Below are 68,896 nucleotides of genomic sequence, written 5' to 3' on the forward strand. Positions count from 1 at the left end.
AAGTGGCTCCTCTCTGAGCAGTGTCCAAGAAAAATTTCCTCTTGCAGGGAGCCCTAAGGTGTGTCGTGCTTAAGGCAGTTCTCCTTGAGTCCCAGCTGATGATACTGTTTGTATCAGGGTCAGTCAGGCAGGGACAGGGGCAGCCCCAGCAGCTCTTACTTTCTCCTTTTCCCCCTACAGAGGGGTTCTGGGTTACTGAGCACCCTTCTGCCACCCTGGGGTGACACCGGTACGAGAGAGCGCTGTGCTTGAGGTGTGAGGTTGCAGGTTGGCTGGGTGTGCTTCACCGTGGCCCTTGCACTTTACTTTTTTTAAGCACCCAAGGGAACAAGGCTGAACATTCCTTATGTGAATGTACTGCTAAACAGTCGCTGCTCCCCTTTCTCAAATGATTTTGACAAATTTTAACCGTCTTCTACAGAGGGGAAGAAATTTCTGAGTTCATTATTCCTATTGACTTTATGAAAGCTCTTACCTGGTTGGAAGAGAAATCCGGATCAGTGCTCCCCTTGAGGAGCAGGGCGAACTTGGCCGTACCCCTTTTGGCCGGCCAGTTGCCGTAAGTCAGCACGTGTAGCTTCAGGTTGGCTGTAATGCTTTGTGCGTGGAGCGCCAGCGCGGTGGGCGCCGTACGACGGAGCAGGGAAGCTGGGCCTGAATCCCGCGGGACGCGACCAGCAAAGGTTCGAGCGGGCGTGCGCGGTTTAGCAGTGCAGGAGGAGCAAGCGGCGAGCGCGTTCGGGCTCGAGTGGCCGTCGAGGAGGTGACTCTCTTTATGTGTAAACGCGTGCGGGAGGGAAGAGGCCTGCGGTGGTCGGAGAACTTGACCCTTTTTGGTTAGCGCTTGCAGGAGCTCGGCCGTGCAGGTGGAAGAGCACGCATTACACTTGAGCTGCTTTGCGTCGCACTCTTCCTTTCGTTCTGTCCTCAGCCCTGACTTGACAGCATAAACTTTTGGCTAAGTCGTCAGTAAACTGGCCTGAAACTGGACTGGGGAAGCAACCTAGGCTAAAACTGTTTTTGTTTTGTTTTTTCACCCACATTATTTGCACAAATTTGTTCCCTGGTTTCATTCATGATGTGACCAGACGCGTGTGCTGACAGAAGGGTTGAGGTTGTGCGGAACAGGAATGATGCCCTAATAGCGAGGGGAGGGCTGGGCTGCTCCTTCTAATGATAGCGCTCATTATCATTAAAGCACTCACTGAACCGTAACACTAGTAAACAGATGATGCCTTGTTTCCTAGAATATACGAGCCCTTGAATGCCCTCACATAGCTGCATCACTGTCACAGATACCATCCCTGTGTTCAGTTTGGGCTGGGAAAGAGGAAGGACCCCCCCACGTGAGCCTGGCAGAGCCCCTATCCCCCCCTTTTTTTTCCTGCTCCAGATGCCGCTTATCATGGATGCTCTTACTGCACTTTTTTTCTATTAGGCTTGAGGCTACTTGCAAAAACAATGCTCCAGTGACCTAGAAATGCAGGTTAGTGTAAGTGAAGCTACAGCTTTTTTTTATTATTTTTTTAGGGATGCTTGTAGTAATTAGTTCTTGTTCTAACCTGTATATTCCTGTGCATTTTGGTCTTTGCTGAAAAAGTTCTGTAGTGGCAGTGAAACCAGGGGATGCCTGTTTGAAGCTTTGATAGGAGCACTTGAACAGCAGCAAACCATTTTCAGAAGACAGGCCTCCTTCCTTGAATACAGGGTTTTGGAATTTTTTTCTAAGCTTCTTCCTTTCAGTGCATGGTAGAAGGTACACTTGCCAGTTAATGTTAGCTTGCTGGATGCTAAGCTATTTTAAGTATCCAGTATGAAGTATAACATGATATTCAAGCTACTTGGAAAATGCGTTCTTGCTGTCCACAGTATCTTCTCTGCAACAAATAGCCTGTTCAAAAGATTCTTTGCTTTTCCTCTGAAAGAGCTGATCTGGACATTGAATTGTATCACTAACTTACCTCAAGCAGCTTAAAGCTTTCTTTTAATCAGTCTGTATGGAATGGGAAGCTGCCTGCTTTTCAATTTGCTATGTTGATTACTGCTTGCATTTTCAGATACTGTGGTGCTTTCCACTTGAGAAGCAAAAGCAGGCTGCAGTCACTGCTCGGGATCACTTAGGTTGATGGGAGAAGACAGTGACTTGATGGGAAGATGCCTTGGCTTCTTTCCTGCTCGACTCAGCCAGCAGAATCAGTGGTGGAAGAGGGGGTAACTGCAGCCTGGCAAAAGTCGGCAGTGGAAGAGGCCGCAGCGGCAGCTTGTGTGTGCAGTGGTTGGGGAGGGAGGCAGGGAGCGCTCGCTTTAGCACAGTGTGAGCTGTATCTTTGGCCTGATCTCACTGGATGAGGCACTGCTGGCGGTTGTAGGGTTTTAAGGACCTTTCGTAACTGGAGCTTTCGTTGTTGGAGCCTCACGACAGCAGCAGAGATTTCGCTGGTAGGGCTCTGCTCCTCAGGGTGAGGAATGGTGGAAGAGCAGTTTAGGAGTGTATCTATAATGTAGAAGGAAGATATGTGAGAGGACATTGGTTATTTATCTCTGCTGTTGCTTCTTTGAACTTGAGCCTGTTCTCATCTCACTTGAAAACATCACAGCTGCTGTCAAGCATGAGGAGGATAAAAAAAACAGATTTGTTTCCTCTAAAAATCTTTAGTACAATTGCATACCTTGGTCCTGTTTTTTTTAAGTATTACTGGTAAGGTGGTAGATTTTAGTGGCATTCAGTAAAACATGGGCTTTTTCTTTTTTTTTTTTTTTGTGCAGGGAGAGGTCAGGGGAGTAGCATTTCAATTCTAGATCTTCATCTTATCTCAGTGAAAAGAAGAGAAGACTGGCTTAATGTTTGTCATGGAAGGAGATAAGGAATCATGAATGTGACTCTTGGGCTGTAGTTTCTCACTTGTGTGTAGTGGGATTGGTGGCTGTATTGTATGTGCGTCTCGGATACTCGTGCTGTTGCACACTGCACCTCGTTGACCGTAGTTTTACGGTGTACAGGCTTCATCGCCAGGTTCCACGTAGCCAGCTGTGCTCTTGAGCATGGCCTTTAGGCCACGTTTGTAGACTTGTCTGACCACAGCTTTTCTTCTCGTTTGAGTTTAAGAAGAGCTGGAGAAATGGTTCAGATCATACTCTTGGGAACTTCCCAGATAACTAAATGAGGGGGGAAATGACTTAAGCGGTGTTTTGATATTGTGCATTTCAATTCCTCTGAGTTACCTCAGCAGTTGCCCATTCAGATTGATGTAATGCTGTGAGTTGAGATGGAATAAGAGCTTTCTGAGTAACCTTAGGCCTGCTTTCTTTTCTTTCTGTATTCCAGTAGGACTTTTCTCGGATTATTCACACTGGCTTCTGCACTCAAGGGATTATCATAAGGAACCAGAAGGCTGAGGAGTCTCTTGGGATTGTTGCACTGCCGTGGGCGACAGACTGAATTTCACTGATGGGACTCAAATCAGAGATACCCTTGAGGTACTTAGGAGTCCTGCTAGAGTTAATTCTCTCTTCCATCTTTAGGGCAAAAAGTATCATGTAATTTTCTGAATATGCTTACGATGTCTCTAATGCATCAGCAGTCAGTTTTTCATATTTTAATTTCATTGTCTGTGTTGAAAGTGTCTTCTAGTGCTCAGCTCTTTTGAATGATTTTTTGCTTCATCTAATATTGGAATGTGTGAGTTGATTTTTTTTTTCTTTCTTGATTTTTTTTCCCCTTCCCTCTCCATTCTGATGCACTGTCTGTTTCCAGTCTGCTGCCCCCATGAAAGCATCACAGAAAGCTGCTGTCTAGCTCTTAGGAAGTGAGAAATTCACTCTGTGTGTGTTTCCAGTGACACCTAATTTATTCTCTCAAATTAACTTGGGGAAAACTTTCTCAAATTACTTTACAGAGCCTTAAAGAGGTTGGACTTAGTTTCTGACCCAACCAAATACACCTTTTGGGCATCAAGAGATTTTATTCAAGACCTGGTCTGTCATGCCATGTCCTGTCTTGGTCTCAGCATGGTTTGGAAGAAAGCACATGGATATTGCTATGTCTCAAACAGTTGTGATTAAACCGATGTTTCCTGTAGCCACCAAGGAACCTTTGGCAGATTCCAGCTTCTTTTCTTCTGCTGTCCCTATCTTGTTTTTGACAGTATCTCTGAGCACTAGTGCTCTTAATTTGAGGTACACTTGAAGTAGTAGTAATGCTTGAGAAGGGTCCCTGGGGTTGTCTTTCAAGACTATTCACAGCTAAAAATAGAAGTGCTAACTGCTTGTACCTGTGAAGAGAGGGAGAAGGGTTGGGCAGGACTACTTTTGGCTATCGAATAGGTGCTAGTTGTCAGTCTTCAGGTGGTGTATTTCCTTTTGGAGGACAATGTGGTGACAAACCTTCTGAGCAAAGGGGCTTGATCTAGCCAGCCTTTCCTCAGCAAAAAAAATGATTTTGTTGATGGGACTTATGAATGATTAGCAATAAAAATGGTCTCTGAAGAATTTTAATAGCTTTTTAGAGAAGTATAAAAAAATGTAAAACTGTAGCAGCTCCTAGAGCTTTAATAACTAACAGCAGATGCTATTGTAAACTCAAGCAAATGTTATTTCAATGTGCAGAAAAATCTATGTGGTTCAAGGGAGGCTGATGATAAATAGAATGACCAAAAGATTCATAATAAGCTTGTAATAAACTCTTAAGGCTTTTTTGTCTTAGTTTCATCAATATGTGTAAAGATGAGTATACATGTAAAATCTTTAACCAGGAAAGTGATCAACTACATAATGTGCTTTCACAACCTTAATTTGAATTAGTATAGAGACCTTAGTTTAGGAGTATGTCACACGTATCTTAGGTCATGAACTTCTAGCAGGTTTCTTCCTGCATTTATACGTACCCCTACTATTTCGTTTTAGAGATTTCAGAGGGTTTTTCCTTTTTGGGAAGCAAACTATAGGAATTACAAGGCTTGCGACAAAGACAGTAGTAAGAGGTGGCTGGCTTGAAGTGTGTGTAGACAAAACTTAGCTAAAATATTCATCTTCCTGTTTTTGATATCAAAGATTGAAATAACATCTAAAGCTTGAAACTAACCTGAAAGGTATTTTCAATATATTCCTGATGACAATATCAAATGCTTGCTGATGTTGTTCAGGCAACTACTGACTATTTTGACAGCTTCTGTTGTAGATTGCTAGGCATAAGTGAGCATTAAAAAACGTGAGAAATGCCTACTGTAATGTTGTTTCATGTTCTCAGAATTTTGGGATACTCTCTCAAAATCAAGGTAAAATCCTTTACTTTTTACGTTGATAGTTTTTCATATGCAACATATATATAAAATATACCCATATCTGTATATAGAAACATGTTATTTCATTTTAATTCATGAAATAATGCTTTGAGGACTGTAAAACCTAGAAACTGCTGTGCTGGAGTGCTAAGTTTTCAGATGTGGTCCCAAAGTTTCTTGTCTTTAGGAGTGACAGGTAGGAAAGTCATGAAGATCTTTGTCCCTTTAAAGACAAAGGTACAGAAAATCTGATCTTGAAAATGCTGTTGAACATACGGATTTCAGATTTTGAGGTTAGAACAGCATGATTCCTGTAGTCCCATGCTTTATTGGCAAATGCTGAACTACACTGTCAAAATTACTCTGTTTTTAAACTTGTTTTGAGCATGCCAGAGTGCTATACAAAACAGTTCCAGCTTATTGTGGTTGCAAAGTGAAATGCCAGAGTTAAGTTTGCTTGTGCAACTTGAATATACACGGGTGTTGAATTAGTAACCGTTAAAGTGTAGTCATGTGCCGAATCTGTTCCCCATGTGATCGCTTTGTGTTTCGTTCGCAGCAAAGATCCAGAACATGTGTTCTCAGCCTAAGCAAATGAGGGCAATTCACTACCTTTTCACTACTTTTATTTAAGTAGCAATAGGTTGAGGGAGGCCGGTGGCGTTTGCTGAGGGACTTTGGTGGAAGGAGGGAGCCTGGGGCGCTTGCGGAGAGGGTGGACTGCAGGGAAGCTTGAAGCTCGCTGTGCTTCTTGAAGGCAAGGCCTAATGCCTTGAGGGAACGAGCTAGCACGATCACTGGAACCGGCTGCTTTGGGGTGGTGAGGTCTCTGCCTCTGGAGAACTTCAAAAATAAGTTAGACAAATGTTTGTCAGGAATAGCGTCAGGGCAAGGGCACGGACTACGTAACCTTTCCAGGCCCTTTCCAGGCATAACATTTGTTTGTACTTCAGGCTGGATGTGATAATCCAATGCTGTAGAGCCTTTTCCTCAGCTAGTGCAGAGTATAAAAGCAATATAATGAACAGGACTGGTCGAACTATTGAAAGGGAGACTCCAGTCCTGGGAGTACTAAGAACTGGATTCGATTTTTTTTTTTTCCCCTACGGGACTTGGTGAACATAACCTGAAACCAAAAAATTTCCTGTACTTTATTCCGAAAGCAAACGCTGATAGCCGTTGACTGAACGCAGTGCTAATTTCTTCGAGTCCTTGCTAGCTTTAGATATAAAATATTGAGTTTAAATTTGAACTGAAATGATCTTCTTGAAAAATGCTTAATCCCCCAAAGCGTGGTTAAGCTTGCAAGTTATAAATTTGCTCAGAAGCATTCCTAACCCATTCATTAATTTTTGAAATGGGGAAGGTTAAGTTATCGGTTAACCGGCGAATAGCTGAGAGAGCTCTGCTGGGGAACGGCTGCAGAGGCAGCAGCTCGGTTCAGGGCCAGCCCGAGCCGTTTTTCCTAGAACCCGTTTGTGTTTTAAAGGGCTTGAAAGCTTTAAACTGCCCTCTTCGCAGTGGCGTGGTTGTGCCTCTGCGCTGCGTCTGAGCTAGTAACACCTGCTAGATCTGAGCTGAGTACGGGTGAGAGAACAACGTTCACGTTCTAGGAACGTGTGTTTTGCTGGTGGACTTCCAGGTTTTTTAGGGGACAGCCCGTCTGGATGGAGAGAGTAGTCTTGACTGTGAAAATACAGTATGGAGACAGCTTAGCATCGAAGACGTGCACCTGTGAATATTACGAGATGACAGGTTTCTCTGGAAAAGTTATTCTATATCATTTGGAAAAACGTCAGGTGTTGTGCTCTCCGTTAGTGGTGCACGCCGTGTCCTTAGCGAGCAAAATGATGTCCCGCCCCTCTCTTGGACTTAGGAAAAACAACAGCAGAGGAGTACAAATGTTAATAGCTTTTGTGAACTATGCAGGGTCCTTTCACATTGAAAAATCTCTTAATTCTTACAAAAAGCTATTTTAAAACTTCTGGTTGTGTTACGTTTGTTGAATTCTGGATGTATGTTCTATTTGATACGATATTTACGTAATTGTGAATTAAAATGAGCGTGGTTGGGCAAAAACCTGCTCTGTACTGTTGCTGAATCACTGCAATGGGTAATCTAAACATCAATAATTTTGGTTTGGGCTTTGAGTTCTTTTGAAGGTCTCAACTATTTGTCTGGGCATACATCTCAGTATCGGTGCATAGAAAGCTCATTCAAAACGCTGAAGATTTTCCAAGCCCCAGCTAAACCTCAGTGTTTCTACTTGTTCTTTTATCCTTCTCACCCAAATGAGTGGTGTTGATTTATTGAATGGTTATTTTACTTTATTCCAGGATTTTTATACTTCTAAAATGACATATTTGAGAACAATATCCACATACAGAGCACCTCCGGGATTGCTTTCTCTACCGTACCTATTCCAGTCAATCTACTGCAAGCATGGGACTAGGGATTATGGGATTACTCACTTCCCCCCCCCCCCTCCTCCCCTCCAACTCTGGCAGTGATACCTAGGTATGTGATATTTGCTCTTCCTCCACCTGCTGCTTAGCAAGGAAGTTATTCTTAGCATCTCAGTTGCCCCTAGTTTTGAGTCCCTTTAGCAGTTCCTCCCTGCATCTGTGCAAATTGGTCTCGGCTTTACTGAGCTGCAGCAGAATCAACTTTGGCTGCTGGGCAAGGGGGAGATTGAGGGTGGATTAAGAGCAAGGAGAATAACAACTGACCCTGACAATAGGCGAGATTTCTCGGTTTTGTCTCTGGAGCTATTAGTGGGGGCTGCAGGCAGCAGCAGAACTGCCATAGCTGGAAGTTAGGACTTAGAGAAAATTGTATCTGTTGCCCTCCTCGTGCAAAGTGAGGTAGACTTTCCAGGGGAAAATCTATTTCATTCGTGTAATTAGTTGCTCGTAGCAGGCTCTCTGCTCTCTAGCTCCACAGACTGATGAGACGGCATATTTTATCTGGGTAGCCAGAAAATAGCGTTAATTTGACTATGTAATTACGAGCTATTGAATCGAATATGCTATAATGCTTGCCTGTGAGATTTCTTAAGACGTTCAAGGAGGATGGAGATCTGTTCTCTAATTGCATCTAATCTAGCCCTCTGCAAGGCTGACAGAAATAGCATATTTTTTTGAAACTGATTTGATCATATCAGTCTGTTTTCTTGTTCTTTCTGGATTAATTCTGGACATGATTTTCATAATGCAGAAGTAATGAAAAAATTAAAGCTAATGTTCAATTATTAGACTTTTTTAACCTTTGTCAGCATCTTCCAGCCCTTAAAGCAGATGTGAAGATATTGCCAAGTCAGTAATTGTAATGTAATGGATGAATATTGGCCTTGTAAAATTTCTTATTATCTAACTATGTATTTATCACAAGCAAAACCTGAAGTCATACGCACTCTGATCAGGATGGACGTAATTTGCTTTTTGGTTCAGAAAGTGATTCTGTTGCTCTTCCTTGTGCAGCTTCAAACCTTGCAGAATTATCGTGGAGAAGTGACGTGACTAGCTCAAGTGACTGCTACTAGTGACTACTACTCGCATCTCTCTCACTACTGTGGTAGTAGGAACTACTGGTACTTCTGTGAGCAGAGTGAAGTTCCTTAAAGCGGGTGTGTGAGCAAGCAGAGCTTTTTGATTTTCTTTCTGAAATCTGTACGTTTTCTGGGAAGCAAGCTGTAGCTAGTGGAGTGGATTGAAAGGCACTCTTGAAGATTTCTCTTTTTTTAATTGCCATCACACTTATTTTTAAAATTGCTTTTGTTTTGAAGAGCTAGCTTTGTTAAAAGCTCTGTTCTTTCATTAGTTATGAACATACCTTTTCTTATAGTTGTTAAACTGTTTTTGTTCCTTCAGTTATTTGCTCTTAATTTTTCTATACCTAAAACATTTTCAGGGTTACATAAGGAACTACACTGTCAGCCCCTATAGAGGGGAAGAAAAATGTGAATAGAGTTTTTGTGACTGACTTTCTTTACCTTAACCCTGGGCAGCATCTTTCAAGAGATTAGATTTCTCCCTGATGGCTCCGGTAAAATAGTGTTCCAGAGAAATAACAGGTCAAGATGGAATGTTACAGAGCAGAATGTTCAATATTTTAAGAATGGTTTTACAGACCAATGGCTAGAATTTATGGAAGACTCAGCTGAGCTTTTATCAAGCCAGTCTTAATACTGGCCGTTTATTCCTAGCTGGTTTTGTTTGAATTCAGAAGCCCACGTGGTTGTGTAGCTAGTTTGCAGATTACTCTCCTGATTTAAGTTTTAAAAGCTCTGCAGATTAGACCCAGACATACTGCTGGTGCTGAACAATAGTCTGTAGCCCCGATACCATTTCTAAGGCCTTTAGCTCACGTTTGCAGCCGAGGATCGGGCTGGCTCTCTGGTCGACGTGGTCTCTTGGCTGGAACGAGAGAGAGCGGAGACCTCGGTGTTTGGTGGAGGCTGTCGAGTGCTGGAAACTTGAGCAGGGCAGGAGGCTCCTTTCCTTCCCCGTAGACTAAATAGGAGAGTAAGCATGTATAAACTTTCTTTGGGGTAGGTTTACCTATTGGGAACACGTCTAGTTCCCATCTTTGAACAACTGGAGGGGAAAAACCGCGTAGGAAGAAGGCTGGCAGTGAGGGGCTTAGACCCTTAGCCTAGAACTCCTTCAACTCTGCCTTAGCTGCTTGTAAGAGTGAAAAGTGTTAAATTTACCACACGTAATAATAATAAGCTGGCTACAGTTGAAGATGTTTTTCCAAGGAAGATCGCTGCCAAATGTGTGAAGACTGTCCTTGGAGTGTAAAAGGTTAGACATGCAGAGCATTTAGCTTGATGACTCACAGCCTGAGGATCTCTTGCTATGTCAGCTGTAGCTGGCATCAGTAAAACCTCCCTGTGTGTGAAGCAAGTGATTTAAGTACTTCAGGAAAACTATGGCCATTTAAATTAAATGGCACCACTTGCCACTTAGTAATGTTAAGAGCTTGTGCAATTAATGCAGCCTAAAAAAAGCTATTGAGCAGTGCCATCTGATGCACACGTAAATAAGTGGAGTCTATACATACATCAGGCTCCTGGGACCGCGGTGAAATCCTGACTCCCCCACGAGAGGCCTTGGTGAGCACTCTGAAGGCCTGTATCTGTGTAGGTGAAGTACGAATTCAGCTGTACGAATCCTGGATTTGCACCCAAAGTGAAAATTGATTGTATTTATTTATTTATTTTTTAAAGTACTTGTCTTTGACAGATTGAGGTCGACGCACACTGTCTACAAAACAGTTCAGGGAAGTCCGAGTTCTTTCTATATCATCTTTCAGAATCCACCCTTGAGCAAAGCTTACCAGCTGCTATGGATTAGTGCCCAGGCAGTTTCTAAAAATTGCTAATAAGGCTTTGTGTTTTGTCAATATTAGTGCTTACTCTCAGGAGTTGAAACGAGAGCGCTTGTTTCACATGGAACCGTCAGCCAGTTGTGCTGGGCGGTAGTTCTTGCTCAGTGCTGAGCTCCAGGCGTGAGTGCTGTCTTGGGCAAAATGTTTAGGCGTTCATGAACAACCCCATTCTCTCCCAATTCTGCTTTGTAATTTTGTTCACTGCCTGTGCTGTTAATGTTTCCTACTGCTTTCCCTTGCTCTGAATCAGCACGAATAAAACTTGAAAAAAAAAAAAGGTCAAGAATTAAGCTATACACATTTTTTTTTTTACTGAAGTGATCTAAAATAGTAGTTGCTGGGCATTACTTTGGAGTTCCACTTGGGTGTCTGTTTTATCACCTATTGGAATGATTTAAGGAGTAGTATGTTATCATGGAAAAATTACCTTTTCTCCACCCAAGAAAGGATTCTCTACTTTTATTTTCTTCTTTCCTTTTGGAAGAAGGAGCTAGTTCTGGCAATACCCAAATTTGGCCTGTAGTTCTGTGGTCCTCTCCTTCAGCAGGACTTCAGATTGGCCCCCTATCTCCTGTTAAGAATTGGTAGCCTAGAGTCACTTTGCCCTACAGTACAATTTCTGCAGGTACCTCTAGGGAAGAGAAGTGCAAAAATACAAATTCATGCTTGGAGTGAAACTACCCTGACCATTTAAAAGAGGTTAGTTTGTACAGGATTCACCAAACAAGCAATTGCAGTGTGAGTGCTTTTGTACGGCTAGCTGCCTGGACTAATTTCTCGTTTTAGTACTGAAAAAACTGAAATGCTTATCAGGGCATGTGTGGGACAAGTGAACTGCTAAAGCTGCTGCAGGAGCAAGCTGAAGGGAGCCCCGCTTTAGCACTGTCCGAAAGCAGAGCTTTGTTTTCCGTGTCTGCGAGTTGGGTGGATTTTTTTTTTTCAGTGCCCTTCGTAGGCCTTGCCGTGCCGTAGCCGATCTTGCACCACGGCTCGTGCTCTTTGGCTGACCGAGAGGAACGTGGAGTGAAGGAGCTTGACTTTGTCCAGTCCGGACTTTCGGAAGTACTGCGTTGGTTAGCTGGGTAACACAGGCACGGCTGCTTTGAAAATTTGGGCTTTTTTCTTAATTTTTTGCTTTCCTGCACTTATTAACAGAAGTATACTTCTGTAAAACTGATACAGCCCTCTTAGAGATGTAACATTTTTTTTACCTGTATCTATGTACGTGTGTGTGTGTATATGTATACACACACACATCACTGATTCTTTATTTTGCATGCTTTGAATGAGTCCTTTTTGTGGCAACAGTAGAACAGATTCCTTCATTCTGCAGTACTTGAAGTCCAAATGTACTGAAGTCCGCGGTAGCGTGGCAATAAAAGGGTTAGAAAACTCCATTTGTGCAGATTGAGTACGAGTTTAAGGTTTTGGGCGTTCAAGCGGCTGTTCTGCGAAGGTGGCAGGCGGATGTGCTGCAAGGGCGGCTCAGATTGTAGCGGGGGTGCCTTAGGCTGGTGCTTCAGGAAAAGCTTCTCAACCATCGTTAGGCAATAAAATAATTGCGTGGGGAGGTTGCACGGTCGCCTTTTTTGGGGGGATTTTAAAAGCAAACGAAGCAGACTTTGTTCCTCGTGTAAAAGTACAAGTAGGACGAGGTGATCTTTTAATGTAGCCTTCAGCCTGGCATGTGCAAGGGAAAGACATCCCTCCCTTTGGGGCGCTGGGCTGCTGGGGTGGCAGTCAAGCTAAGGGCGACGACTTGTTTTCCCTTTCTGCTTAAAGAAAACTTGATTGATCAGGAACAGTAAACCTTGAAAATGGAAAAGTAGAATGGAGCTGTGCTCTTGCTGGTTGTTAATTCGGGCGGCGTGTTCCCGACTAAACTTAGTGTCTGCGTTGCCCCGAGGTGCAGTAAATCAGGGCTGCATATCCTGCCGGCTTCCTAGGGGCAGGAAAGCTGCTTTTGCCACGTGTGGGAACTTAATACGTGTTAAACCTTTAGAACTTCTGTTTCAGTCCTGAGTGTTCAGTTTGAAAGTTTTGAAGCTTTTCAAGTATTTGAATAAAATGAGAATTCCTTTAGCTGTCGGACTGTTTTAATGAACTGAATTGAAGCCTTTTATAATTGCACTTCAAGCTAAGCTAAAGTGCTAGGCTGAATGTGTTAAAAAGTAACTGTGATATACCAAACTGTACATTTTAATGAAGATGCTGGGAATACTGATTTTTGATAAACTCTGCTTTGTGCGCTTTGGCTTTGGACCAACAAACAAGTCTTTAGGAAACTTGACCTCAAGACCCTGAAGTGCTGAGGCAGACTGGCCAGTGAGTTAGTTATTTGAGAAATTTGAGAAAAACATCTTGAAATGATAAAATGTGCAAACAAGTTGCACTAAGTTTGCTGGCAGCCAAAACACTGGAGTGAGTCAGCCTAGCGGTCAGTTTGGTAGGACACTTTAAGAAAATATAGAGGCAGAAGATTTACTGCTGGTTGCCTGACAAAATTTGTTAGAAATGAAGGAGGATGCTGGCACGGTAGAAACGCCTGCCCTTGTCAGTGAACTCCAATTTCTGTCCACTAGGAGTCTCTGAACGTCAGCAAAGACTCTTCACTGAAGTGTCTTGAAGCAATAAGCAATGCATCTTTTCTGCCAAGATGCAGTATAGCAACTAGATGCTAACTGGCAGTTCTGAGACTGAGAGGTTCAGTGGTAGTGCAGAAATACTGAAGAAAACACAGTTTCAGCTGTGTTTATCCACATCCACGGTTTGTCCAGGACCCCCTCGAGCCATACCGTTAGCTCGGGGCACTTACAGCACGTCTGTCCACAATAGCGCCAGTTTAAGGCCTGAGAGTATTTTTTTTTTTATGTAAATTCTCTAGGTAGCAGCTGATCAAAACTTTACAAAAAGAAGGCCTTCATAACACTTACTTGTAGTTCCCTTTCAAAAATCTGGGACTTAAATCAGTAGAGGGTACTTCTGGATACGTAATTTTCAGAGGAGCAGTTCTTGGCTTGTAAAGGGCAAAGCCCTTTTGCCCGGAGGAGAGGGATGTCTGACTCGCGTTTCCTGTAGTGGTACTCGGTATCCTGCCTGAGCTAAGCACCTCTGTGGGAATCATGGCTTTGGCAACATAGGTTGTGTTCTCAGCTTAAAGAAAAGATGGCAAAACTGGCAGGTGCTTGAAGTACCCAACAGAGTAAACTTCCTTCTGAGCAGGCTCATTCAGGCTTTGAAATCTTAGTATCACAAAATTCATTCATCCTTGTTGTGCTTCATTAGACTTGCAGTGCAAAGTGGTATATCAGTTGCCTGCTCCATCTGATTCCTAAATATTTATTTAATTAGGCGCGTCTTGCAGTGTTCCGCTGCTTGAGAAGCTATCTGCCAGCCTGTGCCCCCCGTGGGGGCTTGCAGAGGCTGGTCAGCGAGGGAATGGCAATTGCTTTCTGTATGCTCCTTGCTCCCTTCTCCCTCCCCCCCCTTTTTTTTTTTCCTGAAAACTTGATTAAGTTGTGACTTTAGGGAAGCAGTGCAAGGAAGAGAGGCAAGCGAGGAAGCCGTGGGCTTTTCATTGGCCCTCCTTAAGGAAAGCGAGGGCAGCGCAGAGGGGGACAGGACTGTAGGACTGTGCTGGCAGGCACTGTTGAGCATTTGCTCCCCTCTGGGCTAGGACATCTCACAATTCAAACAGGGGAGCTATTAACTTTTATCATGATATGAAGGCAGAGGAAGTCGTACTGTCAAGCAACAGTAGCTCAAATTTGCACTCCGTGGGGGGAAAATGTAGTAGGTTAGGCTGTAGGCAGCCTCTAAGGTGCTCGCCCCGCTTTCTGTACTCACTGTTGCATGAATTTGCTGTAGTGTAATTGGATTATTTTGATCAGTTTCTAATTTCCTGTTTTATTGCTTTCTTACAGGCAGGCAGAAGTCCTGAAGGCTGACATGACAGGTAATTGCCTTTATTATATAACCGATATAACTAATAATACTTGATTCCTGTTTTTTCTTCTGTGTGTTTCTTATGCTTACTATTGCTAAGAACTCTGTAAAAAGCGTGTGCCTTATGTTAAAGGTTTGACCTCCGTAGGGAAATGCATAGAATTCTGACAACTGCGGCCCTCTTTTCTGGATCAAAATTACATGTTTTGAAGTTGAGTTGGGTGTATTAAAGCATGTGGAGATAGAGGTTATGCCCTTACTCCTCTCCCATTGTGTTCTTCCTCTTGGGATGAAAGACCCATATCCAGAATGTCACAGGGACTAGTTAGATGTCTGAGATGAGCAATGGGAAAAGGCTTTTCTTGTTTTTAAGAAACCTGGGTGATGGAAATGTTGATCTGAACACTGCCATTTGTGTTATGAAAATGCACCCTGCAGGTGCTACAAAATGCTATAGACTGTTTTAAACTGCATGTATTTCTGTAAATTGAAAATAGTCTATATAGATGCATCGCCCATGCAATAGGCGGCTTGCGTAAGGAAGCTATGCTCACCCATCTCCCTTGCAGCAGCTTGGTATAGGACGTGGAGCAGCTCAGCTAGTACATGTGGGAGCTTTAACTGGCTAGACCCACGTTGCCCAGCAGGAGTGGCTATACCATTAGCAGAAGGGTTTCCCTGGGATGAGTTTCATCCCTTGTACTCCAGTAGCGCCTACTTAAGTGATTTTACAAGGCGCAAGAAACTTGGCTATAGAAGTTGTGGTAGCAGGGAAACAGTGTTTGCACTTACCCTCAGTGAAGAAAAGCAGACGGCTAGCAAAGAGTTAGAAAATGGCAAGTGTGCAGCAGAAGTGCCCTGGGATGTTCTCAATGCCAGCAGCTTTGCCTCAGGGTCTGGCCTATTTAGTCATGGTAGCAGAAATGCTTGATGGATTTCTTTTCCACTGAGTTTTTTTTAGTTTCATCTGGAATCTTTCTAAAATTCTTCCAGTAGCGGAAGTTCTGCAGCTTAATGACGTGTGGGCAGTGATCCCTCTTGTCTGTTTTGAACCTTCCAGCTGCTGACTTTGCCAACCTCTACTTCTGTATTGTAGGAGACAGTGATCTGCTAATCCCTGCTCTTTCCCTGCTGTTTCCAGTCTTACAGACCTCAGATAGCCTCAACAAGGTGTCTGCAGTTCTCAAAAGCAGAAGTCAGAAAATCCCCGTGTACTAGAGCTATAAACTCGGGATTCAAAACCTGGCACCTTGCCCCTGAGCTGTCTGGGCTGGCCTAATTCTGTTCCAAGGTGGTGTGCAGGCTCTGTAGTTCTTCTAGTTTTTGCCACATCTAATTAAAGTGGGGTTTTGGCATTGGGTACCTTGTGCTGTGCTATATTCTTTCACTTGGTAGGTGAGTGAAAAGTTTGTTGGAATAACTATAAATTTGTACACTACAAAAAACAGTTGTATTCTTTTTTTGCTTTTTTTTTTTCTTTTGCCCAGATTCGAAGCTGGGTCCAGCAGAGGTCTGGACGTCCAGACAAGCTCTGCAGGACTTATATCAGAAAATGCTAGTGACTGATTTGGAATATGCTTTAGATAAAAAGGTGGAGCAGGACCTGTAAGTACTTCAGTAAATGTATGTATGTTTAATATGTGCTGGTTAGCTAGAAACCCTCAACGTTTCTAGAAGAGTGATTGTATTCTACGAATTGGTGGTCTTACGTCCTTGAAAATGAAAGCTGTGTTGTGGGTGAAACACGAGACTGTTACTAGAGAACAGATTAAAAGAATTCGGTAGATTATTATTTTACCTCTGGCAATTAGCAGCCTTTTCACGCAGGAATGGTTTTTGGTGAGCAAGATAAAGGGGAGAGAGGAAAGAAAGATTTGTCCTCTTTGCCCTCAAAGAAGGGTGGGAAGAAGAAAAGAGGAAGTCTGCCTGGTGCGCTAAGGTGGCGCTTTGAGCAAGGCGTAGTGGTGGAGAAGAGCAGCTGTCCAGACCCTCACAGTCAGCCCTCTGGGCTAGGGTTGGGCGGAGGGACGAAGAACGAGAGAGGACTTGTCCAGGGCACTCACGACAGGCGCAGAACCCGGGGAAGCTCATACCGAGTTTCTCCATGTGGTGAGTCCAGCCCTTCTTATTTAAGATGCAGGTGTGTTGTAACAGGTTTAGTTAAGAGGAGCACGTGAGTCTTTCAGCACTGTGAGGGAAGCAGGATCAGCCAGCTGTCAGAGTAGCCCCGTCTCTGTCTCCAGAAGTTGAATGACTTAACTCCAATTTCCATACCCCACATCCCATTTTAAGAGGAGGGAGCTGTGATGCCTAGATCTATGATCTAAGAGCAAATATTTATGCAGTTAACAAAGCAAATATTTTTGTTATAGTATTAGCAGTCCAGTATCGGAATCAATTTGTCTAGCTCTGAGAGATGGGGAAAGGTGGTTCTTCCTTATTTAACATTATATTTTAAATCTGAATGTTGTCTGAAGTTGAATACATTTCTTCTTAGTGTCTAATACTATGTAATTAAACAGTTCTTTCCTGCTGCTGGGGCAGGGATTGCTATCTGCATGATGAGACGTTTCCAAAGTAAAAAGGAAAAACTTTTTTTGTTTTCAGTTGGAATCATGCCTTTAAAAATCAGATTACTACGCTACAAAGTCAAGCGAAAAATAGAGCAAATCCAAATCGGAGCGAAGTTCAGGCGAACCTTTCTCTGTTCTTAGAGGCAGCTAGTGGCTTCTACACACAGGTGAGTCAAAAATGTGTGTTGCTTGTGTATATCTGCATAGTATGAAAGTGGCCTTCAGCCTTGCAGGAGTGCAGGTCCTTTATAAGCTTCTGCTGTCCCTTGTCAGATCTTCTGTGTTGCTCAAGCAACTGGTATGTTTGATGCTTCATGAGAGATGGGCTTCTATGCCATATGGATGTGACGAATTGTAGTACTAATCTGAGGAAGGACAGGAGAATCAATTTCCTAGGCAGATAAAATCTGATCTTTTCTCTTAGTGTGTGAAGCTGTTACTGCTGTGAATCAGCCAAAGTATCTTGATAACAGAGGCACTCTCAGCAGAATGCATCTAAGAAGTTGGTGATGTGCTTTTGATCAGCTGAAGCCTCTACTTGATCTTAAACTTCTCTGAATCTGATAGTTGTCTTGGTACTCTGCAGAAACATGGAAACCATTTAAGCTCCCTTCTGTAGCATCTGCTTCAAAACCTAAAAAACCACCTCTTCGGGTCCATGTAGCCTCTCATTCTGTCTCTTGACAGTAGTCTGCTGTGATAGCTCAGGGAGAGAGCAAAAGAAACAGAAAAATGTAGAATGATACTTTCCTGCTGTGGTCTCTTGCATTCTTGCTTCAAATTTTCTTGGGAACTTTTTGAGCCGCTTTGTATGTGGATCATCATGCTTTCTAGCTACTAGTCCATTTGACTTGAATCTATTTGCCCTGGTCTCTACCACAATGTGTGAATAATTGTTTCATTTACATCATCTTTAAAAAAAAAAAAAAAGTTAACTAATGATTTCTCTGTATTCTTCTTGATTCTTCTGTTTGCTGTTTCTCTACAAATTACCATTCACCTTCTCATTACTATTCATGATTTTCTGGGCCGTTGCCGTAATTTCTTTTCATTCTGGAAAATGCGAGACTTTTCCTATATGAAGCTACTTCTCCTGTTAGCCAAAGATAAACAAAGAAATTCCATATTGTTCTTAATTCTACTCTGGAACAGCTGGAGCTATGTGCACAATTCCCACTGTGGGTGTACGGTGGCATAATGTTTTGTGCTTTGCTCTGTTTCTTCCTCATAATTTCTAATGCTGGTGCTGAGTGTTGAGCTAGTATTTTCCAAGCACTGTCTACATAAGTACAGCTTTTTTTCCTAAATGGTAATATCTTGCTGCCTACCACAGTTACTTATAAGAAAAGTGGGGGATTGTCTCCAAGAGTATCGTTTTGCATTTGATAACCTAACTCATTGGCTGTTTTGTGATCAAGTCTCCCAGTCTTACAACTGTTTCTTTAATCTTATTTGTCAAAAATTTTTTAGAATTGCAAACTTCAGTTACGTGAACTTTTCTTCTACTTGAACAAAGCTGTACTGATGAATGCTTTTGAGCTAAGTATATTGTGAGTTTTTGGTAATTGCAAAAAGCCTGTGCAGGAAAAAGTGATTTTAAATTCCAACTTGGCTATAGCATCTGATTTGCATTTAAGAGGTTTTTACTGTGGGACTTTTTGCTGGTTTGGTTTTTTTTTTTGTTTTTAGTAGGTAATGTGGAACTGTGAATGCATGATACTATAGGGCTACTTACGGGAGTGTATGTGTTTGTATTCATACTGCCAGATCCTTGCCCATACTGTCATTCATGTTAGATTTCAGCTGGTAGATTGTAGAGAGTAAGAGCCTCTGTATGCCAATGACTTTAATAAAGCTAACTTCCTTTTTATTTTTAACTTTTACTTAATTTCCTTCCTATTGGATTTGTCCTTCTGTAGCCATTGCCACTGCTGAAACGTACATCCTAAGCAGTTATATGACTGAGCTTTCGGTCTTGGCTGGCTTGCAGTTGCGTCAGACTACAACACACACAACAGCTCATGCTCCTTGCATCAGTTCTGCGTTTGACTCTGAACACATGCGAGGCAACTTCATTTTTTTTTTCCCAAAGTCATTGTGAATCATTTTTCTGAATCATTTTTCTTCTCTACAGTGTATCCAGGAGCTTTGCTGTTCCTCTGTACAACACCGGGCTCTGGTGTTTCTTTGCTTGCAGTGATGCTAACCATTGAATTTTTAGCTCAGTGATTTTGCTCTGGCTGGATGCCTGCCGTCCAGCGGCTAGGCCTCTGTACATGACATTTTTGAAGGAGAGCATGAATTCTTATAATTCAGCATGTTGGAAGATGTCAAGTTTCTCTCTTTTATGCAGCTTTCATCTGTGAGATATCTTCTATTTTGGGGTTTTTATCTTCCCTCCCCTATATAAAAGACAGAACAAGAGAAGGAGCAAGCCCTTTTCTGCAGTGAGCAAGAATGTCACATTGTGCTTGCCACACAAGCAGTTGGCAGAAAGCTCTTGTAGTGCTGAGGCACCTCCAGCTCAGCAGAGTTTAAGAACTTTTACATTTTGTCTGCTAGACCTTTCTACAATCTTCAAGTTCTTCCAGCTGAGTGCATGAGTGCAGTCTCTTCATCAGCCTGGGGCTTTCCGTATGCCTTATCTGGAATGGGAACTCTACCCTGGGTCTGTTTTATTTGGAGGCTGAGTGTGTTCACAGCTAGAGGAAGTCTGTCGATTTTGTCTTAACTATGTTACAAGGTTAGAAACTTGAGTTACGTGTTTTTTTTAATTGGCATGTAGTGGCAGTTACTTTTGTTAACTGGTCATACAGAGTAATTCTGTTTCCCTGCTATTAGCTGGAGTCCACAGGGAAAAACTTCAAAAACACTGATTAGGATGGTAAAGTCCAGACTTTCCTTGGATCAGCTTTGGAAACATTTGATTAAGTAGCTGCTGTCTTGTTCCTTGAATGAACCTGCCTGAGCTTAACACAAATATTTGCTGGCTGGGCAATCCATGCAGTGGGGGATAGCTCAGCTGCGGAACTGCTAGCTGGTTTTGCTCTGCGTTGCCTGCAGACTTGGTTTTGTTCAAGCTCCTCTCTGAACCATAAGTCAGAGTAATGCTTTTTCTCATGATGGAGCAAAGTTCTTTGGGGGATGAATGGCATTCCTTTCTCTTCCCCCCCTTCCTGAGGAAGGTGTCACTTCATCTAGGTATGAAAAGCACTGCTTTTCCTTTTTAAAAATTATGTATTTAATTTTTTGTCCCCCAGAACTTTTAGATCTCTAATTATCTGTCTCCACTGTTGCACGCTTGGTAACCTGAATACTGGGGGAATCAAAATGCTTACTGAATTGGGATGCACAGCTCCAGTAAAATTGTTCTTTATGGTTCTGGGAAGAATAATGAATGTGAAGCTACATGACTTCTATATGAAGAATATAATTCAAATTTCCACTTCTGGTAACCTACATTTGTTAACTTAAAATGTTTAGCTAATCAGTGTCAATCCATGCCTCTGAGTGATGATGGGTGTTACTTTTGTACATTGTTTCATTTTTTTTCTGATTATTGTTTCTAACTGCTATTAAACTAGACCTATTTTTCTAGTTATTACAGGAATTGTGCACAGTTTTTAATGTAGACTTACCATGTCGTGTGAAGTCTTCCCAGCTGGGAATCATTAGCAATAAACAGACGCACACCAGCGCTATTGTGAAGCCACAATCTAGCTCCTGCTCTTACATCTGCCAGCACTGCCTTGTCCACCTTGGAGATATCGGTGAGTTTTTGAAGCAAAAAGAGGTGAGACATTGAGTTCTACCTCTGTGTGCTGCCTTCACTAATAGGAATTTGTGTATGGACAACTACTAGAGATTTTTCTTTGCACGTGGATTAGATTAGAGGTATGGCTCGTCAAAAGTTCTATTTGTTACAGGAATCTGCAACTGCTGTTGTAATAACTTAAAAGTAGATCCAGTTGCTGATTGTTCAAAGAGGTCTGAAAAGAATTTGTAGCTCTTAGGATGCAGTGCGATTGGCAGAGTGTCTAAGTCAGAAGTGGTAAGCTGTGACAGTAGCACCTGAACAGAAAACAGCCACCTTAAAACTCAGGATGTTGAATCTTCATACTGCTTGATAAAATTATATGTTCTTCTAATGCTTATTTCTAAAATAATAGTAAAAATGCTCTTCAGGTAAGCTGGGTTGTATTAAAATGGATTCATGAGATTTTTTTTTTCCTCCCCCACCCCAAACTTGTTTTTGTTCTCTTAGCTCGCTACAGGAATCAGACCAGCCAGGCAGAGTCTTACTACAGACATGCAGCTCAGCTTGTCCCTTCCAATGGTGAGTCTGGGATATCTTTTCACTTCATAATTCCAAAGGAAGATTAGAGGTATTTTCTTTCCTTGTGTGACAGTTGGAGACTTAATTTTCTTTAGGCCTCCCGCCGCCCTCAAACCAAACCAACCAACCAAAAACCTCTAAAAGCAATCCTGCAACAATGCCTGATTCATTAGTCAATCATTTGGATAATAGCTGCTTGCCTCATCTATATCAGTTGTTAATTTTTTTTAAACCTTCACAAAAATAAAAAGTGCAGCTTTAATCTAAGGCTTTATTAGTGCTACAATATACTATGTTACATCTATATGTTTTTAGGTGTAGTTAATGGAAAGTTGCTCACCAGCTACATTTTTTTTTTCTTTTGTTGTTTCTTCATACACCAATTCCTAAAGTCTGGTAGCTAGTACTGGGCTTTTCAAGCTGCTCATGCAGTTCTAGAGCTTGTTTTGTTAAGTATTTAGCTTTTAGCTATTGGGCTGTGATGGTCAAAATAGTAGGGGTGGTGATGAGGATAAATCAGTTACGAGCCAGGCTAGTGAAATCAGTAATTCAACTTTAGTTAGCTAAATTTTAGTTAAGAATTTCTCCATATTCTAGCTAGCAAAATTGATTTTCTGTAGGCAAAAAAGGATAAATAGGTGCTGTTTAGTCTTTTCTCTGTTATGACAGATCGTGAGGCAGAACTGGGTTAGATTTTGTCCAGATAGATACTGATAAATGTGTTGGTGGCAAAGGCTTGATTGTGACTGTCTCATTTAGAGAAAATTTTATGCCATATTTGTTGTCTCATTTTAAGGGATTTGTGTACTGCAGGGGGGAATGGTAGCTTCTGAACTGAAATGGGTTTGAGTAAAAAAGTCAGCAAATGAATTGGAATCTTGTCTGTTAAAGATGTTAGGGGTTTTTGCTTCCTTTTCAAAGTGACCAGACTTAGGCAGAAATTAACATGCTTCGCTCCTTAACAAGTTGTCTTTTTTTCTCCCCTAGGTCAGCCTTATAATCAGTTGGCTATTCTAGCTTCTTCCAAAGGAGACCACTTGACCACAATTTTCTACTACTGCAGAAGCATTGCTGTGAAGTTTCCTTTCCCAGCTGCCTCCACTAACCTACAAAAAGCACTTTCTAAAGCACTGGAGAGGTAAGGCTAAGTGTGATTTATTTTGTGTTCAGATAAGATGGAACAGACTTCCTCCCTTGCCAGAAGTATTCATATTTGGCATTGAGAACTAAGTAAAGTTCCTTGACCTCCTTCCAGTCACAATGTCTTTATGCATATATGGAACAAAGAATGGTTTGTATCTGTGACACTCCTGAGTGTGAATAGTGTATACAAGCAATAAGCATACCCTGCCAACATGAAAAGCAGCCTGCAGTGAACATTCCTTCCTTCCTGAACTTCTTAAAGAGAGAGAGAGAGAGATTGTAATGTTATGTGCAGCTGTGTCTAGTTCCAAAGACTGAAGTTAAATATTTCTGTTCTGAATGTAGTCGTGATGAGGTGAAGACTCGATGGAGTGTGTCTGACTTCATCAAGGCATTTATTAAATTCCATGGTCATGTGTACCTGAGTAAGAGCTTGGAGAAGCTGAGCCCTCTTCGAGAAAAGCTGGAAGAACAATTCAAGGTTAGTTCTAACAATGTGTTAATTAGTATACTCCAGAGACTCTTTTTTAGCAACAGAGTTCTGAAATTATAAACCAATAACAACTTTTTCACATTCTAAAATGTAGTGAGCTAGCTGAAGTAGCCAGCTATGGAAGGTTTGCATGGCAACTAATAATGGGTTTCTATTGACTTGTGCAGATAGGATTTTTTCCATTTGACATGTGACTTGCTGCTGGGGGAGATGGAGCTCAGTAATCACACTTGGTTGTCTGTTCTTTAACGTGGATGATTCCTGGATGCTTGTGGAAAAATGCTTGCTTTATCTGGGGAAAAAGTCTTGGCTAAGTTGCCTGAAGAATTTTGAGCACTTCTTTTGGAAAGCTTTCATTCACTCCTGCTGGTTATTAAGTCTGCTTTTGATTTTCCTCAGATAGTTTGCCTCTCCTGTGTGTGGTTTGCTTAAAAGTAGTGTTCCAGTATAGCTTAGTTTGTGTGTAGACTGGAACCATTCAGAACAATGTTTCTTCTGGAAAATACAGGAGTACCTATTAATTATGTAGCCAGCTCATTAAGTTAGACAAGGTAGCAAGGATTTAAATAGAAGAGTTTTTAAAGATGTTTATACAAGGTGGTATGGTTTTCGAAGTTAGTATATTAACTGTTACATGCTTTTTGAACTGCTCTGCTTCAGCAAGCTTGCTTGTGGAAGATGAGCAGGGACAGTGGGTGGGTTCAACAGAGCAAATTCAGCTTTTAGATGCTTTTCCAAGTTGAGAAAGAGAAGTGGATCTTAGCAATATAAAGAATTAGAAGTGTTCTTTACAGAGTTTGTTTACATTTTTTGCATTGAACTGGTTGCTAAAAGCAGGTCCGAACAGTCCTTGAAATACAAAAGCAGAACTACTTGTGAAGTGTAAGAGCTTTGATTGCGAGCTGCTTGAACACTGGGAGTTAAAGTAAATTTTTCAAAATTAAGTGATTGTGTCACTGATGGGTTGTTGGTTTTTTTTTCCCTGATATTGACTGTTGAGCAAGTGCTGCTTTTTTCCAAAACACTTATAATCAGTAATTATGTGCTTGTTCAGGCATGTGGGAAATAGTCTAATCTTTGGAGTGATACCGTGTGTTAAAATTGAGCTAACTAAACCCTGCTTTATGGCTTAGATTACTTTTTTGTATATATTATGCAACAAGAGGCTTGATTTATTAGATAGCAGTTTTTCTGACTTAGATGGGTCGAGTGTTAATGTGAAGTTGAGTGTATGGTGGATAATAACTTTAACAGTGTTGTGGCTGATTTTAACTTTGAATAAGGAGAATAGTCATAGGGTTAGGAGTGTCCAGCCAGGTCCACAATTCTGCTGTTTAAATCCAACAGCTTATTGCCAGTGCTGTCGAGTGCTCTATGCCTTTAACTAAAATCAAAGTTTAACATAAATCTCAATCCTTTTTCTGATACTTAAACTGGTTAATCCACTCACCTGCCTGCCTGTTGTGTCCAAATAATAAGTTGATCGTGATTTAAGTTCTCTTTTTTCATGGAGCTCCAAAATAAGTGTTAGTTTCTTTCTCTGTTGTAAAAGATCAGTTGTCTTTTACAGCACTGTTAGTGAAATGCATTTGTAAACAGCTTGTGCTATTTTTGTCAACTGCGGCATTCCATGACCCATGAAATTGGATGTGGAATTTGTCTTTAATGCATAACCATACGGTAGCTAAATTTTCTTGGAATCTTTTTTTGTAAAACCTGTCACCCTATATCTGCCATTTTTTGGAAAGACTGGAAACTGCGTACACGTGTCTCTGCAGTTCTCGTAGTTGCTTTGGAATGCTGTAGTTAGATGTCCAAGTTGTGCTTTGCCTGAAAAAGCACTATTCCAAAGGGTATTGTTTCATGGCGTGCACAAGTTGGTATGCAAACAAAATCCTTGGGCTTAACGGTGGGTAACCTTGCATGTCCTCCCGGGAAGCCTGGCGCTGTGCTAGTAGGGAGGCTCTGAAACAAACCTCGCATGAGTGCTGCCTTAAGGACTGGAACAAGCAGTGCAGTGATAACTACTAATCTTTTCAAGTACGTACTTTGCCATATACAAGTACCTACTTTGTACTCTTGTCTTTGTTACAGAGGTTGTTATTCCAAAAGGCCTTCAATTCTCAGCAGTTAGTACATATTACAGTGATCAATCTGTTCCAACTGCATCACCTGCGAGACTTCAGCAACGAAACGGAGCAGCACAGTTACAGCCAGGATGAGCAGCTCTGCTGGACACAGTTACTGGCTCTCTTCAGTAAGTGTAAAATCTAATTGTTTTTTGTATTTCTCTCTCTTTCTTTTTAATATGCAGTCCATTAAATCCATTAGTAATGCGCTGTCAATATGTAGCGTGCGGACATGTGAGAGCTGATGAGAGTGGGCGTTATGGGGGGAAGTGAGGAAACGCGGCTGTGCAGCATCGGTGTAGGTCTAGCAGTGCTGCGTAATGCTGGGTTATCCCATTTGCCTATCCTGGTGCCCAGTCCAGTGCCCTGGACTATCCCATTTGAAGCCTCATGGAACTTGACATCTTTCTCCTGATTCTGAAGAAACTTTTTAACTTGGGTGCCAAGTTGGATCTGACTTGGCTCTGGATAAGACCACGCTCAGAGTTACTGCTCTACATTTAGATGTAATGAGGCCTGAGTTGCTCCGGAGAGAGCTGCTTCTGATTTAACAGGGGCTGAAGCTGAGCTAGTGCTGATAGACTCTGGACCTCAGCTGCCTCTGCAGCCTTGCTGATCTCAACTAGGAGATAAGTAGGGGTGCAGAGCATTTTAATTTCTAGCAGCCTAATGCTGAGTTGCTTAACCTAATCCTGCCCATAAGCAGCTTGGCCATATTCACAAATATCTAAATTTCTGAATAACTGAGTTTCTCCAGATTCCAGCCTGGAGTTTGTTCTGAAAGCACCAAAATCTCAGTTGTACTTGATCCTGTTGTTCAGCTTGTGTGCCGTAGGAGATCCAAGCTGGGTGCCTGCCTGCAGAGTCTGCCTGATGACCTGGGAAAATGGATAAAATGTAGATAGTTGAGCTGCCCATTTCTAAGAAATGGATAAATAAATATCTTTTTGGTCTGGTTTTGTTGCCTTAACTTTTCCAAATGATTTGCTAAGTTTTTTTTTTTTTAAAAAAAAAAAAACCTCACCAATTGCTTTGTATTGGGGGGGGGAGGGGAGGAGACGTTCTGATCTTCCAGTGGAGTCTCTGAGATAAAGTTATTGTGCTGCTTTGTGCTAAACAACTAGCTCTTAAAAATAATGTTTTATGGGTGTAATGTATTCTATTATTCGGTCATTTTTAACATGCCATTCCCCCATTTATATTTATATATATATATTCACCCTCCCCTGTTTCTAGTGTCCTTTCTTGGGGTTCTGTGCAAGTGTCCTTTACAAAATGACTACCAGGAGGACTCTGGGGCTGCATATCCTCTTCCAGCTGTGAAGGTTTCAATGGACTGGCTGAAACTTAGACCCAGTGTTTTCCAGGAGGCGGTAGTTGATGAAAGACGGTAGTGAGTGTTTTTCTTTTTGATACACTTAATTGCATAAGGTAAAAAATGACTGCTGATAATACAAATAGTAAGGGGAAAACTTGTCCTTTAAATCTTCAGTACAGATATCAAAATAGTAGGGAACATAATGTGCTAAAAAGTTTATGAAACAAAATATGAGCCTTTTGGGTGCTGTGTGATCCAGTTCACTGTCTTAATTGGCTCTAGGTTCACTTGTAATTTTTATTTATTTTTAAGATCAGAGGGATCCATTTTCAGGGGGTTTGACTCCAGCATTACTATTGAAGGTTGGAGAAGTGATTCTTACTCTTTTTTAAATTTTTAGCTGTCTGAATTCTGAAGCTGTCTAGGTTTAGCCTTTTCTTATGGAGAATGAATCGTAACCCAATCTGAGCAAGTTTCTGAAGCAGGAAACAAGCTTGTTTCCTCAGAAAAGTAAATGGACCCTGAAGGCAAGAACTGAGGGTAGAAATGAATTAAACTGTATCAGTATTAGTGTATTCTCTTTGGAAAATACACTTTTTCCAAAACTACCCTGTGGAAGCTGCATTAAGTCTAGATTTTTACATATGTACTGCGTCATGCTATTTTATAAATCTCTTATTTTGGATTCTTACTATTTCAGATGTTAGATGCGGAGATGGGAAGTTGTAGATTGCAACAATACGTTCATATTTTTTTGCACTTTTTTGTTACTTGCCAGTCATAGGAAAGAGTGAATTACCACTTTAGCTTACAGAATCAACATATAAACAGTGTTTCCAGTCCCTGCAGCCTTGTAGGCAGGCGGCTGCCCTCGGACCTTTGGATGCGTGATGCATTCTTCAGTCCACGTGCTAGCTGATGGCTGACAGACTTGCCGAGGAAGGACAAAGATTCATTTCACTAGTACTGTGAACAGCAGGCACCTTCTTAAAATAGTTTCTGTTGCTTTCATGGACTTTTTGCCCATCACTAAAGCTGCAGCAAAATGCTTAGGATTTTTGTTCGAAGCTGCTTTTTGAAGTGAGTGTGAAGCCTGTTAGTGGTGGTTAAATGTTAACCAACACCACAGCAATCTTTTTTTTATTATTATTAATTGCTTCAGGGCCTTTGGAAAGAATTTCCAGTCATTACTTGCACTGGTATTGCCAGCGCAAGATAGTGTGACTGCTAGTTAATCTCTACCTTAATCATCTTACTGACTGCAACCATTACTTAGACCTTCTTACCTCTCTGGGAGCAGTGTTTGTATTACAATACTCTGTTAACATTAGCAGAACAAAAGTATTTTAGCACAGCTGTATCTTGATTAAATTGTTTTACTTCTGAACAGATTCATTTGTTCTGTCTTTGAGAGAAGTCAAATTTACATTAGAAAACAGGAATTGCAACAGGTGCTCTGAACTTCTCATGTAGTATTTTTGTCTAGTTAAATTTGTAGCATGCTTTCTGACTTGCTGGATACTGGACACTGAGGCAAAACATTATTGTTCAAAAAAAGTGATCCTTTCTCTAAAACTTGAGGGAAGCATTACCTTTATTGGGAATCAGAGGATTAATGGAAGCTGTGACTGTGTAATAGGAGTTCAGTGTTTCCTTGGTAAGGTGAGTAGGTCTCATGTTTCATAGCCTTCACTTACAGTACTTCTGTCTTCTGATTTGTAGCATATGGCCCTGGCTGATTTCTCTTCTAAACAGCTTCCAGCCCCATGAAGAAGATCTTTCCAATAGTAATGGTAAGGACTTTTAGTCTGTGCTGCAAAGAAGTAGGAAGAGGTGGGAACTGTAGCTGATGTGGGGAATTGCAGTTGAAGAGCAAAAATGAAAGAAATCATCTAGAAATCATCTAATATCGATGTGTATGAACACTTTGCAAATGATACTTTCTAGTGCTGAGCAGAATTTTGCTCTATTTTATCATTCTTGAGCTCCTCGGATTTCAGTGTGGGCCAGTACAGTACAGACCATATGTTAATAGAAGGCTTTACTATGTTTGGTGACCTTCCTGAGGTATCTACTTAAAAATGCTGGTTTTGATTTGTTTGTGCTTTCCTTATGCTGTTTACTGTCTGTTCACCAGCAACCCCCCTTCCAGAAGAATTCGAGTTGCAAGGATTCTTGGCTCTAAGACCCTCATTCAGGTGAGTGAAGGAAGCTGTACTCTTGCTGCTGTGACTACTTTGATAGACCTAGAGCTTCCCTACAGTATCTTATTTATGAATACTTGCTGCTGTTTGGATTCACGTAGGTATCTCTATAAAAAAGCTGTAATAAATGGTGTAGGGCTTCAATACCTATTTTCCTCTTCAAAATGGAGACTATGCCGGTCCAATAAAATTGTGATGAAAAGAGGACTAAACTAAAGCTTATAACATTGCTTATGACTCTTTTTACTTCTGTTGTCTTCAGACTAGTAAACTGAAAGGGAAAGATTTAAAAAGCACTTTTAGACAAAAACTATTTGTGAGCATATTTGGTTTGAAACCAAAACTTTGGTTTCTACTCTGTTTTTAACTGTCTCTCTTGTACCTGACATCAGTTAGTAAGTTCCATTGTTTCCATGTTAGAGTACCAGTGTTGTTGCCTCTTAACCGTAGAAGTAAATAGAAGATGAGTATGCACAGATGTTGACTAAATACTAGATATGTTGACTTTTTTTTTTGGCTTTTGGTCAGTGTGAAGTGTATATAAAAGTTTTTTTTAAGGTCGGAGGAGAAAGGAAAAGAGCCTCTCTAGTAAAGTAAATTTGTATTTTAGACATCCATAACTGTCATGTTTTGAATAGAATCTGCTGAAATTATACAACTTAAAATGGAGTAATGGTGACCAATTGTTTCTTTACCTGATTTTGCAGATGGTAACTGTGTAATTAATATTATTCTCTCTCATATGTCAATACTAGGAACTTGGATTTTTCGAAAGGCCACCAAGCAATTACAGGGGATAAGGAAGGGCAACAGTGTAGGATACGGCAACAGCGTCTGATCTTCACAGGCAAATGGATTGCTGATAACCAGCCAAGGTAATTGCACATCTGTAGTACTAGATTTTGTGGTTTTAGTTGCAACTGTAAAGTTTAGGTATTGCTGGTGCCAGAGACAAACCCTTTTTCTCATTATTTTACAAAACATTTAGATATGATGTGAATGAAAGATGCTGACTGTACTAATACAGCATATTCTGTGAGTCTGCCTGCAGTTGTTCTGCAATCTAATTACAATAGAGACTATATTTGGAGTAAAGCATTGTATTTAATAAGGCCCTTTTAGTGATACTGCAGCACAAATGAGAAGTGGAAACAGAAGTTGAAGGAGTAGCAGGGATGCTATCGTGGGTGTTTATGCCATACTGGAGAATGCCCTCAGCTCAGAGATGTAACATCTTGTTGTGGCCAGGGTTGAGATGCACGTTGGATATGTTGACTTTCTGCTTCTGTAGCTTGGACGGATGGGTCACTCTGAAAAACTGTTCCTATTCAGTTCAGTTCCTTCTTGTCTTTCTCAGGTTGATTCAGTGTGAAAATGAGGTAGGAAAGCTGTTGTTTTTGACGGAAATCCCGGAATTATTACTGGAGGACCCTAGTGAAGCCAAAGAGAGTCTCGCCTTGCAGGAAACATCAGTTGCAGAGCCACTATCCACAGATGGGAGCCCTGGACTCAAATCGGTTCTGTCCACTGGCAGAAGTCTAAACAACAACTGTGATGCAGGAGAAAAACCAATGGTCACATTCAAAGAGAACATCAAGCCACGGGAAGTAAACAGAGAGCAAGGACGAATCTATCCACCTAAAGATGTGGGTAGGGAAAGAAGGGACTATAGCAAAGGAATTGTAGCCAGTAAGAATGATGGAAAGAAGGATAACAATAAAAGAAAGAATGAAACCAAGAAATGCAGCTTGGATAAGATGCAGGAAGCAGGAAAACAGAACGTGGCAGTTCAGGTAAGCAATTAGATCAAAGGGATACTGCATCTTGGGCGGTATGTTGTCTATGTTAGGGCCAGCTGAGTTCTCCCTGTGGGCCCTTGGGATTCCTGCAGTATGTGTGACATGCGTAAGAAATAGAAGCACATCTATCTCAAAGACCAAGCTTTAGTGATCTTGTCATCTCTGCCCTTTTCCTTGTTGCTGTCTCAGGTTATTTGGGAGAAAAAAGGTAGGGAGCTGTGAAGGTGACTGTTCCTATTTTAACATTTTAAAGCAAAGACTTCCAGCATTTTTTCCAGAGATAATCCAGGCTATTAACGCAGCTCACATGGTAAGTTCTTAGTCATGTTCTTACCTGTGCTAGGATCTGTTTTGGAGGAACTGGATACTTTGCATTCTTGGTTCAGCAGACTTGTGCTTATTGAATAAATTGAATGTATCTTAAAAGCATCAATTGTATGTACAGAGTGAGATCCTCTGTATTGTGCATGCAGTCAGGTGGCTGTCTGAGGAAGTAAGGAAAGCGGGCTGCTGTTCTCAAACCATAATCCTGTGTTGAGGACATTTGTTCAAAATTATGTTTCAGATCAGCTATTCTTAGTCATCTCTTTAGAGACATGATTTTTTTCCCCACTGCTTCTGTAAGCATTACATAGAAAGTGTGAATTTACTGTTTTCACTTCCGTAGAGTCACAGTAAATAAGAGTAGAGAACTTCAGAGTTCCTCTGATTGGTACCTGGGTATTTTGGCTATTCTCAGTCATTCCCAGGTGACATCTGGAGACTTCTAGTGATAGTCATGGAGACTCTATTATTTCCCTAGAGAAACTCAACTCTTTGCCATTCTTGCAAGCAGAAATTGCTTCCTAATGCTCTTCATCTCCCTTCCCACCATGTAAGCCTACTGCTACTTCCCACAGCAGGTCGACAGAATGACTTAACTCTTCTTCTTCGCCACTGCTCTGAAGACCTGTGGTGTTGTGATCTTGTTTACACTAGGCTAGACAAACCAGCTCTGTCGGTCTTTCTGGCTTCTGTTGTTTAGACCCTTGGATCTCTCCTGTTGTTCTGCTCCTGGTTGTTTCCTGTTATGAAATGGAAGGTCAGAATTGACTGTGTGATCTGACTGATACAGTAGTGGGTTTGCATGGGTGCTGCCGGGGCCGGGGGAGGGAAGTAGCCTCCAGAAGCTGTGTGGTGATTATTCATGAGTCTCAGAATAAGCTGGTTTTCAGATACCAGTCTCTTAGGTAGATGAGTTAAGGTAGTAGATTCTTCGCTTACACCTGGTGTGTGGTTGCAGGCCTGAGCATCAGCATTCCTGATTTGGGGTTGGAAAAACCCACTGAATCTTCTGAGAAGTGTATGGGGTTTTTTTGATAAGGAAAATATTTTACTTTAACACAATTTTTTTTCAGAAGTTTGCTTATTTTAGTCTGAAGTTTTTGCTGAATTTGTAGGGCTTATTTCAAACCTGACTGCCACGTATTCTGTTGTAAATTGGTCTGACTTCTCTTGTTGAATAGAAGTTACTGACTTTTTAGTTCCATCAGCTGTTTTTGTCACGGTAACCAGCATAAAGAAATTCCTTTTGTTTTACATAGTTCAGTGGCTGTATTTTGCCCAGACCTGCTCCAGCTCATGCTTCCCACCCTGTTAGGGTGTGTGTTTTGCACAAGTAGTGGTCTGCTAGTGCTCTGCTTTGGCCTTCCTTGACAATTTAAACTTTATCTACTCCATAGCTCATCACTTTGAAGGTTCTAAATGCTGCAAATGTTGCAGGTTTTTTTTAAGTTAATGTTAGAGAAGTGATTAGTGCTGTTCCACAAATAAAGTGTAATACGTGCCTGCTCAGGCAGGATCACAAAAGTTTGGCATAAATTGATTCTCTGCTCTCTAGGGAAGAGATCTTAGGTGTGATGAAAGGTAAAATGCAAAATTGCTTAAGATAAAGTACCCTTAAGTGGCCACTGTGGTGAAATGCTGTTTTTCCCAGGTGCCAGATGAGAACCCTCAAGATCACAATCAATCCTTTCAGGCAACTGATTCCTCTACCCAGTGGGTGTAGGTTAAAGGGTTTGTGCCACTGTAACATTTAAAGTTTTCTCCAGACTTTATTGTTCAGATGTTCCGACTGTGCTTCACAGAATATTTATGCAGTGCAGAGGTAATGATTAAATGGCAACATTTTGATTGGTAACTTCAAGCCCTGGTAGCACATTTATGTTATAGTAAAGGCCAGTAGTATTCTAAAACTTAGTCTCAGACTATTTCTTTCTTTTTAGCTTATGCCACACTATGATGGATAGAGGAAAGCTAGTAGTTCCAGTTAACTTATTCTCCAAGCTCTCTAGCAAAAGCTAGAGAAGTAAGGCTTTGGTAGTGTTGATATTTTTGAAGTGATGTCAAGCAGAGAGAGGGCAAGCAATTTAAATTGGGTGGTTAATTGGGTTAATCAACTTTAATTATTTAGCTTTTAAAAATTATCTCTGAATCATGTAGAAGGTCTTTTAGAAGCTGCCTTTGGAAATGTTTTATTGCAATGTTGTTTATAATGGACTAGACTCTCCATGTCTCAAAGTCCCCTTGTGAGAAGAGTGTCTTTGAATTCTATGATGCTTCTGTAAAATGATGCATAACTCTGTGTGCATTAAAAAATGGACGGTGAATGGAAGTATAGTGAAGAATAGTGAATAGAAGAGAACTGGAATGAGAAGGGAAGCAGGGGCTGCTGCATCATTCATGGTACCTGGCATCAGCCATAGCCTGTGGATGGAATTTCCTCTCGCCTTTTCCTAGTGGCAGATCAAAAATACACCCCAAACTCCCTGACAACCTACCTTTTTAATTAAACAAAAAATAAACTACACTTCCATAATTTTTAAATGGGGAATTCAGAATTATTCAAGAAAGAAAAAAGTTTGAATGCATCTACTCCTTTACCACTGTATTTTACAAAAAAGGACCTGCCCTCTAAGTCCTTTCAATCTAATGGCTTTAAATGTTGAAATAAACCCTGCACGGTCGTCTTCTATTATTTATTAGTATTATTTTTTTGAACCCTGATAAAACCCCTTTCTTTCAATCACCTTTGAGGCTTGGCTTCAGGTCTGCTCCCTGGGTCCTTTCTGTATTGCCCAGGTTCCTTGCTTGCTGTCTTTTTCCTGCCTGCTTCATCTTGCGTTCCAGGCAGTTCTGCTGAGCTGAACAGAAAGGGAAAGTAGTCTTCCCCTCTGTCTTCCTCTCCAGGAAGACCCAGACTGCAGCAGAATCAGGTAAACATTACATTACGTTCTTCTTTCTGCCTTTAACTGGTGCAGCTCCTTTAACAGAACATACAGGAGTTACATGGTAAACTGCAACACTTCTGCTGTTTGTCATATGTGCTCTTGGTTGAAAGAATTTCATAATATGCAGGGGGCTGTGCATATATTACAGCACTAAGATTAGGTTGGAGTTCCCTAGGAAGAACTTGGTGGGTTTTGTTTGTTTTTTAAGGTGCTGCAGGTAAGTAAGAAAAAGAAACCAATCTCTCAAACACTTGGAGAGTTCATTTTTGGCTTGAGAAGTGATGTGGATAATTGCAGAAAAAATTATCTGAGTTCGTGCTGCTTTCTTTTGGATTAGGTGAAATCCCAGACCGAGATGAGGAAGACTCCAGTGTCTGAAGCCAGGAAAACGCCTGTAACTCAGACTCCGAGTCAGGCCAGCAGTTCCCAGTTCATCCCCATCCATCACCCAGGAGCCTTCCCTCCCCTGCCGAGCCGGCCAGGTATTTTGTTTTGTGTTCTTCTAAAGTGTGATTTCCTGCTGACTGTGAAGAAAACTCTACAGTGGAAGTTATTGCAGTCTCAGGGCAGTAGCTGTTTCAGTGAACACAATTCTCATGTTAAGTATCTTACTGAGTAGTAAAGAAGGGGCATAGCAGAATTTAAACAAGACAGGTAAGATTCCTAGTATTTTGGAATCAAGGGTTGTCGTGAAGTCTGCCACCTTGCTTCTCAAATGATGGGTACAAGATCAAGGAGCTTCACAGCAGGCGGTTTTGTAGCTATTTGAACCATGACAAACTCTTCTGCTAGCTCAGAGTAAGCATTCTCTGTGTGTGGTACTCTGTAATAAAAGATCAGGCATACCGCTTTCCTCTTTAAAGCTCAGTTTCTTTTGTAGTGGTGCTCATGTTTTAAGCTGTAATTTGTGGTGGTGGTGGTTGTTCCACTGCGTGTTCCACTTTGTTACGAAGTGCCCCTGTCATACCTTGCTCTCTGTCTTTGTGCGCTGCATAGCTGGAAGCTGTATTTTCCCTAAGAGTCACTGCAGCTGCTATGTATGATTGCTCAGTATGAGACAGAGGGACCTCTTCCCTGTCCCAAAGTCAAAATAAGATCCAGCCTGCAGAAAAAAGTATTAGAGCTTGCCTTCCAAACCTGGCTTCACAATGTGAACTGCAGGAAGGGAATTGAGCTTGCAGATACGAGGATTGTTTGCTTACCATTATTCTGCCTAAATTAATCCTAAGACTAGTGATCCATTGGGAAGAGGCAGTAGACTTATTGATTGCTTCTCTCTCTGGTGCTACAGAAGTATAGTGTCTGAAAATGTGATTGAGGGGGTGGGAACTTTGGGAGTACTGCATCAAAAATCCCAGAATTCTGAAGGGAAAAGGTGGTGATAAAGTGGGGAGGATCTCCTGACTCTGAGATACTGATCTGCTGACTGTTACCAGTGACTGGATTATTGCAAGAAAACTCAGGACTGAACTCTGAATTCCCCTGTGATTGTAGCTATGTACTTGCAAAGGTGAAAGACAACGTCTTGCGTGTATGCACACTGTGCTTAGTGTTTTCTATCCTCGTGTTTTTAAAGGTGAAAAGTGGGAGGGAGAAAAAACAGAACACTGCTTTGTCTGTGGAGCCATTTGAGGCAGGAATTGTGGTTAAAGGCTTGTTTTCATCTTTTCAAGGATTCCCACCGCCGACGTACGTTGTCCCCCCACCTGTGGCTTTCTCCATGAGCACGGGATACACTTTCCCAGGTGGCGTTTCTGTCCCAGGAACCTTCCTCCAGCCCACAGCTCACTCACCTGCAGGAAACCAGGTGCAAGCTGGGAAGCAGTCCCACATTCCTTATAGCCAGCAGCGGCCCTCTGGACCAGGGCCCATGACCCAGGGACCTCAGCAAACACCACCTCCTTCCCAGCAACCCCTCCCATCGTTACCAGCTCAGGCAACAGCACAGTCTGCGAGCCAGTTGCAGGTGCAAGCGCTGGCCCAGCAGCAGCAGCAGCAACAGTCCCCTACAAAAGCTGTGCAGGGCCTAGGGAAGAGCCCGCCGCACCACTCTGGATTCCAGCAGGTAAGCTTGAATGACATGATGTGCTAAATTTTACTGAAAATTCATCGCAATATTCAAGACTTATGTTCTTGAATAACCTTTTAAAAACCCTCCCATTATGTACCTTACTATGGAATTTTAATCTGGGAGCTCTGGGGCAGATTTGAAAAAGAGTAGGAGTTTAGTGGGTATGAGCTTATGATCCTGTAGCTAGGAGGAAGGTGCCTACTGGAAAGGGAGGTGGGTTTCCACTTTCTGCATATTTGTTTGTAGGCAAAGTGTGTAGATGATGTTTCTCATCAGTTATTTCTGTTACAGGCCTTTCTAGGTGTGATTTCTTGTTTGAGTAATGAGAATTGAATTCAAATTTTCGTTCACACTTTGCCTTTCTTTTTGGCTATGTGGGTTTCTCTGTTGGTTCCCTTTACCCTCACACTTACTAGTTTCATGCTTGCATCGTGCTTGAGAAAATCTTCCTCTGCGAATGATCAGAAGGGAGGTGGTGAGACCCATCTGTTTGGGGTAGCGAAATACTGGTTCAGTACCTTAGTCAAGGTGTGGAAATCCTTAGTAAAGGTGGATTAGAGTGAAGATAGTGCTCAAGCACTGGCATAGAGCTTGAGTAGGGAGTAGTATTACGTGCCCATCAAGACTGTGAATTTTAGTGAGTAACAGAGCAAATCAGAGCACCTATACCTAATCAGCCAGAATATCAATTTGAATGAAGTTGGGCATTCAGTTAACATTAATTGTTCCTACCTGCTGACATCTCTGCTTCAGTACCCCCAGACAGACTCATCGAAGCAGCTCTGGAACCCTCCTCAAGTCCAAGGCTCGCTGGGGAAGATCATGCCTGTAAAGCAGTCCTATTACCTTCAGGCCCAGGACCCTCTAAAATTATTTGAACAGTCATTACAGCCTCCTGTGATGCAACAGCAGCCTCTGGAGAAAAAAATGAAGCCTTTTCCAATGGAGCCATATAACCAGAACCCCTCAGAAGTCAAGGTGCCAGAGTATTACTGGGACTCTTCCTACAGCATGGCTGATAACAGAGTGATGGCACAGCAGTCTAGCATGGACCGCAGGGGAAAACGGCAAGGAGTCTTCCGCCCAGAACAGGATGCTGTCTCCAGGATGGCCTTTGAGGTAAGGATCTGTGTTAGAAATGGTGAAAATCAGCAAGGCTGCAATATTCCTGGCAGCTTAGTGGTTTCCTCAGTTTAGGCATACCCTGTAGCTTGAAGTGGATCAATGCGAGCCACCCTTTGGCAGTTTATTTACTAGGGAATTGGGTATTGGACTGCTCTCTGGAAACCATTAAATGATATTCCAGCAACTCCAGTACTCGATTTGCCACTTCAGTTGATTTGTTTGTGATCTGGCTCCAGAAAACTTAGTTTCAAGTAGATGCAAGGCATATGCAGCATAGATGTGACAGTGGTCTACGGTGAAGAACCTTGGGGAAGGCCAAAAATCCGTATCCGTCTGTAGTGAGTCTCTCTCCTCTTGTGGAAGACCCCTGGCAGGTGGGGCAGCATGGCAGTTGACAGTGTTAGTGAAAATTCTTATCTAGTAACTAAATTGCAGGTTTTGGGTTTTATCAGTTGTTACCCTTTAACCTTTACCCTTTTGAACTTGTAGTGCCCATATAATATTTTGTGTGTTGAATGGCTGAGGCTGCAATAGTTGGACTGAAGCTAGAAATCAAGGGTAGTAGGAAGAGTCTTGTCCTCTCCTCCTTTTTTTCCTCCTTCCCTTGCAGATCCCCCCCAGGCAGCCGCAGAACTTGCCTACCTGCTTCCTTAGGTCTCGGCTGCACTAGTGGTGTTCTTTGCTTCTATTCGTGCAGTTGTGCTTTACGCTGCTGTTTACAAAACCTGCAGTCTGCTGTTTGTTAACAGTCCCGGAGCTGTCTGGGAGTGCTTTTGGTGATATTTATAAGAAAAGTTAAACAGAGGCCTTTTAAAATCTGTGCTCAGCTATGCCTCTGTATATGCACTCAGGATTTTTAAAAGGTCAGCTGAGCTCCCTTAGCTTATCCTGCAGGGAGAAAAGCCAGTCAGTGTGCAGGAGACTGCCTCTACCCTGCTGTCAGGCTGTGGTTTTTAGATGGAGTCGGGGTCACAATCCCGTTCTTGTGCCTCAAAGGGAAGTTTTACCCTGCGGCAAGCACGGTGCAGCGCGCACGGAGGCTGTGCCCGTGATACTTCTGGTCTAGGCATTTCCCGCAGCACACAGATGGACAGGTTTGACCAGCCCATGCCAAGGTACAGCAGGGGTTTTTACGCCCAGTGATCTGGGTCAGTTGGACCTTAGACTAAGGGCCCCTAGCAGTGGGAGTGAGTCTTACAGGTTTTAAACTGCACAAAAGAGGAGGGAAAATGCAAACATGATTTCAGTTGTAAGGTAAATCACTCACAGTTCTGCTATGGGAGAATAATTTGGTTGTTTTTTTCCCTCCAGATAAATTCACATTTGTCCTTGCCTTTAATGGGAAAACAGATCCAGTGTTTGGCATTGGTGCAGAGGGAAACATTTAATTAACTAATTTCCAATGGTTTTGACAGTATCATTGCCTTGACAGAAGGATGCAGTGATCCTCCCAGTATGTGTTAAGCCGTGTGGCTACATCGCTGTTCTGCTCAGCGTTTTCTCTCTGTGTGCCTCTTCTCATTTCAGTTGCTCTGCTTTCTCACCTTGCATGCTGCCTTCTTGCTTTGTTGCAATCGCCTGCCTTTCTCTTGCTGCCTTCTCCTGTCCCGCTTGGGCTTAGTCTCGCTCCACGCCTGTTCTTGCTCTTCGCCTTTCTGCTTTCTGTTGTCTCACAGTGCTCATTTCTGTCACTAGGACCCCAAGAGCTCCCCTCTGCTTCCTCCGGACCTGTTAAAGAGTCTGGCTGCCTTGGAGGAGGAGGAAGAGCTGATTTTCTCTAATCCTCCTGATCTTTACCCAGCTCTGCTGGGGCCTCTCGCCTCTCTTCCTGGACGAAGCCTCTTTGTATGTATTTGACTTAATACTGCTGCTTCTCACTCTAACTGGCATCTTTCTCCTGTGAAATTTGTGAGAAATGTGACATTCCTTTCTCCTCCCCATCCCTCCTCTCCGCTTCTCGCCCGCCACCGTTGAGTATTCTCCATGGGAGAGGTCAGACAAGCCGAAGGCTCTGGGTTACTGGGGAGATGACTTTGCCTATGGCATGCAAAAATGTATGGCTTTTGGGCCAAATCCAGGCCTTTTCCCTTCCTCAGAAGTCAGAACAACTGCTTTGCAAATGCAGTCCCCAGGGAAGCCAGGGATGCTTCGTTCACCAGACTTGGTCTTCTGCAGCTGTAGGGCTTGGGAATAAGGCTGAGGGTGTGCATGATGGAAGGTTCAGGTGTGGCAGCTGTCAGACTGGAACTGTGCGCTTTTTTTAATCTGCCCAGAAGAATTATATAAAGGTGGCAGGAAACTACCCTTTTAAATGCAGAAGAGTTTGCAAAAAAGCAGAGTGATTTTTAAAAAGAAATTGTAAGTGATGGGCCAAATAATTGGAAGCTTTTTTAGAAATACAGTGAATTTTGACAGGCTGAGAAATATTTTTTTACTTTTATGGGTTAAAACCTTCCAAGCTCACTAACCAGAGGGCCTTTGAGCTGCTGAATTTATTAATTACTTCTAAAAATACAGTGTACCTTTCTAGTATGGCTACAAGCATGTTCGTTACATGTTAGTATTTCAGATCTGTAGTAGTAAAAAGGCAGTTACTTGTGACTGTGCTTGATCTCTGGTTAATAAGTCTCCTTTTCAGTTATTTTACATGTATTTCCAAGTAGCCTGTAGCATTTCTGACACCCAGTCCTGTCTCATTAGATTCCTGCACTAAGAAACTAATACGTGCTTCCCCAGCATCTTCCTTTGAAGCTCTCGCAGTCGCTGTCTGCGGACAAATGGAAGGAAATACTTCTCTGTGCCAGCGGTGCAGCTATGCAGAGCGTGAACGTGGCATGTCCTTTAAAGTGTGCTTTCAAAGTACAGAGTTGTCACTTTGCAGTTCTAACCGGCTAGGAGCTACTTACCAGGCAAACAAGGCTATTTGTCCTGGGCTCGCAGGATCAAAGCAAAGATGTGCTCGATATTAAGATAATGCTGAAAGGACTCTAGGTCAGGCTTTTGTTACTTGGATGAATAAATTTAGAAATATCTGACATGCTGAGCTGGTGTGAATGTAAGAAGGACTCTTTTTGGGACTGATCAGATGTGAGGTTGTCCTCTGAGCACAGGAAAGGATCCTGCCTTGTTTGTACCAGGTTTTGCACAGCCATAGCATTGGGTGGGTTTTTATTTTATTTTGTTTTTTGTTGGTAAGCATGTCCCCTCTAAGCATATCAGTCTGTCGCAGCAGTCAAAGGCCGAGTATCACACTTGAGATCTGAAGTGCTGTTCTGTCAATACAGTTGTCAGCTGTATTTTTTAAAGATAATGATTACAGTTAGTAGGGAAATTAATGATTTTCTTCATTTATTAGCTTGTTTTTGAATTCTCCAAGATACTGAAGCTAAAATATGGGAAAGATTTTTGTTTTGTTTTTATTTTGTTTTTTTCCCCTATCTTCCCCATCTTACTTTCAATGTTACAAAGAACAGCTAGAGAGTTTTTCGTAGCACACTTTATTCCTGTTCACTACACTGGATACTGACTGCTCTTTTTACCTTTTTTGTTTTTGAAGAAGTCCTTGCTGGAAAAACCATCAGAATTGATGTCTCAGTCATCATCTTTCCTGTCCCTCAGTGGCTTTTCCCTTAATCAGGTATGTAAGGATCAAAATCTGCAGCCTTTTGCCATTAAACTAGGTTGCGTGTTAGAAGTCTGGGCATATCCTTTAGCTCAAATTAATGGCAAACTTAAAAGAAATCCATGCTCCTAATTTTAGTTCTTACCAGCAAGATGCATCTTACCTTTTTTGAAAATTAGTGTTTTTTTTCCCCAATTTCATCCCATATTATAATTCTCCAGAAATACTGTTGAATCTTGCTGAGTTCATGTGCAGCTTTCTCTTAGGTATTTCTCAAAGTTATGGGTAGTGTAGGTCTCTTATTTTAATTGTTTTGTTCCTAAGCAATGAAATACTCATTCCCTTCCAAGGAGTTGAGCACAGCCGTGACCCAGTTTTGTGGGCATTGTGAATTTAAAGGTCTTGTGAAGGCTTTGCTGTCCAGCTAGGAGAAACTTGTCCTGATGCATAATGTGATGGACTTTATATGAAATAAAAACTTCAAAGGAGGAGGAGGAACTGGGGAGTAAAAAGGGAGTCAGTAAAGCATTTTGATTCATAATTCTTTTTCCTCTGTACAGTATTAGTGTTGCAAATAAATCTGATACTGAAATTCTCTTGAATTTATTTTTGGCAGGAAAGATACCCAAATAACAGCATGTTCAATGAGGTCTATGGGAAAAACATGAATACCAGCACAAAAACAGAAGTCACCCCTTCGGTCGCCCATCAGGAGACTTCGCTCTATTCTCTCTTTGAAGGGACTCCGTGGTCTCCATCGCTTCCAGCCAGCTCAGGTAATCTTGGTATGATTTCTGTTGTGTGCAGTGACTTAAGAGGATTTGAGCTAATTCTGAACCTGCTGCAAGTTAAATGTAATTGGAAATTAAAAAATATCTGCTTAACAAAGTACAAGGGACTCTGGGTTTTTAATCTATCCTCAGAAATATGAGGGGATTCTGTAATTATTATAGCGTAAGAATCTAAATTGTAATTTAAGTAGCTGAGCAGGATAAAAGTTTTAGGAGGTGTTAAATCCTGAAATCTCTTTAGCTTGGATTCCCAACAAGCATTTGGGAGTAGAGCTTTAATAACTCAAAAATCTCTATGCTTTCAATCTTGTTCAGTCAAAGCAGGAAAGACTGGATTTCATGATGTGGATTTTTCAAAGAGGAGAAAAAATGGATGACTAGAGTGTGCTGAGGAAAATCTGAAAGCTTTTGTTACTTTAATGCAGGTCACAAAGCAAACCAGCTTTTCCTTTACTAATTTTCTTTAAAGATATAAAGCATATTGTAGTTACGTCATGCTTTTATGCTAACTATAAATACAGAAGAGAGTGAGGGGAGGGAAAGAATCAACTGCAGCTAAGAAATGAGTATATTTAAAATAGCATCTGCTACAGTGAGTTTCTTGGTCATAGTGAGATTTGTGCCACCAGCTAGAGGTAATCATTGTGGGTGAAATGGAAGGAGCTGCAAGGTACTTCTGCTATGATTTGTGGCACTAGATGCTTCCAGCTTTCTCTCACTTCTCCTCATTTAAGACCACAGTGTCCTGCCACGCTGTATTTTCTTTAGACATTGATCTGTCCTGCCTGTGGGTAAGCTTTTCCATGCTTGCTCCTCTCCTTTGCTCAATATTTGGTGCTGGTCTGAACTGCTTTCAGACTTTGAGTATAAAACGTGTGTTCACAGGCTTAACAGTTTGAATTGTCAGCTTGCAAACTCCTTGAGGTTGGAAGTTGTTTTTATAGATTTGTCAAGCTGGGAGACGGAATGTGTGTGATGGTGGGTTGGTTTTTCTTTTTCTTTTTTCTCTTTTCTTTCTTTTTTTTTTTTTTTTTTTTTTTTTTTTAAGTTTGAGAAAAGTCATTCAGGACTGAAATGTGGAGAAAGCTCACTTTGTTGGCTAGCCAACCTTCTTGGGGTTTCCTGAAAGAATTTGGTTCTGGTAAACACATGTATGCATTACACACAGCCATTCCGTTCTTCTATGATGTGAAAAACTTTTCACTCAGAATTTAGGCATTTTACGTTACACTCGTGTAATGGAGAGCGTATAAAAACTGACCTTGAGTATTGAGAAAACTGAGTGATGGCAGGATTGGCAGGAGCACTACAAAGTGCAGAATGAGGAGGGTTCTACCATTTCTTTTGACCTTTTTGCTCTTACCTTGTAACCACTAGATCATTCGACACCAGCCAGCCAGTCTCCTCACTCCTCCAACCCCAGCAGCTTGCCAAGCTCCCCTCCGACCCATAACCACAATTCTGTTCCCTTCTCCAACTTTGGACCTATTGGGACTCCAGATAACAGAGACAGGAGAATTGCAGACCGCTGGAAAACTGATAAGCCAGGCAAGTGCTGGATTCCAGGCTTGCATGAAGCCAGCTGTTGGCATTTATTTTGCTAAGTTCATTTCAGCTTATCTCTTTTTCCTGTTTTAGCAATGGGAGGATTCGGTCTGGACTATCTCCCAGCAACATCGTCTTCAGAGAACAGCTGGCACCAGTCCAGCACTCCCAGTGGCACCTGGGCAGCCCAGGGTCCCCCTATGGAGGACTCCTCAGCCATGCTCATGGAGAGCCTGAAGGTATATTTAACTGGAAGCTGTGCTTGGAAATGGGTGCTGATCTATGGGGCTGGAAGGTGGAGTGATGGGCTTTAGGCAGAGTACATCACTGTGTTCTGCACATCAGAGTTCAGTGGCAGAAATCAAAGATTTTTCTTGCAGATTCACTTACACAGGCAGTGTGGGAGGTGTGACCAGTGCTAGAAGATGTCACAGTTTTTCAGTTCTTGCTGCTCTGGAATGTTTTGTGGAACGGGATTAGGTTGGCAGAACTGGAAGAAATAAAAATTTTGCTTTGACTGATCTAAAATTAGTAATTGCTAACGTAGGATCCATCTTTATGGTAATGAGGATTTTGAAGGATCTTAAAGGAGAACCTTTCTTTAGAAGGCATTGATGTCTGGATAGCTTTTATGATAAGCAAAGTGTGAGTATTGAAGGGAAGCAGGGGGGAAATGGTCTCTATTGTCTCATCTGTAAGAAGGTAGCTGTCTTGAGCAAGAAGGTGCTAGTGTGACTGTTTGTTTTTAGTCCATCTGGTCCAGTTCCATGATGCATCCTGGCCCTTCAGCCCTGGAGCAGCTGTTAATGCAGCAGAAGCAGAAGCAGCAACGTGGACAAGGCACCATGAACCCGCCGCATTGAAAATGAGGTGGCAACCCTTGCAAACGAAGGCTCCATAAACCATGGCATGTTGGGTTTGCAGGACTGGCCCACACAGTCCTGTGCAGGTGGCAGCCCTCTCTTCTGTTCCTTGCTGTCAGGAGGGCGTAAGTGCTCCACCAACCCACTGAGTGTGCACAAAATGTCTGCAGCGCGAGAAAGCAACATCAGGAACTCTCCCACCCCTGGGCCCTCTGGAGGGAGAGAGGAACTGCTGTTTGTCTCACTCAGTAACCCGATATCACCGCCTCTCACCTTCTCCATCGTGCATGTCCCCAGCCACATGGGAAGTAAAAGCTGAGAATGAAGGGCAGATGGGAGAAGCCAATGAGAACTTCTCAATCCTTTTCCTCTCTTTGGGGAGATAAAATAGGAATCCATTAATGATTGCTTTGCTGACTGAGAATGTAGTTGAAATTACTCCTAAACATCTTTATTATTACTATCTCAGTAGTAAGATCACACTGAATTCTTCCGTACACAGATGTGCTTTGTAGTCAGTGTGTAGCAATGAAAGCCCCAGTTGCTGCTCTGGTCAGAGGTAGGTGGTGGCAAAGTGAGGCTCTATCTCCTGGGCTAGCGAAGGAGCTTCATGAAGGAGAATCTGGCACTTGACACCACTTCACCTTTCACTCAAAGGCTTTGGCCAGCCCCTGCGTGGGTTAGAGACTCTAGTGTGAAATGCCCTCCTCTCAGTAGGTGTTTGAGCTATAAATTGGTGACATGGGGCATTGAAGCACTCTGCTGGACAAGCAAGTTAACTGCTATGGGGTTTTAAATTAATGTTTGATTCCTGTACATTTTACTGTAGCATAGTGGCTAGCCCCACAAAGGGGAGGCTACTCTGTGCATTCACAGCCTGACTCATTTTAATAGGTAGGTAGAAAGCTTTCAGTGTTTTTTTTTCTTTCTTTCTCTCCCCATCATCCCATCTTTGCTGGGCGCTAGTAGTTTTATTACCAACGTGCAACACCTTGCAGAAAGTAATCAGGGGTCCAGCAAGACTGAGTAAGGAAGACAGTCAGCCTGGACAGTGTGGAGGGTACAACCCCCCCCAAAGGCACACACCAGCTCTGCAGACAACCCCCCCTCCCCCAGACACACACACAGCTGCAGCCCCCAACTTTCAGTTCCAGAATGAAATTCAGAGCACCGTGGACACACGTGTGTAACCTACACACGGAAGAGAGCATAGTGCTGTTCGTACATGAAAAGGTGCAGAAGGGAAAATGAAATCTTTGCTATTTATTAGGGGGAAGGAAGACTGGAAGCTTCATTAAAAGGACAGCATTTCTGTTGGGTTTCCCAGGAAAGTTACGGAAACAATCTCAATGTCCGTTTGCTGTGTTTAGCAGTAGGGGTTTGTGTGATGATTCAGGAGCTCTGAGCTGGAAAAGAGCTGCAGAGCAAAGCACATGCAGGAGCCTAAGTGACGCTGGAGTCGGGCACCCCCAAAGAATATAAAAAGGGAAGACTGAGACTTAATACCCTTTCTAGGGTATGAGCAGCTCCCCCACATTCTCCAAGCAACATCACTGTTCTTTGTTGCATTTCTGAGATGTATTTCCTTTTAAAAAGTCCAAACAGTGAAGTTCCCACCCAGTAGTAATACGAACCAAACCCCTCTGTACTTCTCTCCAGCCCTCCCAGTTTGTGTATTTGAGCTGTGCACCCAGGCAGCTGCGACATTCCAGTGTTTGAACTGTCACTGATTCTTGCACCCTAGACGAGCTAACCAGGTTCAGCCATCTCACTCCCGGCAGTGCCAGGGTCCCAGCCGCGCCGTTCCACTTGTGCATGAGCGTCCGGTGTTAGGAATGCGTCTGACTCTCGGCTGGGACTCCGCTCCCGCCCTCCGATGCCTGGGGTAGCGAGGCAAGGGGACCCCAACAGAAACTGGTTTGTGTCGTAAGCTTTTTTTTGTGTTTTTTGTCTGTCTGTGCAAGAACTGCAGCTGCTGAAATCAGCTTTGCCTTTAATTAAACCATGTTCTCTCCATCCAGGTCTGTGTGTAGCCTTTATTTCCTGTGTAACTCAACTTCACGTTTTAAAAAAACATTATTTTTCTGGAGAAGTCAGAACAAGGTTTGAAACTGATTTTTGTTTGAAATAGAGCTAAATAAATTGCAGAGATTCAGTGCAGTTAATTGAAATGTGGTTTTCTGCTGCCTGTGTATGTGGTTTATATACTGAGCTAAAAATACGGAATAGGAGTTGCTTGCAAAGCTGTTTTTTGGTTGCGGAGTGGATTACTTGAAAGTAGTAGGGCATAGTCTTTGGGGGTTGGAGGCTGCAGATCCTTCTGCTGTTGACCTGCGTGTTTGTCAGGATGGCACTTCCATCCTGGTTCTTCGCAGCCGTTTCCCAAACGACACGCTCCAAAATTTGTCAAAGGCACGTTAAGGAAGCTATAGACATGTCCTGCTTTTGAAATGTTGGTTTACTTTATCCAGGCAACTCTTCAAAGGAAGCACCTTTTAAAATATGTGTTAGTATTTAGGCTACTGGGGAAGGTGAGGTTCTCCAGAACTTGCATGCTATCACCAGAAGTGGGGAAAACGCTGCACTTAGCCTCTTCAAAGCGAGGAGCTCCCGATGGCATGGATATCTAGCGCGGGCATAGTGACTGTTTACAGCACTCATGCTGAGGAAGGGACAGTGTAGGTGGACCTAAAAGGCCAGAAGGAGCAGCTGTCAGCAGTCAGTGAAGGTGAAGCACCATGGAAAAAGTGCCACTTCAGTCACTGGCAAGGGGGGAGGGGAAAACTGTTGGATATGGAAGAGAACAAGGAAATTAAGGTTGTGTAGGCTCTTGCACGGGAGCAACTTCCCTTGTATTTGGTGCTCTCCTTGGGCTCAGCTGCTGTACCTATGTCTGGCTGCGATTTGAGGCAGTGTCTTTAACTTATTGCCTCTTGTGACTGCTGGGAAAATGTTTTCGGGTATGGTCTTGGGAGGTGAAAAAAATATATAATTTTTTTTAATGCTCGTGAGGGTTTTAAAGTTGTGGCTTTGAAATGACTCGTCAATTGGAGCAGAGGGAGGCTGCTCAAAGCCTTCTTGTTTAAACTCTTGGGGTTAGAAGTAAAATTTTGGGGAAGTGAATTCTGCTGGGAGTTCAGCCTTTCCTGGTCTTGAGCTTCCAGAATGCCTGTTCCTCTTCTGTATCTGTTGGCAGCACCATAAATGCAAGTTGTTACCTTTTCTGTGAGTTTTCCCAGTGACTGACTTGTCTGTGTAAAAGTTTTGTTAAGGATGAGGTAGGTGGGACAGAGCTCTTGCTAGGAAGTCTGTTAAGTATGGCTTTTAGGACCGAATGTCTTCCTGGTAGGAAGATACTTAGCAACTTTTATGAACGAATTACCTGTCTTAAAGAACGATGCAAAAGGTAAAACAAAAAAATAAAGCTTTTAATAAATGTAGCGATAATATTTTGGTCCCTTTTCAGATGCGATGATTAATATAGGAACATCTTAATTGTGGCAGTTGAAATCCTTAATTTCTTTCCATGTCCAAAACTTCTTAAGCTCTTCTAAAATTAGATTTCTGGGTCTTTAGTGTTACACTTCTGAACGAAAGCAGAGGGGAAGATGCCTATCTTCCCATTGCACTGGCCTTCTAACCAGTCTTCGTTCACTGAAAGATAAAATTTACACCATTTTTGTTACCCTAGGGACATACAGGAGTATGCTTCAGATGTGCCTTCAGACCTTCACCTGCTACAGATGGGCCTGAGATTACCTTTTTAAGATATTCTAGTACCTAAATAGCTATGCTAAAGCCTGGTAGAGAGGTGACTGAGGAGACGGGAATCAGAAAGACTAAGGAAGAATGAGGTAGACAGCGAAGTTCTTAAGGTAAGAAAGACTACACCGAGGGAAGGGAGGATCAAAGCGGACACCAGGGTTGTCTTCCCCATCCCTCCCACCCCCAGATATATCAGGCAAGTTTGTTAAAAGAACAAACTGTGCATGAGAACTTAACCTAATTTTTCTTGTTTTACAGAAAACACAAAAAGGAAGGGAGAGGAGACAAAAGGAGCAAAGGTCAGTTTAGAAACACAGTGTCATAGGCAAATGAACCAATAAGTATTAAGGGCCTCACACAACTGTCTTTCCTCAGTGCCTGACTACTTTCATGTAAATCGTGGCCATAAGAGTGTGCGTTGGTTTTATTTCTTAAAATACTCCACAAAGTCCAATCTTTAATCAAAAATTTTCTTCTGTAGCAGGCAGTTTTATTTCCATTGGAAATTTGAGATTTGGTGTCTCATTTGCAGTTACTCGTCCTGGCCCAGTTCTGGGCCAGTAGCTGCCTTGAATATAAACCAGTAGGAACAAAGTGTGTTGGAAGAAGCATGTATGACCTTGAGATTTGGATGGGAACACTAGTAGAGCTGGAAGAGCTACGCATGCATTAAAGCGCAAAGCAATGAATGGAAGAAAATACTTCTAGAAAGCAGTCTTAAGACTCTGGAGCCACAAGACAGGCTTTAAGCGTTGCTTGTCTTGTGGGTCCAGAGAATAAGCTGGTAAGTAGAAAACCCTGCTCATACAGTAGCATGCAAAGCTGAAACTGTTTCCACCTCAGTATGTTAGACTCTAAGCTTTTGAGGGGATGGAGCAGGTTGGTGCCTCTGAATCTGGAAACCAGAAGGATGTGAAGCAAAACAACTCTTGTTTATGTTCTTAGGTTATCTGTGCTGTGGAGAAGCAGAGATTTTGGGGAAGGAGATCAAGGCCTCCTAGTAAAGCTAGTAGGCTCCACTGAAAAACTGGCTAAAGTGCGGCTGGTACGTGTCAGTTGTCTGACCAAATACCTGAGAGTTGTTGGCCTGACTGGCAGATGCTAGAGACCTGCTGCTGCTGTTGAACTTAGGGTGTGCTAAAGGTTTTTGGCATCTCAGACCCACACTTTCTCCAGAGCTGGAAGGTTCTTCCCTTACCCTTTCACTGCAAGAGCACAGTTACCTTTGGATAAAACGAGTATCACATCTCCTGCCTGAAATTCCAGGTCTTCAGGTTGGGTGGCTTCATAATTGTACTGTGCTACTACTTGGGTTGGTCCCATCTCTTCTGGCATTGTCTTCTGGGCCTCCTCCGGTTTGCTTTCTGGCAGAGATCCCTTGCCCTAGGCAGGAAGTAAGTTGTAAAGACACCTCTTGGCTTTTTATATATATATATATATATATATATATATATATATATATACATACACACACACACATATATATATATATGCTTCAGAAGATACTCTCTGCTGCTTTACTCTAACCTCTTCCACTCACCTGCCTTTTAAGGTGTTACCAGTTTTGTCTAAAAGCCCCAAATCTGTGCCTGGGGCAGGGAGAGCAAGGGTTAACTCCCTTGCTAAAGGTTTTAGCCCTTACCAGGAGGATACTTGCTGGGAATGAGCAGAAGTGGCTGCAAGTACTGTCACTGACCTCTGTGCTGTCACACCACACTGTCAGACACTTGTCCTTGGTATGACTCCAAGCTGCCTCCAGGTTCTCAGCACTCAAAGTCTCCAGCGCTTCGCTATCTCCAGGCTTGTACCTGGGCACACAGAGGATGCAGAGTAAGGATCGGACCTTCTGAAAATAAGGTTCCTGCTGCTGGCAGCAGGCAGTGGCTCACCTCAGCTCTGTGTGCTCTGGCTGGAGCTCCAGTTTCTTGCAGACCAAGTTCAAGAGTTCACTGTAGGAGAGATCTGGCTTGACTTGCATAGCAACTGTGAATTTGTGATGCGCCTTGAGAATGTAGGGTCCGGAGCTAGCGGTTTCTGCTTCCTGCGGGTGGTAAGTGGGATGTGAAAAGTGCTCTGGCTAGGCTGGCCCCACTTAGAGCCATGGGCAATGGTGGCTTTTCAAGGACAGATAGAGGGGCCCTGTGCGACTGCAACATGGAAGCTGTAGTCACCCGAAAATCTAATCTGTGAGGCATCAGGAAGCAAAACTAGCTGCCTGCTGGTCAGGAGCCATCTCTGTTGGTAGTTGATAATACTGTCTTCTGAGCAGGTTAGTGTTGATGCCACCAAGCTATCGTTGCACGTATGGCTGGTTAGCTGCCCTGAGTTTGTCCCAGGAGAGAATGCAGCAATGGATTGGGCCATATTGCAGCTTTCTAGGTGACTAAATTCAAGGTGTCCTTCTCCTGTCCCAGTTTTCCAGTTGGAATTGCTTTTTTTCTCCCTCTCTCACCCATGCGTCCTGCCAATGTGCCAGTCTTAATCAGAGGTATGAGAGTTATGGCTGAGCTCTTCCCTACTTCTCCCGTTTCGAGTGTGCAGGTCAGTTGGGATGTATTGAGACAACTAGTTAGGGGGCTCAGCCAGCAGTCCAAGATCCAGCAGGATGGGGACCTTGATGAGACCTCCCAAAAAGCAGCCCTCGTGGCCAGGTCGCACTGGCTGGCCTGCATGGCCCATCTGGAGCCTGATGTCCTACTGGCCCCTAGCTCCAGGGTTATGCTTTGGAGAAGCTGCTGAATGACAAAAACCTGAAACACTCCCAAGCCACGGTGCTTGTAAGGGATATTACATATCCCTTTTGATATGTAATAAATGCTACAGCAAGGACTGTAGGCATCTGCCTCCCTGTGATTCCCGCAGCAATGGAAGCTGTTACCTTTGGTTCTGCTCTCGGCTCTGTTGCGGTAACTGGAACAAAGTCTGAGGAAGAAGAAATAGGTGGCTAAGCCAGTGGAACGGGGTAAGCATTACCAGTCGGTACATAAATAAATGCTCAGAATCCTGCAGCCCTCCTCTTTAACACTCATCGTTGTCTGCAGCAACAACCAACCCTGGAGCCAACTCTGCTCGCGCAAATGGATGTGGCATTAGTTGCAGTGAGATTCATCTATAGGGTTTAGGGGTGACCACCAAGAGGAGGCTTGGGGCCTGTGCTTTATCTCGTGTGAGCTACCTTGTTTCAGAACTTTACTATGCTAGTTTTCAAATTGTAAAGCCTGTTTTGCATCTATAGAGACAGGAACTTCAGGGTTAGATTGTTCCTGGGCAGACTTTTCTTAAATATAAAAATATTTGCAAGCATAAATAGCTAACTATCTTATGCTCTGCCATACGTGACTTTTTGCAGCTAAATAACATTAAATATTGGACCATGCAGACAAAATAGGAGCTTTTTTGTGCTGTAGTTCTCTGATTAGTCTCTCTGCAGTGCTGGGAGTCTGCACAGACAGTGTAAATTCCAGCACTGATGGCAGCTAACAGCCAGCAGTCAGTTCTCTGGGGTCTTGGGGACAGATGTTCAGGGTGAAAGATGAGCCGTGCTGCCTGCGCCGAGAGCAGGCTGGAGTCTCGTACGCTGCTTGCCCTCTCCATCCTGAGCTTGGGGCTGGGACGTAGCTAGCCGGGTTTGGACTAGGAATCCCATGCTCCTTAAACTTACAGTATGACCTTAGGAAGGGAGGTGACTTTTGGGGTGCTGAACATCAGAAACCCTGCGTGGATTCAGCTTGTTCTGGAGATGCTTCACCATTGAAGGCAAAGCTGTTGTTTCCAGTACCTCTGCTCTTCTGATTTCTCCAGGTCCATACTGAAAACTGGAGGCAACCCTCGTCTTTCACAGGAGTTAAAAAGCTAAATTCAGGCCTTCAGCTGGGGTGAATTGATAGAGGTCCATAGAAGTCTGTTTACAAGGACCTACTCTAAGGTTTGTCAGTGCTTTGACATTACAGTGCTCGTTAAGGGGAGAGGTAGAGCTCTGCTGTTTATTTAATACAATCCCAGTGCTAGATCTATGGTGGCTTTTGGTGCCATAAAGATGCTTTTTGAGATTGCTGGGTCCCTGAGACGTTTGCTCTTAAGGGCTAAATTTTAGCAATTGGCAGCTCAGCCCACAGGGTTATTGCGGCTGCTTTCGCTTAGAGGAGAGCAAGGGGGGATGTTCGATATTTGGATTGGATTTTTTTAGGTATTCTATTAGCTGAAAAATCTGTTGAAAAAACAAATCTGTGTTAAAATTAAATTTTCACTTAGGGGGAAGGGAAGGCATTTTCTTATCCATTTTTTTCCCTCCCTTATTGAAATTTTTGCCAGTTTTTCCATTTCCTCTCTGCTGCAAGTGCTTTGTGCCCCTGAGTCTGGGAGGCGTTAAGAAGTTTGTCTGACCAGGGCTCTGCCTGATGGCACGTTACAGCAAGTGCTCTGTCTGCCAATAAAGAAAGTAAAAATTTAGCTGTTTCCAATTCCCATGAGCCACAGCCACCTTCGCTATCAACATTATTACTAGACTCCATGTGAGACTGCTCTGCTGGTGACACAAGTCCGGTCCCTACCCTCCAGGTAAGATCGTCTGAAACTGCCTGGGCTTATTAGTCTGTCCGACTCTGAGCTGTCGTCTGTCACCTTTCAGAGCCGCAGGCTGGCTCGTGGCAGGGTTAGGTTGTTCACGTATTCCTGTTCTTATTGGCGGGTTGGCTTTCAATACCTGGCGCGTACTGCGGTTGGGTAATGTCTGTGCGTGGCAATATTTTCCATCCTCTACAGTTATATTATTATGGGAATTGTAGCTTCCCTGCAAGCAGGGGAAAAATTTGTGGCTTTAGACGGGATTAAAGGTTCTTATAGCTCCATGTATGCCTACAGTTTGGTGGCTTTGGTGCTGGTGGCCCTGCTGCAGGTGGTGCTGGCCAGGCCTGTGGGAAGGGCCCAGGCCACAGGACGCTTGGCAGCTCTTAGGGAAACCAGCCCAGAACCCCCTTTCCTGGGCAGTCGCAGCTCCTTCAAAACTGGCACGACACACAGCAGCACTAAAATAATCCCAGGTGCCCCGCTTTGAGGAGAAGCTTGTAATGAACTTTCTGCTCTGGGACTTACACGAGCTGGGTCGCTTGCCCTATTCCTGTCCCCAGGCCCTTTTGGTTGCTCTGCTGGTTGCAAGCACAGAAAAACTCGCTTTCCCCTGGGATCCCAGCCCTCAGCACTGCGGTTGCAGGTTGTGCCTCCTGCTTTAATGCCTCTCCATCTTTGACAGCAAGTGGGTCCAGAGGGGCCAGAAGCTAGATGGAGATGGATCCCAGCCCTCCTCTCAGCAGATGGAGAAAAGCATAAGGCTGCAGCAGTGAGGAGACTGTCTCAAAGCTGCCCACGGCGGGGTTTCCCACAAGGTACTTTGGTCTCCTCAGTTCCCCATCACTGACCTGGTGCTGGCCGCCGGGGTTGTTCTGGAGCACTGGAGCTGGGCGGCTCTGGGATCTCGGGTTCAGGAGGGATGTCTTCCTGTGTAAGACAAGAGGAAAGCAGCGTTGCCCATCAGCGCCTGCCCGAGGGAGTAGGGCACTGCTGCCCTGCGAGCTTCCCTTCCAGCCCACCAAGGCAGGATCTCTGGGGGGTGGGAGGACTGAGCGTGGTATCGCTGTGACCTGTTGTTCAGGGGTGGCACTGCATAGTTTTGGCTCCAGCAAGGGAGACCCTTACCTTGTGGGGATCGGTATGTGCTAAGCATGTTCCTGGCTATTTCCCAACGCCTGTTTGGGGTCTTGAACTGGGGAGGGAGAATTCACTACCCCTTCTTCTCCCCTACATTACCAGCTACCACCCAAAGGGCCATCAGCACAACATCTGACCAGTTTGGGCAGATTTGTGAACTCCAGTTATGATGACTGCAAACCAGGAGAGACTCCTCTGGAGTTTCATGGGAGAGAGAGTTGCAGGTGCTGGTAAAGAAACCCCCGAGGTGGTGAGTGATTGCATGAGGACCTGCGCTCTGCAGAATGCCACCTCTTCCCTTTATGGTACCTTACCTGGATCTGCAGCCTGTTCTGGAGCTCCACAAGCTCGAGGTAGTTGCAGGGGACAATCCCTTTCTGTGGGGAAACAGAGATGAGTGGAGACTGCTTGGCAGGAGGCACTGCTGCTGCTGGAGGAAGCAACCGAGCTTGTCTTTGCCCTGCCGTGAATCCAGGAGAGCACCTGAGACTTGAAGGTTAGTTGCTGCAGGTTGGATGAGAGTCACTGAATGCTGTGGCCTAGGCAGTGTTTGGGGGTGTGTGTGAAATGTGAATTGCCAGACAGAATAAATAACTTTACTAGATCATTCAAGAGATCTAAGACAAGGGAGTAAGTTTTCAGTGTGGTATACGAGGAGATGGACAGTTTGGGTGACTCAGCTCTGGGATGCTTCGCTTAGGTGGATGTGATCATGCAAGTGGAGCAGCATGCCTTTGGGCTGAAAGCTGCCTGGACGCCTGGGTGTCTTAGCTGCCCCTTACTGATTGCTGTGCAGTGTGTGCTGAATAACCAGCTCTCTGAGAAGCAGGATCAGGATTGGGGGCCTGCCATCTGCTGCCCTCTTTCCTGACTCAGCCCCTTGCCTTTGGTGCCCTTTGGTGAGTTGCCTGTTTTTGTATGCTCTCAGTTTCCCTTTTTTGAGTCTGTCAGGGATATAGTGGATCTCCCTTCCTGGGAAAGGAAGAGCATTTCAGGGCAGATTGTGAGGAACAAGACAGCATCTTTTGAGGATGGCACCTGAGTTTTCTGTTGGTAGAAATGCCAGGAGCTGGACACAAGGAGCTGGGCTTTACTGGTCCATTACTGTGCCCATTCCCCTAAGGAGCAGGGATTGCCTCTAATGAGCCCAGACATCTGCTTTCGCATTTGAACAGGGGACAAGGTGGAGCTAAGGCAGGAACTCCTCTAGTTAGTGATAGCGTGGCTGTGTTCTGCTGGTCGTCTGCAGAACCTCACAGCTCTGACGAAGCGTTAGCCACGTCATCCACCCCCTTGTATCAGACATGTCCTTGGTACCTTTCCATTGAACATCACAGTAGCCCAGTTGTCCTTCTCTTTCTTCAGGACAAAAACAATGTTTCCCGGCAGGACCTGCAGCTCCTCCGGCGTCTGAGGGATGAACTCATACAGGACACGGTGCGGTTGCCCTTCGAGGGCCCTAGGTGTGGAAGCAGTGGTTGTTTCAGGAAGGGAGGTTGTGCCTTTTCTTCACTTTCCACTGGGACACGCACCTTTGTTTTGTTGTTTCCCCGATCCACTCCCCTTCCCCCCCCTCCTTAGTTTTGAGTGCTGGCTGGATTCAGCCGGTGATGGTGCAGGACAGGGCTGGACCTGGCTGCATGTATCCACAGCGTTGCCCACATTTCATCCAGCTTACCTAAGGATTTCTGGAGTCTTGGGCCTGGGTGGAGGACCGGACACCTGTGAGCAAAAAGACAAGGAAAATTGTCTGTAATCGGAAGGATTTCAGTTGCTTTGCCAAGAAGTCCTGCAGCATTCTACCATGCCTGACATCATCTCTACATGGTTCCTTTCTCCCGTGCTGTTTTGCAGACCCAAGGGAGGGTTTTTTGTAGCTTTACAGACTGTCAGTGTATGTATTTGGCTCACTGCCGCTCGGATGCGTGCAGCAGCTGTCTTTTGTGCCATTAAGAATATCACTGGTTCTGGTCCTTCAAAGCAGCAGTTTCTAAACCCTTCCACTTGCAATTTTCAGAATCAAAATGCCATTTGCGTCTGTGTTTTGATTTCAGGCATTCATGAAGGGTTGAGATCATGAATTTGGGAACACCTGGTTTAAGCAATGGTAGTTTTGTATTTCCGTATGTATTCCTGGTGTTATGTTTGCAAAACCCCAGCTGCCATCATAGTGCTCCATAGTCTCTCCTGCCTAATCAATCTGAGGTCTCTGGCAGATTTTATCACCTCTCTGAAGAAGTTACTTTTGTACTGAAGTGGGGCAGCAGTCCTGACTCCTAGAACAAGGCATTTTTGGTTTTTACTGAGAGAACTTTACTGCATTGAGAAGTGTGCATTTGATCTTGCATAACAGAGTAATAGGTCTGCAGTGGCCCCAGTTCCCCATACCCTCTCAAAAGACTAGTAAAAACTCTCCAGTGCCTTTAGAGCTGGAACGGATGTTTATACTTCATCAATAAAACAGCAATGAAAATATGAAGAGATCTATGAACTGGGGCAGGCAGAAAAAAACAAGAAAGTGGCAAATAAAAGCAGAAACCCTCTTGCTCCTCTAGTGATTCAAGCGTAGGCAGATGAATCCTAACAAATCTTGCAGGAAGGGTTTGAGATCTCCTCCCCTCCGTGGCAAGCTGCAACCCTGCAGCAGAGGCAGAGGAACAGGATGCATGACCAGGCCTCTGCTTCCTGGTCAGCGGCCGGTTTATCTTAAACCACAAACGTAAGTGGGTTTGGGCTGCGGTGCGAGATGATAAGCAGAGCAGCTGAGCTGTGGGCGCATGCCTCCCTCTGCCCCTGGGGCAGGAGCAGAAAGTTTATGGTGGTAATGCTGCTGCCTACTCAGCAACATGAGCCATAGCCCTCAGCAAGAAGCTAGATGATACCAGTCCCAGCGTACACCTGAACACTCGTGCTGGGCTGGCTGCAGTGCTGAGGTCGCTGGTGCTTTACCTGGGGTTGAAGTGGAGCAAATCCTGAAAAGCTGTCTTTGTCTACCACAGATGCCACCACCTAGAGCCAAAGAAAGACATGTAGTGATTTGGTGCTCGTAGCATTTCTTAGACCTCCGGTTGTTTGACATCTGCCCTCTTTTGGTGTTGTGCAAGCCCAGCTCCTCAGGTATGGATGCTCCAGGTTCAAGGTGGGCTATGATTTCAGCTAAACATTTTTGATGAGGCTTGGTGCTTCAGGGCACCGAAGCTTGCCTCACAGTTGTGGTAAGCTCTTAGCCTCACCACTACAGTATTTAGAGTTGCTATAAACTAGAGATTCCCCTTTATGTTTTAATTGTGAATGTCCAAGGGAGTTAAGGGAGCCCTTGCCTCCTGCACACCATTTTAAACATTGTTAAAAAGGTTCATAAATGTTTGTGTGTGCGTTACAGGGGAACCCTTCACTTCAGGGGAGCTACTTAGCTGTTGGTTGTCTGGTGGCCCAGTACCTCCATAGGCCTGTGGTTTGCTTTCTGCAGGAACACTGACAACAGGGGTGGTCGTTCTGCCTCCTAGGACTTGCCTCCAAAGATGGTGTCCCAGGGCTTGGATTTTGTGTGCTTGACTAAGCTGAAAAGCCTGTCTCATACTGAGCAGGGGAAGAGCTGGAGGTCATTTGTGGATGTCAAATTTTAAATAGCTTGAATTCCTCTCCTTCTCCTGAACAGAGTCTTGGCTCAAGTTAAAGCTCCAGTGAGCCCTCTCCAGCTCATTGTGGAATGACTGTGCCTCATGTTTGACTAAGGATAGAAACTGAAATAGGCTTTGCTGAGCTGTACAGATAAGGTTTTGCAGAAATACCCTTTTAGCTCTGCTATTCCTGCAGAATCTCAATTCCCACGAGATTCCTGCATGTCATCCCTCCCTCTATCCCTGTGGGGATCCCCAGGGCACAGATCATCCCCATATCTCTGCCCTGCTCACCAGGGAGTAGATAACAGACCGGTGTGTGGTGGCTTTTAGGCAAAGGGAGGTCAGTGGCTTTCTTCAGCCCACAGGCTTGGCTTGAATAAACAAAATATTTCTTTCTTACCATAGCCTTTCCCAGGTAGTCCTTCTTCTCCAGCTGAGCCACTTGCTTTTCGTTTGGCCGAAACAGCTTCCCTGTGGGAACTGCCACCAGCTCATAGAGCTTCTGCTTCTGTAACACACACAAACCAGAGTGCTCATCAGAAGTGAGAGCAGAGGTGGGTTTTTAGTTTGCCCCTGTGGTTAAAGTCTTGCTCTGTAAAGTCAACCCACCGCCTTGGCAGTCTGACCGCAGCCCTGATGTGGTCTGCTCAGTCCAGTCTTCCCATCACTGCCTCCATAGTGCCCTGAAAGCTCTTCTCACAAATCCTACCATCAGTTTAACACCCGTGTTTTGTATATCTATCTTCAGTTCTCTGCTGCTCCACTAAAGCCCTTGCTAAGGGATGGTTTCTCCATCTGTGGGATTTCCTCTCTCCCTCCTGTGGGTCTGCCACGGACAAACACCTCCATGTCTAAGACCTCCTATTTCTTACCAGGATAGCTTCCATTGCCTTGTCAATCTTGTTGTGCTGGGGCTCACTTTTCATGCTCATTGCCAATGTCAGATGTTCCTCAGCTTTCTTCCAGTTCTGCATTGTGGCGTATGCAAGTGCTATGTTATAAAGTATCTGCAGGAAGGATGGGAGCAAGGAGATCAGTTATTTGAAGAGCTGGAGAAGAAGCCACTGCAACAGCAGAGCAGATGGCACTGCACATAGCACATGCTTCTGAGTGCTGTGGCAGGATTTCTGTCCTCCCTGGCCAAAGCAAAGTGACTAGCAAAGTCCCTTTTAGAGACAATAAAGCAAGGTAATTTGAGATCATCATCTCACTTCCCTTTGCAAAGCTGCTCACATGCTGCTGGGATTCTTTGCCACACTAATAACTTTCCGTGGTAATACTGGCTCCCCATCCCTGTGCCAACTTGCGTATGTTTTGCTAGGGTTTGGGCACAAACAGACACTAGTTGTTTTTCCCTAGATTTTTGCTGAGCTATTGAACAGCTCTTTCCATATAGGCCAATTGCTGTTTCCATATGGGTAGATGAGGTCAAACCTGCCAAGGTGTGGAGGCTGAAGGAAGACTACTCTTTCTAGTGGGTCTGTCTTCCCATAGCTGACGTGCTGTGGGAAAAGCAACCTGGCTCCCTATGTGGGAGATTCACTTTTGGTCACTGACGAGAGAAAAAGATCTACGGTGAAGAAATATCAGCTTATCCTTGGGATGGGTCTCACTGAGGGATCCATTTAGTGCAAGGAGGTTCAGGCCTTTTCTTGGTCCAGGCCTTCTAGAGAGTTCACAAGGTGACATGAGAACGTGCTTGGTGGGGTGCTCTGTGCAGCACCCAGCAGCGTGGGTGCAGAAGGCTCCTGTCCGCAATGTCGCCTGGTGTGGTTTGCTCAGGTCTCTGCGTGCCTGTTGTTTGGGCATTTCTGGGCTGACTGTGCAATGTCAGCATCCCCATAACAGCTCGGGAGTTTGTGCTATCTCGCACTGCGCTGGGCTGGTGGGCAGAGAGCGCCCTGGCTGCCCGCGGTAAGGTCTGTAGCATTAGGAGCAAAACGCCAGTCTCTTCCTCACCTCGCAAGCAAACAGCCTGTACCGCAGCCCAAGGATCTTGTAGTCTATGAGCTGGTTGCCTCTCAGTTGGGCCAATGCCTCTTTAAAATCCTCGATGGCCATTTCATGACTGTGGAACAAAGGAAAATGATAACTTGGGAGGGCTTCAGCAGCACAGCAGCACTCAGGCTGCCTGGTTCTGCTCAAGGGCACGTCACCGAGCCCTGAGTCGTCACTGTCTGGAGGACACCAGAGGCCTTTTGCCTAAGGCTTTGCCTTTCTTGTGTTGTGATCACGAGCGTCTTTGCCCTGAAGGCCCCAGGGCCTTCCAGTGTTTCTTCACTGCAGGGAGGACCTGTGTTTCCCAGGTCTACCTAGCACTGGGACCTCTGGTCCTGGTACCGACTTCCTCTCCCCTGTTTAAGCTGGAGTCAGCACACCTTATATTACTGTATATATGTTTATTGCTTGTGGTATCTACCTATGGTTGTTCTGAGAAATCCCAGTCCAGAAGCAAGTGCAAATCACTTCACAGGGTGTCTTGGGGTGCAGTGTAGACCTCCTTGCCATTGAGTCTTTACAAAAAATCAGTTAAATTTATCTGTGCCTCTCCAATTTCTGGGGAGCGTTTTCAGCCCTCCCAAGGGCACTAGAGGCATTCCCTGGCTTTCCAGGTTTCTTTCAGGCTAGCGTCTCTGTAAGTGGCACAAAAATAAAACCTTCAACCCATCCAGCACCCACCACTCACTTCTCTCGCTTGTAAAACACTGTCCCCCGTTGGAAATAGGCCACCGCCAGGTGCTTGTCACAGCTGATGCTCTGCGTGAAAGCCTGAAAGGAAGTAGAAGGAATAGAGAAAAAGGGGTAAGAAGGTTTAAGAAAAGGTGAGGACGTAGAATGGAAATACCAGCCCTATCTGCCCTTCTGCTTTATTTGAACTCTGCGCGTCCTGGGAGCAGGCTCCTGATTTCCTGGAGCCACATCCAGGTTTCACGTGTCGACTTGGCAGCTTTGTGCCTCCACGTTTGCCTCCAGGAGGCAGGGAGAGAGCATGAACAGAAAGCCGGGGGTCTCTCCTGCTTCTCCTCGGCGAGTCACCGGCAGAAAGGGTTCAGCGAGAATGCAGCAGGGGTGGCACGAGCCAGCCGAGTGTTTAAAAGTCCCAAATCCGTACCTTAGCCTGTTCTCCTCCGTTCCTCCCGCTTCGCTCCTCGATCTGCCTAGCAGGTCTGCGTGTGAGCTCGGCGCTGCGTCGCGCCGGCTCGCCTGCAGAAGGCACTGGCGCCTGCAGGTGCCCCGGCGCCGTTACCTACCTCCTCTGCCTCGGCCAGGTTCCCCAAGACGAGGTGGATGCAGCCGATGTTGAAGCAGAGTTTGGAGGGGGGGTTGTGGACGGACGTGAAGGCGGCCAGGGCTGCCCGCCAGTCCCTCTGGTCGGCAGCGCACACCCCCTCGTTCCAGAGCCGGATCGTCTCCACCAGCGACATGACGGGAGCGGGCCACGGGCTCGCCGGCCGCCTCGGGGCTCTCGCTCCTCCGCCTGTCCTTCCCCGCGGCGCCCCGGCTCCCTCGCGCTGCTGCTCGGCCTCTCCCCCGCTGCCTTCTGCCGGCACTTCTGCATCCGCCGCGGGTGCTGGCGCCCGTGTCGCAAACCTCGCAGGAAGTGGCCTCACGCGGGGGCGGCGAAACGCGGCTCTCGCCATGGGGGAGCGAGCAAACGCTGGCGGTCACGCGCTTCGCGTTTGGCTTCTCCGGGCTTTCGATGGAAAGTCGGGCAGTTTGTCGGCTGCGTGGTTTATCAGGTCTGATTTGGGCTTGCCGGGCTGCTCCTGCCCGAGGGCTGCACCTGGCCCGGGGAGAGGAGGCCAGGCCCCGGCCGGGCCCCCGCAGCGCAGCCCGCGACCAAGGAAGTCGGTAAATGCTTTAAACAGTTCCTGGAGGCGTCTCTCTGCCGGCACGGCCGCCTGCAGCCTGGCAGGTGTGATCCTGCCTTCCCAAGGGAGGAGGTGAAGTCCAGCCCATGAAACAGCCCACGGACTGGCCTCGAAAATCCAGGTGCATCTTCCAGCTTGTGGCTTTTGTGTCAGGTTGTGCCCTGCACCCAGTTCTTTCTTCTGGCACTTCTCTGGAGGTGCTTTTCCTCTGTCTCATCTAACAGTGACGTGCAATATATTTTGCAAAAACTTGAAATATATCAGCAAGACCCTTGCATGGTTGCCTTAACTTCCCCATCAGATTAGATAACACTAACAACAGGAGGGAGGTCCTGAAGGAGACTTTCATTTGCCTCCTGCTCAGAGTGCGGGAAGAAACCAGAGGTGCCAAACACCAAGAGCTTGTTTTTAGTTAGCAGTGTGATGGGGCATGTCCCTGAACCCCGGGCTCTCTCTTTGGTTCCCAGGTTGCGAGGTGAGTGCGCCCCTTGGCATCCCTCTGCATCCAGCTGGCTTCCTACTGCAACGGCGGGCAACGCGGACCTCTGGAAAAGCCGAGGGAAATGCAGCCTGCCTGCGTGACACCGAAGGAGAGGGATGGGAATGCCCAATCTGTCAGTGCGAATACACCCCTCTGAGAAGGCTTCTGTTACTCCTTTGAATGAGACTCACGTAGAAGCCAAGGACATTTCTTGTCCAAGGAGATATTTCAATGCTCAGAAGCAGCAAACCTTTCACCTCCAGGCTTTAGGTGCTGGGCAGATGATATGTTCTGTAGCTGAAGGGTTTGTGTTGAATTACAGCACCCAAAGAGTACCGCACTGGGATTTGGGACAGCTGACTCTCTTCCTGGCCATACGACCTGCTTCATGTCACTTCTCCCTGCTCCGTCTCTATTTCCCTGCGTAATGCTGGCCTGGTGCATCTAGTCAGCTGTTGAACTCTTCAGGGCAGAGATTGGCCCCAGTTGGGGTGAGCTTCTGGGGTCTTGTTAAACTGATCTCACGGCTTCTATGCAGGCTGGTCTTTCTACCATCCTATTAGTCCCATGGAGATCTTGTCTAGCAGAAAAATAGTCACTTTTTTCTAGGAATGATTTTGTGCTGATTAAATTATCTGCATCATCTTAGGGGTAGATCCCAACACTGGTACAAGAAGGAGGATGTGAGATCTGCCTGTTGGCGACAGCTGATGACTAGATTGGCACATAGATAATATAAAAAGTAACTCCACCTCCCTGGGCTCCGTGTCAGTCGGAACGGCATAATGCTCTGCGTTACAGGTGACGTGACTAATAACCATTACTCAAAGGAGAAGTGAAGCTGCAGACACTGACATTCTGATTCTGTAATTTTAACCAAATGAGTGTGTTTTGTGCATCGCACGGAAAGGAGATGGCCTCTGAAAGACGCAGGCACAGCAAACGCGTGTCATGGTTTTAACATAACATACGAACAAGGTTCAAACAATCTCAAAGTCGTGACAAACATGTCCCTTCTAGTAACACACTGAGTCTCTGTTCCTCTTTCTCTTACCAGCTTTATTTATCAGGCAAACTTTTCTCCTTCTATGTTCATTTCCAAGAGGAAGTAAGTAATGTAGATGGTAGCATCTCCCCATGTGAGATTCTTGGAATCTTGCACAAAGAGCGATTTCAGAGGTAGATAAGAATTACGTAGAGATTGGCCAGGATGCCTAAGTTGCTTTTAAGTTTGTACAGTAACAGCATACAAAAATTTATCATAATTTCTGGAGAGAATCTAGAAAGGAGAACAAAAAACAAGAATGATCAGGGCAGCGGAAAAGGTTACTTCTGAGGAAAGACTGAGGAGAATGAGCTCACTGAGTTTTAACGCAGGAGGAGCGGGTCTGCGTGCAGCTCCCTCCCCGGGCGGCCGGCCTCCTCGGGGGCTGCAGCTAAGCTCTCCACGCAGGACCTTATTTGCTGTGTCACTCCCTAAACGGTGGCAGAGAGCAAGACCACAGTAACCCTTTGGCCAAATGATGGCTGAGTCAAAGGTCAGGACTTGGTGTGGGCTGGAGAGGCCGGATGGTATCGCTTAGCTGTGGGTGGACAGCAGTTTCTCTTGTAATGCCTTTAGCTATTACGAAACTGGGAAGTGACTAATAAGGGTGATGTTACGACACGCTTGGGCCAAATCGAAAAGCAGCAGTGAGAAGCTTTGCAAATTAGGCTCAGAAGCACTGAGCCTTCCTCGAGGAGACCTACAAATGCCATCTCTCCTGGAGTAGGTCTGACCTGTATAGAGAGTAGAGTATTTTTCCTTGAAGGTTTCCTTTTAATAAGAGGAAGGGAAATGGCTTTTGCAAAATGAAAAATGTTTGTTTTCTCTTCTTCGCTGCCTATATTTCTGCGTTACTCTTTATGTTAATCATCATCTTAGTAATGTGTGTCACCTCTTTCTGCTGCTGCTGCCTCTCTGCTGGGTGCCCTCAGTCAGCTGCGTAGCAATGGTCCTTGTGCTCGTCTACCCTGGTTTGAGCTTCACTCTTCCCAGCTTGCTGTCACCCTCTGCTTGCTCTTCCGCTTGCTCTCCCCCCTTCCCGGTCCTGTCGCTTTCTCTCGGTACCAGCCTCCCTTGCTGTGAGCACCCTGCGCCACAAGCGCTGCGGCTGACGTAGGCGGGTTGTGCGCGCCCGGCTCAGGACCAGGGCCAGCCCTGGAGCCCCTGCGCCCGGCTGCGGTAGGCGAACGCTTTGCGGCGTGTGGCGCTTGCAAACCGGGCACCTCGCTATGGCACGGGGAAGTCGGTGCTTCTCAAAGGTGCGCAGCAGGGAGCCCCCATCGCCCTAGCTCCGGGGGGAGCCGGGGCACGAGGGGCGCTGGGCAGCCCTCTGCGTTTGCAGCGGGAACGGTTTTGTTGCAGTTCGCGTTACTCTCGAGTTTCTCAAAGGATGCAAACTTTACTTTTGCCATTGGCTCCTGATGGACTTCTTTTAGAAAGTTTAATCTATTCTGCGGAGCTTTCAGTGTGTTTGTGGGATGAGGAACATCTTTCAACAAAACATTGAATATTAAGTGGGCTTTCTGAACCCTACATAAGGAAAATGCAGTGTTCAAACACAGATTGCTGTTAGAATCATTCCCTGCTTGCTCCACGTTGTGGCATTATGTTCCCAAGAATATTAGCAAGGCAGAATTTGTAGGAAGTCATCTTTTTACTAGATTTAATTTTTACCACCCTTTCAATCAGTTTAATAAAATAGATGTCTTCCTGCAAATCTTGCACTGTTTATTACCCTTGCATAGGTCACGTCCAGAGCTATTCTGTCTTCTAATACATCCCTGAACTTATATGCAGAGGACACACATTTGCTGTGTCTCCAAATACTTTTTATCCTACTCTGAGGAGGAGATCCGGAGACAGTCTGCTCCTAGCTTTTGTTTCTCTAATGCCACCTAGAGGTAGCTGACCTGCTTCAAAATCAGGTAATTCAGAAAATATTTTTCAAGCAGCTGGGATTGCACCATTTCTTTTTTAAAAAATGGGAATTGATTGGGGTGTTAACCAACCACGGACCAATTGAAGCATACAAAGTAACACCAAACACCTGACACTCTCTAGCAGAGCTGTAAGGACAGAGCTATTACTGCCAAGGACTAGGCCAAGGCTGCTCCTACGTGTGATTGAGACCTGCACGTTTTCCACGGTTTTTGGAGCAAGGAGAGTTCTTTTATTTTGTTTGTGCAGCACCTACCTGGTGTTGAGCTTCTTCTACAGAAATTAATGAAGAACAAGCACCCTATGAAGGGAGGTAGAGCACAAGCACTTGAGGGTAACCACTGCCCGGGTCCTTGTCTGCACTGGGGCACCGCAGACTGGGGCCGCGGTGCCTCTTGGCCACCCATGGGCACCCTGGAGTAGAGGGGATGGGGTGGACTGGGGATACTGGGGGGCAGGTGAGGCGCTGGAGGGGCAGGAAGCAGGGCAGGCCCTGCACTGCCCTCCAGGGAAAGCAAGGGCTGCTCCAACAGCGATGCATAGCCGGCTGCCCAGCAGCCGGGCAGTGCTGCGCTGCCCGTGCCTGCCTCTGCCTGCCTACACGGCCACAAGGGCTTTGGGCTCAGACTGCCACAGGGAACCGGAGAACAAGGAGATGGGATGGAAGGAAAAAAAAACATCAGTGAGGAAAACTGCCTGCAAATTACCCCACAACTTGCTAGGATTACTAAAGCTGGCTTCTCGCTCACCCCTAAGCGAACAGTACACATGGGGAGAACTTTGGCTGGAAACTTCTGAAGGCACTAGATCTAGTTTTTAAAGTGACGATTAAAGTAACTAGTATGAAACAGCTTTCAGGTGTCAGAGTGCTCAAGACGAGGTTTCTGTATGCTCAGTCCCTTCAGAAGTTCAAGCCAAGTACGTGTTATCATTAATGATGTATGCACACAGTCATCCTACCTACAGGCCAAGCCCAGGACTGGTATTAGTACTTACACTGCAGTACAAACAGCAATTAAATGTTTCATCACTTGGAGTTGGGGCAGGCAAAGATACAAAATCCCAACCATAGAATCAGGAGTTCAGCTCCACATGACAACCCCGCTAGCCCCTTACCGCTTTCCTCTTTTTGTTCCTGTTTTGATAAAGCACGTAACATAGATGTTTGTGCGGATCTCAACGTCTGGCTAAAATTTTAGTTTAAGCAGAAGAATGCAGTTTAAAACATTTCTTGTTATTTAAATATTTTACTGACATCTCAAATCTTCTAAGCTGATTTAGCTGTGCAACTATCACCATTACTTACAACTACAAATAACTGCTCTGAAAAAGGCTTACCAAGAAAAATAGCCAAGAGGAAAACAGGATTTTAGGGACTGCTTTTTTAACTTTTCTCAGTCCTTGTACAGTACCATGCTGTACTAAAGAAATAACACTTATTCCAACCATTTTCCAACCATCCAGGCATTTCAGACACCAAGTAAATATTCAGTGACGATTTATTGTCTGGTCTTTATTATTATTACAAAAAAAGCAGATATCAAAAAACAGCAAAGATTTCACAAGTTTCCCAACAGTTTTACACAACTGAATTGCTGTAAAATGGTGAATGTAAAACAAGTGTATTTAAGCCCTGGCCCTAAACATTCAAAGGCAGTTTGTGGTCTGCGATGCCCTAGGCTTGCTTAATTCTTTTTAAAATACTCCTCTCTATGCTGGGACTTAATTTGCCCACTAGCTAACACACTGTGGTAAAATACAACAGGAATGTAAACTTTTTGGGATCCTTTAAGACCCTATATATCTGGAAAATAAAATATGGGAGCCTTGCAAAGGATGGTGCAGATACCAGTATGAATTTCTTAGATTACCACAGGCAGCCATTATGTTGTGCTTGACAAAATCAAATCACTTCCAAGTTGCTGAAAAGTGATTTGCTGTGTGAAAGCTTTTCCTTCTCCTCATCAGGATCTTTGCTCCCCCCCCCCCCCCAAAAAAAAAGTTCACTGGACCAGGCTCTACTGTAAGTGGCCCAACAGCCTTTTAAATTCTGTCATCCAAATTGCACAACAGACAATTTCATCCTATTGTGACTTTCCAACAGTGGACTCAGCATTTGATCACAAAAAACCACACTAGGCCATGAGATGCAAGATTAAGAAAAAAAAAATGCTCAACTTTCTGGAATGATAATCAGGTTTGGAGGGGAGCCTTTGCCTTCTGTCCTATTCACTGCTGTAGGTTCAGAGGCTGACCAAGAGAAACATGGTCCAGTTACCTATATTAATAGCTGCCCCACTTCTCAAGTATGTATCTTACATCAAAACACTGCTTGGCTAGCAAAAAGAATTAAGACACTGCCCTACGTCCCTCAGCTTTTGCTTGGAAAGTCAGGTCCAAATCTGTCATAATTATACACAAATGCAAATCGTCCTAAACATGAAGTTGTATATGTAGCTATACATGTCACTGAAATGCTCTTGAGTACCAAATATTCCTGTTAGAAATAAAATTGCACCTTCATAATTTTCCAGAGTTCAACAAAGAGATCAAGATATGCATTATTTGTCAGATATGAAAGAAGCAGCGAGAAGGCAAGCTGAGAGACAGAGGCTGCCCACAGGGCAGCAATGGCATTTGGTTGTTTGGTTTTTGTACCAGCGTTTCCCACAGCCACAGAGGGCAGACAACCATTTGTTGCTGGACTTAAACCGTTTTTCTGGCAGTTAAAACACGGACAATGGACCCCACTCCTCCAGCAGCCAGGGCCTGAGAAGAGAAACACGGCAATTAACACGAAGTCAAGGAGGTAACGACAGGCTGAAACAACTGCTTGACAGTAGGGACTTCCAGATTCCAGACTTCATTTCAAATTAGCATCTCCCAGCACTTTATGTAAAGTGCAAAACCAGTACCAAGGGTGCTAGGGAACTATAACCACGTTCACTCTAAAGATAGCTATTTGACAGGCTTCTACTTCCCTACGTAACTAAGCTGCAAATTTTGCTTCCCTCTAAGAAGGAAATTCTACTTTCATCTGCTTTAATTACTAGAGTAAACTTCATTTACCTCAGTCTAACATAAAATTAAATTTTAAGTGTAGAATCTTAACCTAAGGAATCAAAAGAGATATAATTCAACTGTGAGCCTGCAGGACCATATCCTTCTCGCTGTGTGAATACAACATTTCAGCTTTACCAAACAGAAAAATTATTCTAACCAGGCTTGATGAGTGTGTTCTGGCCCCAAGAATCTACTACTAAGAATAACCCAGTCAAGAAAATGCATGTCCTATAAACGCACCTTCTCATGCCACTGCAGCAGCACAGCACTGCTGTTGTCAGAAGGGCTCTCAAAGCCCTTGTAGATGTACTTCATTAGCAGATCAACGCCATTCTTATCCAGTGACTGCACTGCTTTCTCAATATCATTGGCTTTGAAAGAGATGAGGACCTTCAGGACAATACTTTCTGCACGATCCTGTGAAGAAGCAAGAAAGGCAGGGATCCATTCATTCTCAAATACGGTGCATCCAAATATTAGTAATCTCTTGAGGAAGTAGAATTTAATTTTTCTCTTTAACAATTTCTGAAACACTTTCTTTTTTTTTTAAAAAAAAAAAGCAGTTTGTACACCTAGCTTGTACTTATAATGTGTAAGAGACCTTCCCCCAACAGTATAGTCTAATTAACTTGCCAAATACCTACAATTCTAGATCTAGAGGTAAGTATTTGAATTTTTATTTAATTCAAGTTATTTAAGTTCAGCCTACAGATGAGCTATAAGGAAACCTAATACTTAATGAGAAGGCCAGTCCCAACACAAACAGTAAAAAGAGTTTAACAAATTTGTTCTCTACTAAGTTTTCTGCCTCTCTACTTCTGTAAGTTTCTACCCATTATATGAAAAAAGGGTCCAGTTTTCATAGCAAAACTCAATTTCTGGGAAGCTCCAGAACAGTTATAAAAATTAAGTACCTGGCTACCTGGCCTGCCTCATCACCAAAGCCTTTTCCATGCTTTTGTACTGTTTAATGAGATAAAATTACTCTATTCCATGTAAACAGTATTGGTCAACCTAGATAAGGGGACTCCTGAAAGCCACTCATTTCAAAAACAGTCAACTTCTGTCCCATCCGCATAGGAGGCAAACTGGCAGCATTAACAATACTTTGCATTGATAACCATTTGCAAGTCCATGTGGATGTCTTTTCAGGCTCAGGAATTTGTGTGGCATGAATACAGCTGCAGATTAGCCATATAATCAGCAAAGAAAGATCTCCTCTTTCTCATTCATCATTAATTGAGGAAAAAATAAAAGAAAAAAAGATCTCAGGTTTGTTAGACCTTTAAACAATCCCATCATCCCAAATACTTCAAGCAACTCCCTCCTACAAAAATTAAGAAATTTGGTTTCCTTGTTTAACTTAATATCCCTTAGCCACTTGGGTGAATGAGACTTCTCATATGAAATGAAAACAAAAAATAACCTCCCCAATATCAAATAAAATTGAAGCCAAACATTAAAAATCCATTGCTGTACCCTTAGCAACCCCACTGCCTTCACGCTCTAT

General features: G+C 44.1%; 3 protein-coding genes across 5 annotated transcripts in view; 1 reads left to right on the forward strand and 2 right to left on the reverse strand.

Moving 5' to 3' along the window:
- Positions 1–3,330: 3,330 nt before the first annotated feature.
- SMG7 (SMG7 nonsense mediated mRNA decay factor) lies at positions 3,331–45,912 on the forward strand. Of its 3 annotated transcripts, none has more exons than XM_085299671.1 (23): positions 3,331–3,477; positions 14,594–14,625; positions 16,103–16,220; positions 17,223–17,355; positions 20,787–20,958; positions 21,453–21,524; positions 22,512–22,662; positions 23,013–23,148; positions 25,255–25,417; positions 26,526–26,682; positions 28,330–28,400; positions 28,745–28,805; positions 29,567–29,686; positions 30,169–30,604; positions 34,217–34,361; positions 35,553–35,944; positions 36,704–37,069; positions 38,771–38,920; positions 40,632–40,712; positions 41,314–41,473; positions 42,866–43,036; positions 43,127–43,272; positions 43,783–45,912. In XM_085299671.1, exons 1-23 carry the CDS (start codon positions 3,449–3,451, stop codon positions 43,894–43,896), a joined length of 3,576 nt encoding a protein of 1,191 aa, XP_085155797.1. In that variant the 5' UTR covers positions 3,331–3,448; the 3' UTR covers positions 43,897–45,912. The 3 variants fall into 3 exon arrangements, with proteins under 3 accessions (XP_085155797.1, XP_085155798.1, XP_085155799.1); XM_085299672.1 differs by having other exon boundaries at positions 26,526–26,679; XM_085299673.1 differs by lacking the exon at positions 38,771–38,920.
- A 1,391-nt stretch (positions 45,913–47,303) lies between these two features.
- Positions 47,304–60,537, reverse strand: NCF2 (neutrophil cytosolic factor 2). Its single transcript, XM_085299674.1, has 15 exons — positions 60,239–60,537; positions 59,674–59,756; positions 58,947–59,055; positions 57,860–57,994; positions 57,388–57,495; positions 56,314–56,373; positions 55,043–55,086; positions 54,682–54,823; positions 53,679–53,741; positions 53,076–53,154; positions 50,540–50,583; positions 49,551–49,702; positions 49,358–49,469; positions 48,885–49,044; positions 47,304–47,550 (listed from the first exon to the last, which is right to left on the reverse strand). The coding sequence occupies exons 1-15, from the start codon at positions 60,410–60,412 to the stop codon at positions 47,453–47,455; spliced, it is 1,563 nt and encodes a 520-aa protein (XP_085155800.1). The 5' UTR covers positions 60,413–60,537; the 3' UTR covers positions 47,304–47,452.
- Positions 60,538–65,804: 5,267 nt separating this feature from the next.
- The window catches only part of ARPC5 (actin related protein 2/3 complex subunit 5), a 4,326-nt gene continuing 1,234 nt past the window's right edge, over positions 65,805–68,896 (reverse strand). Inside the window, exons 3-4 of the mRNA XM_085299675.1 lie at positions 67,627–67,803; positions 65,805–67,092 (exon numbers count right to left, since the gene is read on the reverse strand). Of these exons, the coding sequence (XP_085155801.1) occupies positions 67,030–67,092; positions 67,627–67,803 (240 nt within the window). The 3' untranslated portion in view covers positions 65,805–67,029. The remainder of the gene's footprint in view (positions 67,093–67,626; positions 67,804–68,896) is intronic.

Source organism: Rhea americana, unplaced genomic scaffold, assembly GCF_003343005.1.
Source record: "Rhea americana isolate MKP2758 unplaced genomic scaffold, rheAme1 scaffold_151, whole genome shotgun sequence".
NCBI classification, from domain to species: Eukaryota; Metazoa; Chordata; class Aves; order Rheiformes; family Rheidae; genus Rhea; species Rhea americana.

What these genes read in the sequence shown, in the direction of transcription:
- SMG7 (XM_085299671.1), top strand. Translation starts at nt 3,449, where the DNA reads ATGGGACTCAAATCAGAGATACCCTTGAG. An exon ending in CTTTCTAAAGCACTGGAGAG is followed by an intron (nt 22,663 to 23,012) that starts GTAAGGCTAAGT and finishes TTCTGAATGTAG; the next exon opens with TCGTGATGAGGTGAAGACTC. An exon ending in AACAGAACGTGGCAGTTCAG is followed by an intron (nt 30,605 to 34,216) that starts GTAAGCAATTAG and finishes CTTTTGGATTAG; the next exon opens with GTGAAATCCCAGACCGAGAT.
- NCF2 (XM_085299674.1), bottom strand. Translation starts at nt 60,412, where the DNA reads ATGTCGCTGGTGGAGACGATCCGGCTCTGGAACGAGGGGGTGTGCGCT. An exon ending in ACAGGCTGTTTGCTTGCGAG is followed by an intron (nt 57,995 to 58,946) that starts GTGAGGAAGAGA and finishes TCCTTCCTGCAG; the next exon opens with ATACTTTATAACATAGCACT. An exon ending in AGAACAGGCTGCAGATCCAG is followed by an intron (nt 53,155 to 53,678) that starts GTAAGGTACCAT and finishes TGTCTTACACAG; the next exon opens with GAAGACATCCCTCCTGAACC.